The 72,089-nt window shown below is 43.5% G+C and overlaps 3 protein-coding genes across 5 annotated transcripts; 1 reads left to right on the top strand and 2 right to left on the bottom strand.

Moving 5' to 3' along the window:
- Positions 1-2,346: 2,346 nt before the first annotated feature.
- Positions 2,347-29,048, top strand: LOC135515802 (protein lin-7 homolog A). 3 transcript variants are annotated; one of them, XM_064939540.1, is made up of 6 exons: positions 2,347-2,443; positions 12,545-12,663; positions 18,934-19,005; positions 21,741-21,950; positions 24,637-24,852; positions 27,622-29,048. In XM_064939540.1, the coding sequence occupies exons 1-5, from the start codon at positions 2,407-2,409 to the stop codon at positions 24,850-24,852; spliced, it is 654 nt and encodes a 217-aa protein (XP_064795612.1). In that variant the 5' UTR covers positions 2,347-2,406; the 3' UTR covers positions 27,622-29,048. The 3 variants fall into 3 exon arrangements, with proteins under 3 accessions (XP_064795612.1, XP_064795611.1, XP_064795613.1); XM_064939539.1 differs by having other exon boundaries at positions 24,637-24,848; XM_064939541.1 differs by lacking the exon at positions 2,347-2,443 and adding an exon at positions 3,454-3,541 and having other exon boundaries at positions 24,637-24,848.
- A 4,663-nt stretch (positions 29,049-33,711) lies between these two features.
- LOC135515800 (myogenic factor 5-like) lies at positions 33,712-36,179 on the bottom strand. The gene is made up of 3 exons (XM_064939537.1): positions 35,661-36,179; positions 34,374-34,449; positions 33,712-34,027 (listed from the first exon to the last, which is right to left on the bottom strand). Exons 1-3 carry the CDS (start codon positions 36,108-36,110, stop codon positions 33,834-33,836), a joined length of 720 nt encoding a protein of 239 aa, XP_064795609.1. The 5' UTR covers positions 36,111-36,179; the 3' UTR covers positions 33,712-33,833.
- A 5,777-nt stretch (positions 36,180-41,956) lies between these two features.
- Positions 41,957-42,990, bottom strand: LOC135515801 (myogenic factor 6-like). Its single transcript, XM_064939538.1, has 3 exons — positions 42,478-42,990; positions 42,186-42,279; positions 41,957-42,088 (listed from the first exon to the last, which is right to left on the bottom strand). The coding sequence occupies exons 1-3, from the start codon at positions 42,988-42,990 to the stop codon at positions 41,979-41,981; spliced, it is 717 nt and encodes a 238-aa protein (XP_064795610.1). The 3' UTR covers positions 41,957-41,978.
- Positions 42,991-72,089: the final 29,099 nt, after the last annotated feature.

The following is a 72,089-nucleotide window of genomic DNA, read 5'->3' on the forward strand; positions in this document are numbered from 1 at the left end:
TCCAGAAGAGCTGACATGCAGTGCCAGTATAACACCCACATGTTGACACTGATTTCCTCACTGCTTTCTTTGATCAGCTGTCAACAGCTGCCTGTTGGATGGATTTGAACAGTCTGGACCACTGCGATAGCAAAGCAGAATGTCAAATCAAATCACATTTTATTTGTCACATGCTCCGAATACAACAGGTGTAGACCTTACTGTTAAATGCTTACTTACAAGCCCTTAACCAACAATGCAGATTTAAGAAAAATAAGAGTTAAGAAAAGATTTACTAAATAAACTAAAGTTAAAAAAAATAACAACAAAATAACAACAACGAGGCTATATACAGAGGATGCCATCCTCCTCCTGCTATAATCTGCAACAGGGAAACGTGGAGAATTGATCCAGTAGATGGATGCATGGATCTCCTGACTCCTGTACAGGCAAGAATTTCTTATCTAGTAGTTATTAAAAGCAGCAGAGTTATCAATTTGACAAGAGGACACCTTCATCTTGTACCTGTATTCACAAGTATCTGTGACATGTCGCACACACACAAGCACCAGGGAAACATTGGCAAGCTTGTCAAATAAAACGAGTAGCCCGTAGACTACAGTAGCTTTTTTTGTGTGAACTAGCCTACATTGTTTTTGGTCGGCTCTGCCTACGTTTGTGACGGCAAGCGGTACTGGAGCGTCAAGTCTAGGTCCAGAAGGCTCCTTAACAGCTTCTACCCCAAGTCATAAGATTGCTGAACAATTAATCAAATGGCTACCTGGACTATTTGCATTGACCCCCCCCCCCCCTTTTTTAATGCTACTCACTGTTTATTATCTAAAAATAGTCACTTTACCCCTATGTACATATTACCTCAACTAACCTGTACGCACATTGATGCGGTACCTGTACTCGTACTCAGCAACCAGCTTCAGTGTATTGTGTTGTCACTGATGTTGTTACCTGTTGATTTCAACCTCAACAACCCCAATAGCAATTTATCATTCCTTGAAAATGGGGCTTGATCAGATCATCTCTGCAACCCTGAGCCTTTTACCTCTTGGATGGTGGGCCTTAAGAGCACTGCAGTCTAATCCCCTCCTCTTTTTAAAAACAGAAAGGTTTTCCAAACACTGGCGCAGCAGCCCGTATGGATGTGAGTGTATAATCTTCCTGTGTCCTCCTTCTCACTGGCCTTAAGCCCTCCCTCCATCCCACCACTTACCACCCGAATACAACTTGCATCTGCATGCAGCTGGGTGGAGCTGCTGTGCGGCTGTGATTCGCCAGCACATATGGTCTGTGTGGAGTTGATTACAAGTGCAAGTCGAAAAGCACTTTAAGATGAAGGATACAGTATGGAGTGGGTTGCTGAAATGCAATCTTGAAAAAGGGCACAGCGGTACACGGTAGGCTGCAGAGTCATATTCTCTTCCAATGTTACACTTTCCCACGTTAGAATGGAAATCTACCTGAAAGTGAGGTCATTGATTTTCTAAGGTATAAGTAGACTTCGCTGAGAGGAGCCTAGACATAATTAAAAAAGAAATGGAATCATTTGAAACTTAAACACGGTTGTCTAGTTTATAACTATTTGTGCACCGAAAAGTCAGCCAGCTAAATTCATCTTGAAAAATGTCCCTCATTTGCTTTAAATCTATAATAGCATTTACAAATTAAAATGTTCAGGCATATGAAATGTAGCCTACAGTGTGATCTGTCATCTTGTTTAAATCCTGCTTCCTCCATTCTAAAGGATGTACCCACAGCCATGGGATTGAGCACAACCTCTATGGAGAGGGCGGTATTACATTTTCCTTGGTTTTTGGCCACACTACTACAGGTCATGCAGTAGATTTGCCACAGCTTTAAGCTGTAGTTGCAACAGGCATTAGTAAAGGCAACAGCGATACAGAGAGATCCCAGCCCAGAGCCAGTTCTTGTCTATGCACGGGTCTCCTTTCTACAGTACTATAAACATGGGGATTAATCTATAAACCCTTCATCAGCTGCGTTTCCATGCCATCATTGAAATCTGTTTATCACTTTGTGGTTACTGTAGACTACTATATCAGCCTTAGGCTGCAGGACAACAAGAATCCCCTGCCATGAGCACACAGGTTGCCAATGAAATTGGCAGTGAGGAATTCAATATCAAAATGTTCATATCAGCTAGTCAATTTGGTTATAGGTCAATCCAGTCCCATGCACTCTCAATTATTTGCATAAAGATATTAATCCCACGGATGTTCGGTTTGACAGGACCATTGGGTCAGTCCGATAGAGCAGCGGCGCGGGAGGTAATCCCCTCTACCTTCCAGCCACTCCCACCGACGGGCTCTGTGCTCTCACTCGCCCGTTTAGCTTGAGTTGCTTCTGATGCTGCAGCTACCGTAGTCGCTATATCTCCCCATAACAGCAGTCATGGCGACAGAGGTCCAACCGCTCACTCTGGATCGAGGTAAGACCACAATCGTCAGATTCGCTTTCTTGTTGAATTATTTCTGGATCCCGAAACTTGAGCGAACGATGCATTGGCGGACCACATTTAAGTTGAAACTACTATAGGCTATTATATCATTTTTACATTCGTCAGCTTATATTTCTCTCTCGCTGGATACCGTTATTTGCTGGGAATAAAATGTATGGACCGTTTGGTGCGCACTCTGCAAAATTGGATAAAACGGCTTAATTCAATAATGCAGTTCAGCAATATTATAACGAATGTGTTATTAACCCACAGTATTACATCCCACTGCATATGAATAGAGTGGATTTATCTATGTTATGTAACATCCAATAGAATATTATCTCGCTGTATTCTTCACTTTGTGATTGGGAGAAATAATGTATTGCGCGCAGGAATCCAATCACGCTTAAATCCTTACTTCTCCACACATCAGACAACTTTTGGATGGGTAGGCTTAAGAATATAAAACAGACAGCTTTATGAATTGGTTTATATTTTTCTTGAATCTAATTGTAATTTGGACAGTGAACAAGAAAGGGGCACAGGTCTTCACCCCAATAGCATACCTGTTGTTGACAGTGAAAAATGAATTCACCTGCGGCAGTATTTTAAAAGGAAGGTTGAGTCCACAATGTAGTCTACCTATAGCCTACGTCATATTTCGGAGTAGTAATAGGTCGAATTGCACGCGGAATTCAGGTGATATTGCTTTCCTACAGTAGCCTGCCTGTCCAATGATAACAGATGGATAGCTTCTGATAGCTTCTCCTGACTATTCTTTCATTTTGATATTCGAAACGGGGACTATGGGGAAATCAGATTAAATGTGTAGCCTATGGAGTGCTTAAAACGAATCCGGTAGTGAAATGCATTAGTGTGGCTGCATGGCACAAACGAAAGGGGGTGGTGTTAAAAATAGAGAAAGATGATACATCTGGGAAAAGTAACGGGCATGGGCCCACTTTGAATGATTGCCACAACAGTTAGTGACCGTAGGAAAAAACTATAAACGACGTGGAATAAACAACTCACGGGAATGTAGAAGGCAAGAGGATATAAACATCTGTTTAAATTGGAAAATGACAAATGGTGACCGCTCTACGCTGTGTTGAACACAGCATTGCGCATGAGTAATCTAGCCTGGTTGTTATCATGAAGGATGGAATGGATGTAAACCGAACGAGGATCATCAGCGAGTGACCTGTCTTTATACCCAAGGAATAACGGATAATATAACGGTTTTATTCCCATTTTTTTAAGCATTGGCTCATTTACAGTCAATTCAATGCTCAGTGGCAATTGGATTCATTATTGCGTGACTGCAGCAACTGTATACGAGCTTGTATACGAGCTTGAATGGGGAGTGGGTGGCTGTATACGAGCTTGAAGTGGCTGTATACGAGCTTGAATGGGGAGTGGGTGCAAGGGCAAAAACATGATACAGGTCAAAATGATAAACAAGAAGCTGCGCTCTGTTCCATGAGGGGAAGGAACATTTCTGGCATTGAGATTCTATTGATAAACAAGTCATTCATTATATGACACATTTGGGAAGAGTTTTGTTCTCCCCAGTTAAACTGAAATATGTGTGCCAGTATCAGCTACTCAACCCTTTCCTTTGGGTTTTCAATGGGTAGACTAGTGAGTCAGAGCCCCTATCATTTCAGAGAGAACATTCAGGTGGCTGCTGTATCCACATGCTCATTAAGTGGTCACTGCCCCGCAGCAGTGATCATGTAGGGGATCAAAATGATAGCTTTACAAGAGCTGTCATTGTCTTTGCACAGTCCTTTGTCGCTACTGTCACTAGCGAAGAAACACTGTAATTGATATTGAAAATAAGCCTGTTTCTTTGTTGAAAGCAGGATATGTTAGGAATTTGTCACACACACACACACAAAGAGGCGGGAAACTCACATTATGCTTTGAGGTCATGACTGCACTTCCTGCTATTGTCTCAGGAAATGACTCAAACGCCACGGTCCTGTGGAGAAACAGCCTGTGTTGGAACCTCCCTGCCCATGGCACCAAAGTTTTCCTTCAATGATTGACTCTCATTCAAACACTAACCTGCACCAGGCATGCCAAGACTATTGAAATTGATAGAGATACTGAGAGAGTTCTCATCGACTGTATGCCATGAAGTCCTAATAATATCAGTCAGGCTGAGGCTGTACAGTAATCACAGTGAAATGTGTTAGTGCTCTTTCTGCCAGATATTTGCTGATGGAGAGGAATTTGAGGCCTTTGTGAGCAGAATTCCTATATATTTGCTGATTGAGCGGTGTAGTAAGACACAGATGCTCAAACAGGTTTCTGTGCCGTCTGAAATTACAGTGGATTTACTAAGATTCCAAACATCGAGGGTGAGCAGAAGCTTGAAATCTGGAAGTCAATACTTTTTTGATGCTCTCCGTGCATGGTTTATTGCCGTAATGAATATAGAACAACCACACATTTCCTTGCAAGTTATCGCTGATCCTTTGTTTGAGTCTATTCACAGGGGAGAAAGGGCAACACACTGTACCCTACTCAGGGCCCTAAGCATGTTGTCTCACCATACTGCAGACAGGCTTTGCTTTGCTCGCAGAGGTCACTGGATTTGTTCATTGTTGCGCAGCAACCTTCCTCTTGTACCTTGCTTTGGGTGATAACAGAGAGGAGGGATTACAGGTGAGGTGAACAGCCAGCTCAGCAATTTCATCAACGGAGAGCTGTTTAGAATGGCACAGCTCTGGGTAAGCTCTCATTAGAACCACAGTGAAAAGAAATGTCATTTGTTTGGGATGGACACCTGCCAGGTAATCAGTCAGAGGAAGGGAGACAAAAACCAAGTTCAGTGTGTTTTCCGCTTCTGCCTTAGGCTAATGAGCCCTGATGGGGACAGTCTAAGGAGTGATTCATTTTCCCAGGAATGTCACGGCAGGGCCATTTAGTGTTAATTCACTCGGCTTATGGGGGGGATTGATAAAGGGAGGTGCGTCCATTTAAAAAGCTGTCCTGTTGAGGAGCTGGCCTTGTGTCTGGCAAGCCCCTGCTGGCCTGTTCCTCTACTCATCCAGAGAATGAGCACAGTAGAGGTTTTTTGTGTGGTAATTTCAACGTGGTTGCCAACGGCAGAAAGGACACGCGGGTCAAAGTGGGAAGTGGCAGATGGCATGGCCTCTCCGGGGCAATTTATTCTGGCTTGTGTAAGTCAGCCATTCTGGTAGTGACAGTGTTAGGGCACTGCTCTGGGAAACATTACATGTGGGAGTGAGGAATAGCTCAGACTAGTCTTGAATCAATCAGTTATGAAAAGAGTCTCTATTAGGACCTTAGACGTCCCAGTAGAGATGGAGAAGATGCACCTGCGTTGCAGTCTGTTTTCATCAGCCCCATGTCTTAATGAGCCAGCTGAGTTCATTGGAAATGCTTATTTACACCGCACAGCAATTGTATTGAAACAACGTGCAGATATTGGAAAATATATTCTATTCAGCTATGCTCTTTATTAACAACAGGGCAATTATGTGATGATATTGGAGCACTGCCCAGTTTTTCAAACAGCTCAAAATCATGTTTAGACTTTTACTCAAGTGTAGAAAGCAGTGAAGCACTCACTGTTTAATACTGCGGCGTCGAACGGCTTGGACCCCCAGGAAGAGTGAAATAAACCGTGCCTAAGGCAGGACAGCACAGACCTGGTGTGTTTCAGCACAGCAGCATTGCTAGCTGCTTGTTGTGGTCTTCACATTTATTTATGACACACCCAGAGTGATGGCCGCATTAGTAGATCCAGTCATCAAAGCAGAGCAGAAAGGGAACTCAGTGTACTTGAAAGGCTGACTCATTCTGGAACTGGTGATTGTTTTAGACACAATGCTGTTTATAGTTTGAACGTTGTGTTTCATCAACATAATACCATAATTTCTGTGGTCGTCCGTCATTGATTACATTTTAGGAAATCTCAAGGTAACACACTGCACAGTACTGTATATTATAGATTTATCACTAAACGTCTTTACATCGTCAGTCACAGAAACAGATTTACCACTAAACGTCTTTACATCGTCAGTCACAGAAACAGATTTACCACTAAACGTCTTTACATTGTCAGTCACAGAAACAGATTTACCACTCAACGTATTTACATTGTCAGTCACAGAAACAGATTTACCACTCAACGTCTTTACATTGTCAGTCACAGAAACAGATTTACCACTCAACGTCTTTACATTGTCAGTCACAGAAACAGATTTACCACTCAACGTATTTACATTGTCAGTCACAGAAACAGATTTACCACTAAACGTCTTTACATCGTCAGTCACAGAAACAGATTTACCACTCAACGTATTTACATCGTCAGTCACAGAAACAGATTTACCACTAAACGTCTTTACATTGTCAGTCACAGAAACAGATTTACCACTAAACGTATTTACATTGTCAGTCACAGAAACAGATTTACCACTCAACGTATTTACATTGTCAGTCACAGAAACAGATTTACCACTCAACGTCTTTACATTGTCAGTCACAGAAACAGATTTACCACTCAACGTCTTTACATTGTCAGTCACAGAAACAGATTTACCACTCAACGTATTTACATTGTCAGTCACAGAAACAGATTTACCACTAAACGTCTTTACATCGTCAGTCACAGAAACAGATTTACCACTAAACGTCTTTACATCGTCAGTCACAGAAACAGATTTACCACTAAACGTATTTACATCGTCAGTCACAGAAACAGATTTACCACTAAACGTATTTACATTGTCAGTCACAGAAACAGATTTACCACTAAACGTCTTTACATCGTCAGTCACAGAAACAGATTTACCACTAAACGTCTTTACATCGTCAGTCACAGAAACAGATTTACCACTAAACGTCTTTACATCGTCAGTCACAGAAACAGATTTACCACTAAACGTCTTTACATCGTCAGTCACAGAAACAGATTTACCACTAAACGTATTTACATTGTCAGTCACAGAAACAGATTTACCACAAAACGTCTTTACGATGTCAGTCACAGAAACAGATTTACCACTAAACGTATTTACATTGTCAGTCACAGAAACAGACTGTAGTGGACTAATAGCTTAGATACACACTATTAATTAATTGATTCCTCTTGGAAATGGCTCTTTAGAGGACACTGCTTTCAATAACACTTCAACAGCACTTTCAGAATATTTCTCTCCCAAAGTTGGGCACCCTCTAAAACACCTTCATCGTTGCCTTAGAACATGAATGAGAATGAGCATAAATCTTTTATTTGTTGGCTGCCTCAAGAATTCTTTCCCACAAAGAATTCAGATATAATTTTTATTGGTCTTTGTTCTATTGCTTTTATTTCTCTCTTTATTGCTGTTAGGGACACATACATCGGCCCAATAGGAATGTATTCATACGTACACTGAAGGACGCACAGTATCATTTTGGTTCAAGTTGGCCTCAGGGATTTCAGTAAACACTCAGTTTGCTTCCTCTCTGTTGTAATTGGAGATGGATGATAAACCTTTCAAATAGAGAAATGTGTCATTAACCAGTCAGGAGTGATTGTTGAAATAGAAAATGGTAGATGAGAGCCCTATGTGACCGCCCCAAAGAACACGTCTCGTTACTTTCAGCTCAACCAATCAGGCAATGGTAATGTGTTCTCACTGCTGTGTGGCAAAGAGAAGTTAAACTAGGTCAGATGTTTGGCTAGTAGCATCAATGTTCCTGACTACTCAATGCATAGCAATGTACTGGTGTTTCATACTTTATTTAGTTATAGAATACTGAGGCAAGAAACATGCCTCTCCAACTTCACAGATTGAATAAATGTGAATTAGGAGTTGTACGTTTAATTTTTAACAACCATTTTTAACAACCATTGTTTTGTATCCCATCTCTTGCTCCCATCCTTAATTACACCTCCAATAAGAGCAACAGTATCACCTTGACACCTTTGTCTTCCCTTGAAAATATGTGTCAAATGAAACAGGATCATTTATTATATTTTATTGCAAACAGTGCGCCTTGCAGAGGTTCTAATGGCAACATCGATTTGCAGTTGTGTCGGCGTTAAAGCTGAACATACAGTAACTGCTCTTTAAATATGTTCATTTTGAGGCGGAGGGAGGAAGGGTGAGTCCCACAGATGTTGCAGACATCTGGACCCCCTGAGTCCATCTCTAGAGTTGGTGAAGCGCCAAGGGGGCTGAAGTCTCATTGGAGTGTGGAGAAGAGGAACGACGAGCAGAATGCTAATGGTTTAGTGGTTGAGTGAATCCATCTCAGTGGAGTGAGGACAGTGGATTGAGGACAGTGGGGTGAGGGCAGTGGGGTGAGGGCAGTGGGGTGAGGACAGTGGGGTGAGGACAGTGGGGTGAGGACAGTGGGGTGAGGACAGTGGGGTGAGGAAATCCAAAGAGAGGTTTTCTAATGAAGTGGAATAGAGAGAGAGGGCCAGATCCATGCATACTCTCAAGCTCCTCTCTCAGATGGGTTGGAGTGTTAGTAAGGCAGGCCAGGATGGTGTTGGCTGACTGTGTGTTACCCTCCAGATGTACTGTAGTTATTCATGGAGTGGCTCCGGCTTGGTAACGGGCCACGCCATGTGGGCGGTGAGGGTATTCTTAGTGGTGTGTAGAGCTACTCTTACAAAGCGGTTTGCCTTTGTATTAGTATTGTAGGCTAAGGGATTTGCTGTTGGTGGTGTAGCTCAATATTACCATGGTTTTACTGGTCTGTGTGTGTCTACATAGCCAACTATAATAAGGACTTATGTTCTCAGCTGGTCTCCTAGGTGATGTGGCTGAACGCATCACGCAGGGATTTGATGTGATGCGTGTCGTTGTAAAGTGTCTTATTAGGGAGTCGTTGCAGACGAAGCTATTTGGATGTGACGTAACTCTGTGCCTGGATTCCCATAGTCATTGAAACTGCAAATCACCCTGGGCCGCCAAGTCAATCTTATACCCTGGGGGGTTTATACCCCTTAGATCACACACAGAGGAAACCATTTGACGTCTCACTCCTCCCACCGTAGACAAAATACAGTATTCCAGCAGAAATGCCTGACGTAGGCAGCTCCTCACAGGACTGGATGGTGTTCTATTACTGCTGCATGTTCTACACCAATTATCACACGACACTATCCACGGTCTGTCCAAGACATTCTGTCCACAAATAGCCATCTACTTCTTGAAACAAATCGACGCGACAGTGCTTGCAGAGGGGATGAGCTAGCAGACCAAGGGAAGCAGGGTGGATGATGGGCATGATATGTGTCGCGATGCAGCAAATGAAATGCAACTGCTGGAGAGGGGAGGCTTTTATGACTGATTACCTGTAATAACTCTAGGAGCAGAAGGAGGGGCTCTGCTGTAGTCTAGCCCTCATCACTGGTCTAGGGGGATAACAACTGTCACATCTGGTAGCAACAATCCCTATTCACTGCTGGGGTGTTGGCTGACTGGACTCAGACACTGGACAGTCTGAATGGGGGAGATGGGGCATGACATTTATGGCGTCGTTACGGCATTTGCGATTTTTTTTGTTATTCAAATATGGGTCTAAAATACTGCCTTTGACGGCTTGTAGCCTAAGACTTTTCCAGACTGCTTTCTCCTTTCAAACAACTTGATACCTGAAATTCTTCCCTTTCGCAATCAAACACGGTTAGCTTTACTTTTACAAAATAGCTTCTTGGCCTATAACCCAGTTTATTTCAAAGAATACATTTCTTTAATTCCCCAGACCGAAGTTGAAAGCCAAACTACTTGAAAGTGGTGCTGAACAGGTGGAGAATACCAACTATTGCTTTTGATCAGTGTAGTGTCAAAGTACAAAAACTGACCTCCCGAGAAATGCCATCTATAAACAAAAATGTTTTAGAAATCTTAAATCTTTGATGTGTTGCTCGATGTCGGAGGCCTCGTCAGAGACCTTGACGTGGATGAAGAAATTGCCGCTAATGAGAAAATGAGAGCAGGCAAAACTTCTCCTGATCTGGCTCTGACCTCGCTATAATGAGAAATAAACGCTCATAAAACTACCTAGGCTGCTTGGAATAATACCAGCAGATTACTAGCCACTCATTAGTGCAAAGCTAACTGTTTTTTACAGGTATGGGACAGAATATTGTACAACCTCATTCAGCTTAGGGACTCATTGGATGCTTATTAAAGCTGATGGAAATTCTGTACATTAGCTACATTGCCATTGTAGGGGTAATGTAAAGTAGTAATGAATACTGTTAGATCCCTCCATTCGCACTCACAGGTTCAGAGAAAAGTGTCCTCTTTCCTGTGTCCAACTCTCTATGGACCAGCTTTAATTCCGCTCTCGTCTCCCCGTAGCTTAGGGTTTTTACCAGAACAGGCTGCCTCTAGGGTAGACTACACCACGACGCCTAGACTTAGAAAAGGTCGCCGGTTCAAATACCAGGGTCGACAAGCTGGGGAAAAAAAATTAAAATTAAAATTAAAAAGTCAGCCGATGTGCCCTTGAGCAAGGCACTTAACCCTAATTTGCTCCGGGGGCGCCGTACTACTATGGCTGACCCTGTAAAAAAGAATTCACTGCACCTATCCGGTGTATGTGACAATAAAACATGTTTTTTTTGTACATCCTTTAGAACGTCCTATGTGAAATGATCTGTGCTATACAAAACCATCATTACAGAAGATGCTGAGTGGAGTCGTGGAGTTTGATGAATGCCCTGTAAAGATCTCCCTGACAACACTTTGTGGCTTGAAGTAACCAATCCTGATGGAAATCGACCCCACCATTTCTTCTGGTTTAATGTAATCCACGCTGGTACTCTGGGTATCATGTTCTTTGTCCATGTATACTTGTGTACTAACAGTACATGTTGTGCCCTTGTATGTCTGTTTGACTGCCTAATACAGGCACAAAACAAACCTGCCCAAACAACCCCCGGTTCTATGTATGCAGTTCTCCCTCCTCTTACCTAGTTCGCCCTAGGTCTGTAAAAGGTAATAGCTTTTCTGTCTCCTCTCTGCCTCACCGGGTTACACTAGATTGTCTTCCGTCTCAGTCCAGCCACCCTGGGTTTGGCGTGATGTTTATAAACACGGTCGGTTGTTTACCTCTCTCAGTTGGTGTGGTGCAGAATGTGGCGCTAGTTCAACACCAGGGTAAAGGTGTTTAAGGTGATTGTTTAGAATCCTTGCACCGAGCCTCAGTATACACTTGTTGTTCCGATATAGTTGGATATTTCTTGCATTTAATAAAGTAGACTCACTTAACAACGTTTCATTTTTCACACCTAAGCTTTATTATCAACTCCAATACAACATCTTGCAATTTCCCTCCTGGGTGGCACTGTCACTGTGTTTGACATCAAGCTCGGTAGGAAAAATATCAAATCTGTAGCTGATTACAAGTGGTTTGATCATTTTCGAGCGACTCGCTGATCTTTGCACATGCTCAAGGGATAAAGGGTTGACAGATGCACATTATCCACCAACTGGTTTTTATTTAGTTTCTTCTAGAACAACTGACCCAACGATTAGGGTGAGCACCAAATCCCTCCTCTCCCCTTCCAGCATGTACTCTCATTTCTTTAATTTTCCCTGTTTGTCTCTAAGAGTGTGAAAATAATCTGCTTTACTCTGGATTTCTTCACCGGATGATAATTAGGAGTGGAGAGTTTACTAGACACAGGAGTCAAAGTCTTTAACTCAGAGGCATCATGGGTTTGTTTTCAAGGATCTAATGCTCGTGGTGCCTGCTCCTGCCAGGAATCGCTCGCTTTGAACGGAACAATTCCCTTCCCTGAAGTCCGCCCCCCATTTTCTCATGCATGGAGCAGGCCTAATGCAAACTACGCTGGGATTTCTCTCTCTCTCTTGTTCCCCTAGGCCTTGACTCTTTTTTTTCCATTATCCTCTCTATCGATTCACTCCGGACTTCTTTTTCAAGGCTGAGGTTAATGTAATTCAATGGGGCATTTTTTTCCTTCTTGTCATTTCTCTCTTTCTCTCTCTCTCTGACTTTCTCCACCTCTCTCGACCTCTTCCTCTCTCTCCTTTTCTTTGCCTCTCCCTCTCTCCTCTCTGTATTTCTCTCTCTCTCTGTCAGATGTGGCCAGGGCGATTGAGCTGCTGGAGAAGCTACAGGAGTCCGGGGACGTCCCGGGTCACAAGCTGCAGTCCCTGAAGTTGGTGTTGCAGAGTGAGTTCTGCACAGCCATTAGAGAGGTGAGTCGATTCCCCTGCACCACGGCCCCAGGGTCCTTTTGCTCCTGCCAACACAGGGAAATTGACCACAGGTGACTGATGGTTATTTGAATGAATGAATGTGGCTACACAACAATTCAGACTTTTAGGGGTGTTTTCCCAGACATGGTCAGCTCAGACACACAGACTGAAGGGTAAGAGGGCCATCAATACAGACTGAGGTCATCTAGTAGGAAATGTAATCTACCAGAGGAAATGTCAGGGTGGGCTGGCCCTTTCATTGGACAGCAGGATGAGAGAAGCCTGGCCTGGGAGTCAGGCAGAGACACTGGAGCCTGGTGCTGCCTGGTGGTGGGGGGGCGTCATGTCTCTGCCAGGAGTAGCAGCTAGGCAGCACCCTACAGACTAGGTTACAACAGCTGGCCATTGAGAGGGAAAGAGCGAGAGAAACACTTCAACCACCAACAACACATCCAGTCACCAGGGAAACTAGAGAGGATCCGATTGGATTAGAAGCAGAGGCTGACGTGGCCATAGTTTCCAGTCAATTACGTCCTTGTGTGAGCTGACACTTTGCCACGGTGCAGAATGGCTCTTTCTCGTAGAGGTCTGACTGCTAGAGGAGCTGGAGAGTGAAGATGAGTGGTCGTGGCCATGATGATGATTGCTGTTATTATCGTTATCAGCACATACAGTTACGCTGCAACATTCAACAGCTGTGGTGTTCACGTCAGCGGTTATTGGATTAACAGACTCCCAAGACGATAAATGCTCCCATGTCTCTATGGAAGATCAGAGAACATGGTGTTTATGTGAATGGAGCAATACCTTGCCATACGTGAGAATGTCACATGTGTTTACAATCCAGCAATGCTGTCACGACCCCTGTATTCACTTTTCCATGCACATTTTCCCCAGACTATGGACAGTGACGAGCATCGTAAAACACTTGGCCGCGGCTCGCTCTTAATACCCTGACATAGCAGGACTAGACCGCTGAGCCTCGTTGAGCTACATTGGTGAGTTAATCGTAATGTAATCACATTTGACCCCATCTGGCCCCTGTTCTGTGCTGCAATATGCCTGCAGATGGGTAATCTTTGTAGTTGAGAAAGCCACGTCATGGGGGTTCTAAACAAAAGGAGAGAGACTATTCTTCAAAACAACTTTATTATTAGATTTGCAAAAATGAAGCAATCAATAACAGCCACTCAAACATTGCCACCATTTTGTCCGTTCCGTCCTGCATGTTTCCACACGTCTAGGTTGCTGTAGATTGTTAAAACAGAATATCACATACTGCAGTCACACCTAAACGGCTCTTATCTGTACGCCCTGACAAATGACTAAGTCACACAAGACAAGCCTGTATCAGCAAAATACTAACATATAACAATGTACAACTCTCCAAGTAAAAAAAGCATAAACAACATAGTAGGTCATTCAATAATTTCCTCCACAGCTATTACAGGAAGATTAAGGGTTGCGTCAGAGCCATATATTGTTGTGCGGTATTGGGATTCACCTGCGTGTCATTTCATTAATGCAGATGACCTATACTGGGCCACCAGGTATTATAATTGAGCGATTTGATTTGTTACCTTCATCTCATATCTGCTGGTGAAGCTCATTTCATGGTCTGATGAGCAGACACAGAATCCCACAGACCAGGGTAGCTTGATCATGTCTCTACTGTAGAAGTCACAGAGGTGATCCGGCTGAAAACCTTCTTCACAGTGTCAATAGTATTTACAGCCACATGAAACAGCCTAGCTATGGGTGAGGGGGTTAACTGGCTAACTGTTGATAGGGGAAATTGATGGGCGATGGAAATGCTTGCTAAGGTGAAAGACCCACAATTACAGAGAGATGGAGTGAGGAGGAGCGTTGCTCTTCCCAACCTTGTCTATCAATGACATCTCAGAGCTCAGGGAATGTCCCTGAATGAGTTGTCAGAGTCAATCTGCTTTGCAAATGGAAAGGGAAGGACACCAGGGAAGACGACTGGGAGTGCTAACCAGCTGGAAATGATGGAGTTTATGATGACTTCCAGCCACTCTGTTGGCTTGACTTAAAGCGCTATGCATATCAAGAACTGGTCCTGATGAAAATCATCCGAGAGGCCCGAGCAAACGATTCATTCCACACATGAAATCGAATCATGACTTTCATTAGTCACAAAACAATGCAGGTCATTTTTCCTTGCAAAAAAAAAGAAGCATAGTATGTTCCAATGAACTGAATCAATTATGTGATCATAGAGTTGTAGTAGCCTGATGATAATGGAGCAGGGCATATGAATACAGGTCTCACTTTGAATTGATATAAAGGAAAGGATTTGTGTGCTGCTCCATTGAGGGCAGACCTTAGTCTCTTACTACATTTACTGTGAGCTGAAGGCTGAAAGCCACTTCATTTAATTATCTCTGTGTGTTTAATATTCTCTTTTTGTGTCATGCTGACAGAGCGAGGGAGGTCTGTGAATGGACAGTTATTAAATGCCATTTTGCTTCTACCAAATGACCCCTTTAAACTCAGTCAGCTAGAGAGAGGAGAAGGAGAGCTCTTCAAGCTCTCAGTCTCTCCGTCTCATCCTTCCCCATTTTGCTCTCCACTCACCGTCTCAGTAAAGAGAGGGAGGCGGTCGGGGAGCCATGGTTACACGCGTCGTGCCAGGCACCTTCCGGGCAGCTCTCTCCACTATCAGGCATTGTGTTGTCCTCGTAAGGCTGGCGGTAGACGGGTAGCCCCCAGCCCATCAAGCACAATGAGCCTTCCACAGAGGTTAAATAGATCTGGGTTAATGAAAGCCTGCCGTGGTTTACGCCCAGTGAACCGGAGAGTCAGGAGAGAGAGAGAGAGACAGGAGAGAGAGAGAGAGAGAGTCAGGAGAGAGAGAGAGTCAGGAGAGAGAGAGAGAGAGAGACAGGAGAGAGAGAGAGTATATTCAGGAGGGACAGGAAGAAAGTAGAGTTCGGAGGTAAAGATGGATGCGTAGTAACAGGAGGGGGAATGAGGTAGAAATGATTTCTTCAGGAGTGCAAGTCTTTCAAATCTCATTCTCTCTCTCTTGCTCTTTCTACCTGCATGTATCTGTATGTATCTGTATGTATCTGTATGTTCCCTGGAGCTTCACAACATCAAAAATAACACAGAAATTTGTTCCATGTTGTGACTGTTTTCTTTATGTTATTGGAGATTTATTTTCCCCTAATGAATTATCAGAACAGAAGTTCATTCATTAACAGTGTTGTCAGACTGAGTTCAACTGGGTTCATTATGGTCAACCTAAAAAGCTCCAATATCTTATTTTTGTAAGTGAACTACTTGCTCAGAACAAAATGCAATTGATTTATTTGGTTGTTGGGAATTGTGAGCTTGAGGTTGTTATTTTATTTTCACATCAACAATGGACTTTGTTTTTCATCAGTCGGACATACCGAGGCTTCACGAAACCACTTGTTTTATTGTTGAAACACAGATGAAGCACTTTGAAGTCGCAAAGAGGCAAGGGCCTTGTTTTGCTCCAGCTCATCATACAGAAATATTGAATGGTGGTTGAGCCCAGAAAACACATGCTCTCCTTTGTAGAGAGTAGAGACATAGAGGTGTGAGCTGATGAGTAAAATCCCTATTAGTTTTCATTCCAGCGAAAAACAATACCATGAAAAAGCTTTCAATTCACTGCACAGGAAAAAAAAATGTCAATGTCAATGTTGTTCTTCAAGAAGGGTTTGAGACGTTACAATTGAATTTGGTTTGCTCGTTGAATAATTCAGCAGTAGTTAGTGGTAAATCCAATTTGCACTTCAACTCGTGGATGTTTGTGCATATAGTTAAGCAAATTACAGATTGAAATAGCTTGACCTTTATTGTTGTTCACGTGTTTCCTAGACACAATTCTCATGACTCACAGCAAGGCATCCACTGAGACCTTGAATACACAACAGTCCATGCATCTTAAGTGTATTTCAATCAGGCTCACAATGATGGATGGATGCTGTATCTTTATGTGAAAAGCGATGCACTGAAACAAATGTTAATAGAATGGACCAGCCGCAAGCCTCTTGGCTAAAACACACAAAGGATGTGGGATAACATGAGTCACATCAAACAATTACATGACCCAGTATGGGGATTTAGGCCAATGTCTCATGTAATGTTCAACAATGCACCACTAATCAGAGCATTCATAATGTTTCAAGTTGTTTCTGTTGGCTCACCAGAGGAAGGTGTCATTTTTTAAAATGTATTTATTGTACCTTTATTTAACTAGGCAAGTCAGTTCAGAACAAATTCAAATTGTCAATGATAATGTCATACTGTACACTGGGGGTGCTATTGTAAATGGTGTCAAAACAGTATGTCATATTCTGTATAGAAACGACTATGTATAGAAACGACTATAGAAACGACTATGTATAGAAACGTATATAGAAACGACTATGTATAGAAACAACTATAGAAAATGGCTCTTTTACACCTGAAAGCTTTCCATTAGCACAAAACTGACTCCTGAGTGGAGGTTAGAACACACTGTAGATGTGGAAGAGGTGTCCTGGAATAAGGTCCCAAGATGGTGTTCAATATTGGAAATCAAAGAGTCGCTCAGCTGAAAAACAAAGAACTGCTTTTTGACTGTAACACCAGAGTTCCACTAGTGTATACACCCTTAAGTTATACTAGGGACATTGTGATTCCATAGCTAGGGCCAACAGTGAGGACTTGTGAAGAGCGGAGTCAGCAACCTCTGCATAATCAATACAGTTGCTTTGTGAGGTGTTAAACATCATTCACAGTTAGCCATTGTTATGTATTACTGAACAAAAATATAAACGCAACATGTAAAGTGTTGGTCCCATGTTTCATGAGCTGAAGTAAAAGATCCCAGAAATGTTCCATACGCACAAAAAGTTTATTTCTCTCAAATTTTGGGAACAAATTTGTTTACATCCCTGTTAGTGAGCATTTCTCCTTTGCCAAGATAATCCATCCACCTGACATGTTTGGCATATCAAGAAGCTGATTAAACAGCATGATCAGGACTTAGGTACACCCTGTGCTGTGGACAATAAAAGGCCACTCTAAAATGTGCAGTTTTGTCACAACACAATGCCACAGAGGACTGAGGGAGTGTGCAATTGGCATGCTGACTGCTGGAATGTCCAACAGAACTGTTGCCAGAAAATGTAATGTTAATTTCTCTACCATAAGCCGCCTCCAATGTTGTTTTAGAGAATTTGGCTGTACGTCTCACACCGCAGATCATGTGCAACCCAGGACCTCCACATCCAGCTTCTTCACTCGTGGGATCATCTGAGACCAGCCAACTGGACAGCTGATGAAACTGAGGAGTATTTATGTCTGTAATAAAGCCCTTTTGTGGGAAAAACTCATTCTGATTGGCAGGTCCTGTCTCCCCAGTGGGTGGGCCTGGCCCCAAGTGACCTCCCAGGTCCACTTATGGCTGCACCCCTGCCCAATCATGTGAAAGATTAGGACCTAATAAATTAGGACCTAATGAATTTATTTGAATTGACTGATTTCCTTATATGACTGATTTCGTTATTACTGTAACTCAGTAAAATCGTTGAAATTGTTGCATGTTGTGTTTTTATTTTTGTTCAGTATATTAATGATGCCCGAAGAGCCCCAGTGGCCTTGCCTTGGCCCCAAGTCAGGTCAGATCCACTGAGCCATGGCCCAGTAAGTACCAGGAGCTGGGCCATGGAGCTGGAAACAGACAGGTCTGATGCTTTTCGGTAGAACACCGGGGTAAATCCTCAGTGGAAATTCACCTACAGTACCAAGAGTCTTAGCTCCACTCTCTTCAGTTTATTTACTCAGTGCCATGTGTTACCACATGAGAGAAAACCAAAAGTGGTAGTAGCGCCACACCACAGTGTGCTATGAGTATTTTGTACTCACTGATGCACCACGGTTTGCTTATGCTAATTGTCGTAGGGACCAGATGTTTGAGCAGCCTTAAGGGCAGTAAGTAGCAGGAGGCAGCAGGATCAGGCACCAAATAGTGTGCAGTGTATTAACACTGGATCCAGGTGGATGAAGAAATCCAATGAATATCTACATAATCTTCGGAGGTATTTGCAAAATAAACACTCTCAAAATACAGGTTTGAATTGAAATCAAAAACCTAACCCTGCCAACTACCAAGTCTGGTAGCCTACGACATGGATTGAACATGCAAGAGACTTGGAGAAATGTAGCAGACAATTCAAAAGGTACTGAGAAAATACGCTCATGTTTGGTCCATTTTTCTCTCTCTTTCAGGTGTACCAGTACATGCATGAAACAATCACAGTCAATGGCTGTCCGGAGTACCAGGCACGGGCTACAGCGAAGGTGAGCAACATCTCAGACCGGCTTAGCTGTATTGACCAAACTTAAGGCCGAAAGATACTGTACAATGTAGCCTAGATACACAAACACCCATCATGTCTCCTTCAGATGATCAAAGACTGGAGCCGGTTTGGTGTACAATGAATTACTCATTAGCAGACCTTGGATGTAAACACTTGAGAGGTTCTACCAATGAGTCCCTCTGCCACCGCTCATTCATATTCCTTATGAAGAGAGCTTCTTTTGTGGAGGAGAATAAAGCAAGCAGATCTCTAACAGTGAAAGGGGGATAGGAAAAGAGGGAGTCAAGAGGGAGGGTGAGATGAGAGAGAGGAGTGCATCTCCATCCTCCCAGTGTTCACAAAACATCATAGAGGGAGTGAAGAAGACATGGGGCAACATAGGGAGGTACGCACACTGACTGATTCAATTGGCTGCTCCTTCCAGAGACTGGGCACACAGAGGAGTAGGACACGGATTGATTGACAACACTGGGCAAGCAGGATGAATAGATAACTAGGCCCGGTGTGGAGCACAATTCCAAAGGGCTCTTTTTTTGTCAGCGAAACGTCGTCTCTTCAATCGCAAATGGTTTGCAAAACTTTGACTGTGGTCCAGTCCCTTTCAAGGAGACGTAAACGGGGTAACCTTTTTTTCCGACTTTAATCAGACTGTGGATTGTGTTGTGAATTTCCACCTTGGATGAAAGGTATGCAAAGACAAAGCGTAGGCCTATTGAAGGACACCACTGTATCTGATGTTGATGGAATATCAAAATACTCTTTCTAGCCTGCTCAGATCAAATGGTTTTGAGGTTGATGGTATGCTGCTGTTACAGCGACGTGTCCTTTTCATTTACCTTCGAATATCCATAATTTGTTGACTATTCAAGGTCCCTGTTCAACATTATAAAGTACATATTCATAAACAAATCATTTTATTTTCAAAGCTTATTCAAAGGCTGTTTTGAAAGAGAGAATGTAGATAGGTCTAATCAAACTGCTTTACAATTCATGAAAGAGGCCTTGGGGCTTGTATTTAACTGTGTTAAAGTAAGCCAGATTGTCCATATGACACTGTTTACACAAGAAAGCAATGACGACAGCATGAAGTGCCTTTCAACTTGTCCTTGTCCATCACCAGTCTTTTCAAAAGCATATTAAAATGTAGCCACCAGTGCAGCAGCAATTAACAGCAAAGTGCGTTCACTGGCTTCCACGCCCACGGGAGTGATTTCAATCGATGACATCGAAATGAGATGGTGCGCTGTTTTTGAAAGTGCCGCCCTCCTGAGAGTTTCTGTTTAGCTGAGCCGGTGCTTGTTTCATCAGCCTCGTCTCCAAGTACATCTCAAGTACATCACTGACCAAAGGTCTGGAGGGCAGCACTCAGGGCATTTCACATGAATCACTTTAAGTAGGACACCGGGGGCCTAAAAAACGTGTTATCGTCCTATGGAAAACCAGGGATCCCTTGATACACCAGCGATCTTGAGGCATTAGCAAGATGTTATTTTAGATGCCTTTGCTGTAGTGATGCTGGTGAGCGTTTACCAATTCAAATGTGTTCCACCTGAGAACATGAGCACTTGATTCAGTTTGTTACCCAATTAATTGAATCAATTCCAGACTGTAATTCCTGGCCTGAGGTTCTTATCTTTTATCTTCTAGAGATGGGAGACCACTTAGTCTTTGGTGCTCCAGAGAAAAGACTGAGCTGAACTGATGGCTGATGATGATAACATTTTATGAAATTAAGTCATTTCCATACGGTACTGTGACATTACTTGGGCAACTTCCCAGTAAGCTGTCATTTTTGTTTGGTTCGCCCCAGACGCATTTTTGCATTTGGAGGAGGCAGCCTTATGCCATCTAGTTTCTTCCTCTCGGGAAGGGAGATACATTTGTGAAGGTCGATATGCCGTTAGCCAGAGAGGGGATGGTGGCCTACTGAACACAGTGCTTCTTTACTCACAGTGGGAGAGAGAGATGGAGAGAGAGAGATGGAAAGGGGGGGACGAAAAAGTGGAGTATCTCAGGGCTTTCACCTGCTAGGGAAAACTTTGGATCCACATATGCCAAGCTTTGAAACAGAGGCCTTTTTCCCCTGCAGTTTCCCGAGAAAGTATTGCTCAATAATAATGAGACAGACTTGACAGACCGGCACCTGTGGCGATGTGCATCTGCTGTTCCTTTCCCAGGCTGGGCTAACAAGCTCCTGCACACTTTGTTTCAGACGACAAGGCGAGGAGAAGATTCGTCTAGAACTTGAAAGCCATCCCAAGCCAGTGGAATTTAATGAAGCAGGCTCACAGAGATTTAGTTAGTGGGGGTGGAAGTTCTCGCTTCTTCTCCAGCTGCGACAGATATGTGCTAATTCATGTTCTTACAGAGCCAGAAAACATCTGACATCGCTATACAATACATCACCATCATCACCTTGGCTCTGACTTTGTTATTCTCAGCCCTACTGAACGTCTCTAAGCCCCATTTAGAGAGAGAAGTCAGAAGGTCCCACCCTCAGAGTGAATTTAAGTCTGTACACTTTGGTTCTACATTGCTCTTGGGTATGGGAAAGTTTATTTGGCTGTTGCGAAATGCAATCCCAGTTCACTTAGTATCGTCATTATCCAATCTATTTGTGTGGTAGACAGAATAGGGTGGTATAGGGCTTGGAGTTAGTGCTGAACACACCAATAATGGTCTGATTGTTACCATCTCGCCTGTCTCTCTCTGCAGGCCACAGTTGCAGCCTTTGCGGCCAGCGAGGGTCACTCTCACCCCCGAGTGGTGGAGCTGCCCAAGACGGAGGAGGGGCTGGGTTTCAATGTGATGGGCGGCAAGGAGCAGAACTCTCCCATCTATATCTCCCGCATCATCCCAGGGGGCTTGGCTGAGAGGCATGGGGGACTGAAGCGAGGGGACCAGCTCCTGTCTGTCAATGGTGTGGTATGTATTGCTTATTTACTATTACTGCTAGGTCTAGTTACACGTGGCCAGACCAGGAAAAACTCTGTATCCTATTTATGATATTCGGTGAACTTGCATCTTCTATATTACGAATCCCAATCACAGTTGTGTGCTTTTGTTAATATTTCAAGGTATTCATTTTCTCATCTTGCTTGACTTTTTCTGACAAGCCACATCCGAGCAGGGAAGCATTCTGTCTAAACCTTGAGTCAAACTTTCAGAATATTGATAGGGTCAAGCAGAGTGATTGGTTTTCTGAAGCCTAAATCAAAAGAGGCTTATAGTGAGCCAGCATCCAAGATATAGGAGAGCTATCTATGACTAAAGAAATGGGCAACAACAAACGCTATATCAAACGACCGTTTTTTAGAAGAAGCAAATGTCACCATGAGCAAAGTGTTCCAAACTTCACACGGCTCAGCGGTTTGGCCATTCAAAGTCACTCCTTGCCGAATCCTATTCCGTAACTCTCCATTTACACCATCAAATGAAAACCAATTTACATGGTAAAGTCAGGATGTGTTTGGAATTAAAACTGCCTTCAGATAAACACTAATCAAATGTGTGCTTTAAAAAGCAATCTTCATAAAGGAGTCATTTGATTTCCGTGACATCCAGAATTTTAATGTGAAAATATACAGTACCAGTCAAAAGTTTGTACACGCCTACTCATTCAAGGGTTTTGCTTTATTTGTACTATTTTCTACATTGTAGAATAATTGTTGAAGACATCAAAACTATGAAATAACATATGGAATCATGTAGTAACCCAAAAAAGTGTTAAACAAATCAGAATATCTTTTATATTTTAGATTCTTCAAAGTAGTCACCCTTTGCCTTGATGACAGCTTTGCACACGCTTGGCATTCTCTCAACCAGCTTCACCTGGAATGGTTTTTCAATAGTCTTCAAGGAGTTCCCACATATGCTGAGCACTCGTTGACTGCTTTTCCTTCATTCTGCGGTCCAATCCCAAACCATCTCAATTGGGTTGAGGTCGGGTGATTGTGGAGGCCAGGTCATCTGATGCAGCACTCCATCACGTTCTTTCTTGGTCAAATAGCCTTTACACAATCTGGAGGTGTGTTGGGTCATTGTCCTTTAGAAATAATTTCTTTTCAGCAACCATAAAGCCCTGATTGATGCAGTCTCCTCTGAACAGTTGATGTTGAGATGTGTCTGTTACTTGAACTCTGAAGAATTTATTTGGGCTGCAATCTGAGGTGTAGTTATCTCTAATGAATTTATCCTCTGCAGCAGAGGTAACTCTGGGTCTTCCTTTCCTCTGGCGGTCCTCATGAGAGCCAGTTTCATTGTAGCGCTTACTGCTTTTTGACATTTTCCAGATTGACTGATCATGTCTCAAAGTAATGATGGACTGCCATTTCTCTCTGCTTATTTGAGCTGTTCTTGCCATAATATGGACTTGGTCTTTTACCAAATAGGGCTATCTTCTGTATACCACCCCCCCTACTTTGTCTTTGTCACAACACAACTGATAGGCTCAAACGCATTAAGAAGGAAAGAAATTACACTAATTAACTTTTAACAAGGAACACCTGTTAATTTGCTTCCTGTAGCACTAATCCCCCCCTCCCCACACACTGCAGCAACTTACCCAACCCCCCCGTCCCTGCTTCTCCTTCACCTAAATCCAGACAGGTGACGTTCTGTAAGAACTGCAAAATCTGGATCCCAACAAATCAGCTGGGCTAGACAATCTGGACCATTTCTTTCTAAAATTATCAGCCGAAATTGTTGCAACGAGAGCATACAGGTTGCAGTGGTGGGTAATACAGTTGAAGTCGGAAGTTTACATACACCTTAGCCAACTACATTTAAACGGTTTTTCACAATTCCTGACATTTAATCCTAGTAACAATTCCCTGTCTTAAGTCAGTTAGGATCACCACTTTATTCTAAGAATGTGAAATGTCAGAATAATTGTTGAGAGTGTTTTATTTCAGCTTTAATTTCTTTCATTACATTCCCAGTGGGTCAGAAGTTTACATACCTGTACACTCAATTAGTATTTAGAAGCATTGCCTTTAAATTGTTCATCTTGGGGCAAGCTTTCCACAATAATTTGGGTGAATTTTGGCCCATTCCTCCTGAAAGAGCTGGTGTAACAAAATTGACAAAATTTAAATGCATTCCAAGTGACTACCTAATGAAGCTGGTTGAGAGAATGCCAAAGCTGTCATCAAGGCAAAGGGTGGCTACTTTGAAAAATCTCAAATATATTTTAATTTAACACTTTTTGATTCCATACGTTATTTCGTAGTTTTGATGTCTTTATTATTTTTTGAAAATAGTAAAAATAAAGAAAAACCCTTGAATGAGTAGGTGTGTCGAAAATGTTGCTTGGTACAGTATATTACTCTAGGCTTGAGGAGAAAGTACTAATTATGCCAAATATGCAATGCTTGTTGAACTAAGTAGAAATCCATTTGACTTCCATTTCAAACCTAATTGGTAGTAACCATTTAGAAACTGAAGCTGCTGCTGTGTAACTGTGCCATTGTTGCATACATAGAAGTTCCTTTATTTCTCTGTCCATGCCAATTAAGAAACGGAGGCAGACTTCAGAGACCATATCACTAAAACATTGCCACCACATTTCTTAAATGTGCTGAGTCGCTTTTCTTTCACTGTATCACCCCAGAGTGTGGAGGGGGAGCACCACGAGAAGGCGGTGGAGCTTCTGAAGGCAGCCAAGGACAGTGTGAAGCTGGTGGTACGCTACACGCCCAAGGTCCTGGAGGAGATGGAGGCGCGCTTCGAGAAGCTCCGCACGGCCCGCCGCCGCCAGCAGCAGCAGCTCCTCATGCAGGCCCAGCAGCAGCAGAACCTCACTACCCAGCAGAACCATATGTCGTAGGTGAGGCTTTTCATTGCTTTAAGGGTGGGGGACCATAGCCTGGTGCCAGATCTATTTGTACTGTCTTGCCAACTCCTATGGGCATTGTCACACCAAGGATGACTGTAGGTGTTGGCAAGACAGCACAAACAGATCTGGGACCAGGCTAAGGGGCCACCAAGGAGAAGGACCACACAGCTGAAGCAGTAAGAATACCAGTCCTCTAAACTGGCTACATATTCAACAAACTATGATGTAATTTAGACTCATACTGTTCTAAGGATCTGACAGAGATTTTTAATTTCCGTCATTGAGCAGACACACTTATCCAGAGCATACATTTTCTCACTTGTCCCCCTTGAGACTCTAACCCACAACCACGGTATTGCAAGCGCCATGTTCTACTAACTGAGCCACACAGGACTCTTTAGCACCTCAAAGGTTTTTGGGGAATAGGGTGAACTGACGGAGGCTGGTATTGTCTGGAGATACACATTGCACATTCGAAACAGCAACAACGTTTAAAACGCAACGTATGCCTTTGAAAACTGCCTATGTGGCATCGATATGAGTCAGAAACAGTTATTCTAGTGTCCAAATTGACTACAAAGTGTTTGGAACATATGTGTATCACAACTGGTAAATGAAGGATGGGTATTGATTAAATGATGTACATTTGCCCATTAACATGGGGTGAACAGCTGCAGTGATTGCTCTCTATTCAATAGCATACAGTGAGACAGACCAGCCCAGCAGCCTGACTTTATTTACATAGGACAACATGTTACACGTTTTTTTAACTTGAGAAATACTGCAACAAACACCTTAGTCAGATGTAAAATTGCGCAAATACAACATGAAATAGGCTTCTGCATCTACAGTGTCTCATGGGGGACAGACATCATTAACCAAGCGTGGAATCGGTCCGGAAACAAACCCCCAAGACTGAAATCCTGTTTTTCTAATGAGCAACAGAAAAAACAGAAGTGCCAATCGACGTGTTCAGTGGTTCTTTAAAACTCATTGGGCTCTTTATACCCAGAGAGAGTACCAGACTCCTGTCAGAGAGGCTCCTACTACACAATGATACCAGGCCTTGTCCTTTGGGTAAAAGTTACAGAGGATTACATCAAGCTTTTCATTTTTTCATTAAACATATGCTTGCTGCACACATTAAGTTCCTGGAATGAGGGCTTAATCTATTTCAGGGTGTTTGTTAACTAAGCAGTTGCAATCCCCTGTACAGTCATAACCGTCTATGTTGTGTCAGTAATTCAGCCGCGTGGCTTGTGAATTATTTTTGATATGGCTGAGCAAATTAGAGGTCACGCTCATGGGATGCTACATGTTTTATAAAACATACCACAGAGCAACTTTGAGGCAGACTTATGGTATACAAATATACCACGTCGTTGCTTAGATTGCTGGAGGTGATATTGCAAAAATAAGGACAACTCTGAAAATAGGTAGTCGTAATATCAAGCCTGTCTGGGCCTCAGATGAAGCTATGACACGTTGCTGTGGCTAATTCAGCTGAGCATTCTTTAAAGTGTAACCTTGACATACCTCCACGAGGCACATCACAAAGACTTAACACCACCCGCAGTCTAAGGGATCCTCAGTGGCACTGATCGTTTGATAGTAACCCTCCTCGTGTAGCCCTCGTTTAGCAAGGGGAGGCATGTGTGAGCTTGGAGACCTGTGCAGTAGAGGCATGGAGTGGGGACTGAGCAGGGATCATGTTGTATCAACCCTGGCATGCTGACTACAGGGCTTTGCCAGTGGCCAAGAGGCCGGTGGCCAAGCAAGCGACATGCGCGGCGAACAGGCTGCTAGGTGGCAGGCACCATGGGATTGCATGGAATCTGTACGTCATGTAGCCTTCCTCTCTGACACGCTGCCCAGCCATTCTGTCTCCTCTCGCATACCTGGCCAGGCTGACCAAGGCCGAGGACACAATAAGCTCTGCTATATCTCTGTTCTCAGTAGTGGGAAAGCCACAGACATGTAGCCATTTCAAAATGTCAAATGACCTAGTGGCCTCATGGGTGAAATGTTATTCATATTTTTCATAATTTTATAATTAACCTGTTGGAGATCGAGCTACTTTTTTCAACATTCTGTTCAAAATCGCGCAACATTTCAACGTCCTGCTACTCATGCCAGGAATATAGTATATGCATATGATTAGTATGTGTACATAGAAAACACTGAAGTTTCTAGAACTGGTTCAATGGTGTCTGACTATAACAGAACGAGTTCCGTTGTCATGGGTGAAGTGTTATTCATGTTTTTCATAATTTCATAATTAATAAACATTATTTCTAAAACCGACCGAAAATCCTGTTTTTATGTCATACGGTTTTGTTATATTTCAGTCTTCTGTGATGTAAATAAAGTGTAATATTGGGATGCAAACTCAAAATTGTATACATTTAAACTCTATATCTGACATGGTACAGGTGTCTTCCTTCTTAAAAGTCCATAATCATCTGTGTGAGGTGTACACTTTTGTTTCAAAGTAGATTGGTTTAAGACTACCAAAAAAACACTCTGTGTGACCCTAATTTAGCCCACTGCAGTAAAAGGCTAATTCACAATCATTTTTAATTGGCTTTTCACAGTTCATTGTGCTTTTCGCAATTCACAGCAGAGTATACTACACTTTTTTTGTAACTAATTCTACCAGAATATGACATTAGCATCCCACTTTACTGACCTTTCAAAGTACTGACTTGTCAAATGGTTTCAAGCATTGCTCTCAGCTGTTCTTACATCTATCCCCCACAGGCTGTTCCAACAGAAGAAGTAGTGAAGGACACTGAAAGCAAGGTTCTAAGTCCATCTCTGTGCGGAGGATCCCGAAGGAACCACCTGGTAGAGGAGAATATGATACTGTTAAGCAGTGAAGACTCTCTCTCCCCCTTCAATGTACTCCCAACAGAAGGAAGCAAAACTGAATGATATGTGTTCTGAAATGTAAACAATGGTGCTTGTGACCTGAGACATTGGAGGCTAGCACTGAAACCCATCCTTTTAACTTTTATTTTGTTTGTGTTCATTTTAAGTTTTCCTCTAACAGTTGAAAGTTGTGACCCTCCTCAATGTTCCTCCTTGTCATTTCTGATAGTTTATCTTTGTTATCTGTTTTGAATTCATTTCACTTGTTTCCTGACTTTGGTTTTGCTATAGCTTTGTACAGTGATATTGTTTCTTCTATGGGAGCTTGTGTCTGTGCGTGAATGAACATTGCTTTTTTGTGTCAAACTTGTCCCGCTTTGGATAAATGTGAACTCTTTTTTTACCTGATATATTGCAGTGAGAAAATATTTTGTATGGAAACTTGTAGATTTAGCAATAACAGACTTTCATTGGTTTTACATTTCACATAAAAGTAACGATTAGAGATATACAGTATGTGGTAAAGATACAAACGTTAACATTGTAATACTCGGTCAACTGTATCTTATGCACTGTGTGTCATAAGGCAGCTTCTGCCATTAAAATCAAATGGCTGTTAAAAGAGGAAGAGACTGTGGAATGTTCTCGTCGTCTTGTCAATAAGGGACCTCTGTTTTAAACTCTCTCCTTCAACCCTCTACCTATCGTCTGACGTAGTATTCTCATGACAAGTAACCGTATTTAAGTATAACAAGTTGCACTGTGGATTCATTCAAAGCTATTAGAAAACCAGTTGATGATCAAGACTGATCAAAAGGAGTCTTGTATCTGTAGTACTGTCAGACAAACAATACTTTGGATGGTTTTCCTAGTAGCAAACTCTAGTATGTATGTTCTATATAGGCCTAGTTACCCTGGGTGGGTATTGAAGTAGTGCAAGATCATTTGACAGGCATACTGTGTGCAATGTGCCATCCTGATAGTCCAACCAGATTGGGCTGTGAACGTGTTTTGTCCCTCAACTTTTGAGCAGTTCATCTTGCCTCTGACAGATCCCTTTTGTACATTTACTTATTCTCTTTCTAATTGACGACTTGCATTTTTTTAGGCTGGACGTACTGTACTACCTGACTGGACGTACTGTACTTCCTGATTCGACGTACTATACTTCCTGATTCGATCTACTGTACTCCCTGATTCGACGTACTGTACTCCCTGATTGTACAGAAAAAAAAGACAACACCAGGTGATATGCAATTGTTATACATATTATATTTGTATAAATAAATATATGTGCGTGTGTACAATGACGACTTTATTGACCCCAAACTGATTCTTCTTCTACTGTGTCTATTGTGCTTGTCTGAAATCTGGGGTAAGGGGACTAACTCGTGACCCCTGTCTGTTTGAGCTGTGAACGGGAGTTACAGGGCAGCAGTGGAGCACTTGGTTCTGACACTGCCTTCCACTGACAGGTACTGAGATGAAGTGCCTGTGGATGACGCTTTTACATCATAATTCCCCCTTGAATTGAAGCATCTGAATATGAACCCAATCGCCAATGGCACGTCAATACAGAAGGCAGACACTGAAAGTAATGCCGGAGCTCAGTGGTCCTTGTAAGATGGTGGAAGGAAACTCAAGCTGAGGATGTGGATTTGCTTGCCCCAGCTACACTGACTATATAGAACATAGTGTGTATCGGCCTACTATTGTGTTTGTCAAAGGGAACACAACTAGACAAACCAGGCTGTGTGCTATTATAAACTGGGTGGTTCGAGCCCTGAATGCTGATTGGCTGAAGCTGTAGACCGTATACCACGATTATGACAAAACTTGTATTTTTACTGCTCTAATTACATTGGTAACCAGTTTATAATAGCAACAAGGCACCTCGGGGGTTTGTGATATATGGCCAGTATACCACGGCTAAGGGTTGTGTCCAGGCACTCCACGTTGCATTGTGCCTAAGAACAGCCCTTAGCCGTGGTATATTGCCCATATACCACACCTCCTCTGGCCTTATTTCTTAAATATATTCCCCTCAGATAGAATCAAAGGAATATTTCCATCGGAAATGTCTAATTCATAAACAGCGACTCACCCTCACAATCCATCTATCCATTTAATCACCTCTTTTCTCATTCCACGGGGCTAATGAACTGAGTAATGAGGATGGAAACGCAAACTCGTAATTAGGCATCACTGATGAGAGATCAGTGAAATATGTTAATGTCTGTCATTCTTATTTTGTAAAATGAATAGATCTCAGCTTGAATTAATAAATCAGTAGGATACACGCTACAGATACCTTCATATAGTCTAGAGGGCTTGTGCACAAGCTACAGAGACTGGGCCATGTTGTGGTTGCTGACATTTGAGCCCTCAGGAATTACATTGCATTGCATTATATGCATCTTTTATTTTTTATGTTTTTTATTTTACCTTTATTTAACTAGGCAAGTCAGTTAAGAACAAATTCTCATTTTCAATGACGGCCTAGGAACAATGTGTTAACTGCCTGTTCAGGGGTAGAATGACAGATTTGTACCTTGTCAGCTCAGGGGTTTGAACTTGCAACCTTCTGCTTACTAGTCCAACGCTATAACCACTAGGCTACCCTGCCACCCCTAATCTCATCCAATGTCATCTTTGTGGACATATGAATCCTGGCTACAAGTCATTTCCATGATCACAACCTTTAAATTCAACTGAATGATCTGATGAGTCGAACGCAAATTAAGAACAGCATATCTGTCATATGTATTCACTGTATAACACTAAGAAATTCACACTTATATGGCTGGTGTGAATTGATGTGTTTCTATGTAATACTGGAACACAACACTTACTTTATAGCCAGGTGAAATCACATCTTCTCTGTCTCTGTGACAACAGACTTCCAGATGCAGGGGTGGGTGGGGGGGGGGGATGCCAGACTTTACTCTGTAGGGTGGGTGCATTGCATGCATGTGATGTGATACCCTGTTGGTCTGCCGTGGCAACCTAGAGGTAGAAAACGTTGCTTTTGTACCACAGACACTTGGAAGCAGGTGATAAAACAATACTTCATATGATTCCACATAGAAGCAAAGGAAGAAGGAAAGGGTAGACTACAAAGGTTATGTTAACTTAAATGATGATACAGTCTACTATACAGAGGAAAAGCATGGAAGATTCGACTGAAGCCTTTAGTATAGTAGTCTGTCTGGCACCAGATCTGGAGGTCTTCCAGTCACACCTCACTGTGTAGTCACGTGGGTAGCGTCAGCCAGGCTAATAGAATTGTATAGACCCAACAAAACAAAATAAATACATATTTTTCATTTAGGCAAGTTAGCTTGCTAACTCATTGATCCTGCTTTGTGGTATATCCCTCTGGTGTCCCAGGTTTAAATCAGTCCCAGATTAGAGGGGACTTTATGGTTTGAGGTCCAGATTTGAATTTTAGGGGTATATACTATTATTAACGAGACACCTAGCTATAGCCTAAAATCCCACTGGGCCCACACTGGATGAATCAACGTTGGTTAACCAACGTAGAATAGACATCTGTGCCCAGTGGGATAAATTAACGTGGTGTCTAGATTACGCACTCAAAGGTATGTCCTCAATGAAAGGGCAATAGTGTCACGGCCGTAGTTCAAGGAAGACCAAAGCGCAGCGAGCGTACTTTTTCTTTTTTTTTTTTTTTTTTTTTTTTTTTTTTTTGTAAAACTGTCACCAACAAAACAAGAAATAACGACCATGATGCTGACCAAGGCTATAGTGCCCCTAACAAAGACAACTTCCCACAATGACAGAAGGGAAAGGCTGCCTAAGTATGATTCCCAATCAGAGACAACGATAGACAGCTGTCCCTGATTGAGAACCATACCCGGTCAAAACGTAGAAATACAAAAACATGGAAAAAAGAACATAGAATGCCCACCCAAATCACACCCTGACCAAAACAAATAGAGACATAAACAGGCTCTCTAAGGTCAGGGCGTGACAAATAGTTAGCCTTCATAATGACAAAAGTGTTTGAATTGTATTGAATTGATGTGATTATAAATCACTTAATGTGGTTAAATATATTTAATGTAAGAGTCTGTCAGCTAGCTAACCTCCTCATAGCCTCCTCATAATTTGAAGGAGGGATTTGCAGTGAACATGAGGAAGACATTGGCTCCACTTGAGCACGTGGATTTTGGAGTTTTGATGTAGCCTACAGAGCAATTGAATTGTTAACTGTCTTCCTTTCATCCCAACCGGTCCCGTTAGAAGAGCCCAATATCTGTCAAAAACCTACAGATGTAGGATCTTAATTTGATCACCCTGTTGCTGGAGAGATTTCCTGCAATCCAGGAAATGTAAAATGTGTAGTGTATTTGAGGTTTAAAAAGGCTTCTGAAGTTTTGTCATTTCCACCATGAAATCGCAGACTTGATTTTCCCTTACGAAAAATGTATCAACCCTTACAAAATGTCCATTAATTATAAAATTAATTATATTAATTATATGCTGCAGAATAATTTTCCTGGTGTAGTAAACTGGCTAAAATTAAGATCCTACATCTTTATCAAATTGTCAGGTAGTTATTGTTTAACTGGAATATGACGCAAACAATATCACAACCTACTTATTAGATAAGCAATTTGAAAAAGCTATGGAGTCATGAGAGCATAAGAAGTGACATCTCAGAGTCAAGTATTAGAAATACCTCCCTCTTGTGGTAATAGTGTATACTCACTATTGCAAATAATGGCTTTGGCTATTGTGAGAAATGCCAGAGTACTTTACATTAGAGTGATTTGTGTCAGGCTACGTTTAGTCCTTACATTGTCCAGGTTGGAAGAGGAATCAAATTGAAATAGATGAGTGATATCCTAAAAATAAGGTACTCGATGCAAATTCCGCCCGTTTGTAACCTTGGGTCAAACTATCTGTTGATGTGGAAAAAATATTATATATCTTGTCATCTCATGATGTCACATGTCTGGTGCATGAGTGATTTATGAATATATCCAAGGTTCAGCCATGGAAAATTACTTCAATGCGTAGGGAGCTTCGTAGCCAGCGGTGTGGCTTACTGAAATAGAAGCCCTCGCTGGTATGCCTGCTATGCCACAGCTTCGTGCCACAGAGGCAGTGTTTAACTACTAACCCACTCGCCACTGAGTCTCTCCCTCTGGTGTCACAACAGGAAGGTGCTTGTCATAAATATGAAGACTTAAGTGTCTCTCGAAGGTTGTGTCATGACGAGACAGGTTTCTATGTTTTCACATGGTCGTGACTGTGTGCTGTGCTGCCATAGGGCAAGTGATACAGGAGCTACATCACCTGTTGGTTGCTCTCAAACCCAAGTCAAAAAAACGTTTGATTTTACTGTCTTCTTCTATTATAAATGTGCTATAAATGTGAGGGAAATCCTTCTAACCTAATGGGGTCACAATACAACAGGAAAAGGACTGCAACGCTTTGATTTTATGAGCTGTAGGCTTTGATGACACGCAACATATGATACTAGTAACCCCTTCCCCTCCCTTACACACAATGTCAAGTGTTACGTTCAGGCCATTTGTTCAAAACCATAGTGTTTAGGGTGTAGTTAGGGGTGTTAACAATGAGAAACATCTGTTCCTAAAGACAAAACAGGTACACAAACCCTCTCTCCTCCCCTACCTATCTCCACCCACCACACCAACACTATGACCAGGAATGGAATGCAAGCTACTCTCTCTTTGGTACTCACTCTATTTGATAGAATTAACAGCATTTACACCAACAGATATGGGAACTCTAGAATTATTGAAACGTTTATTGATCATGAGAAACGTGAAGCTAACAAATGCAATAGCTTAAATACAACTTGTTTCAATGATGCATAGGCCTATATTAGGACAGACGCATGAAAAGGATCAATTAAATATGTCACAGTTGGTATTTATATTGTTTAAAATAAATGAACATTTACAGTACATATTTACAATCTTATTTACAATACAAAGGTTGGCAGGTGTTGATCGATCTTAGCCATCACCGAAATAGGAAGTCAAAGTGGTATGCGGTTAAAGATCAGGGCCATCAGATTATTTATATTCTAATGCAGGTCATCTTCACAATACATGGTACACAGGTCTGGTCCCGGGGCTTTCTGGAGTACAAGGCTGGGAGTCGGTGCTAGAGGGCGAGAAGGTAAGCATATCTCTGAGCCCTGCTGGGGCACTGGCATCCACCGAGGAGAGGCGATCTACTATGCTAGAAAGGCAAGCCAGGCTGGAGGCACCAGCACCTCTCTCTCCAGAGCTCACTAGACAGGACAAACAGGGGAAGGACAAGGTCAGTCAAGATAATGAAGATAGCTCATCTTATGGATGAGATCAGTTTACTACCATGTCTCATCGAGTCAATTTATGGTTATGGTGAACTTCAATGGAAAGGCAGAATTAATCACATAACTTGTAACACCATTTGTGTCTTTGTAGTACGAATCAAAACAAACGAAAGTAAACCTGGCAAGTGTTACAATACTCAACATACACAGGTTGTAACCAGACCATAGCCTTACATAAGCCCATTACATGTATTCATTAGACTATGTCTATACGTTTACATGACATAACAAGCAAAAAAACATATTCATCCATTTGTCTTACCATTCTTAGTATAGCTGTAGTTGTTGCCATAGCTTGTGTTCATCTGAGGCCACACAACAGGAATGTTACAGTCAACCTACAAGGAAACAAACAGAGCAAACTGACGTTAGCACAGCACTCATAACAAAGCACGTGACACGTCACCTTTCTACGTTTCAGACATTTTGAAGTGTCAAGTGCATTTTCCTCAACTGAGGTTTGTAAATGGTGCACAACAAAGAAATCTATACTAAGACATATACTAAATAAGATTAAAATATGGGTACATAATGTAACCCTTGGTCATCGTGCCAGACTGATAAATCCACAGTGTTTCTGCCTGTCTGGCTAGGGTTCTTTATTTCACAGCCACCTCAGGGCCAAAGTTGCAGGCTACTCCCATGATCTGCCCGGGCTCTAGCCGTGGCGAATCGATTGTATCAGTGGAAGCAACACCAGTTTGTGCAAGATGACACTTTCTCCCAGTAAATCTGCAGAAAATCCTGGCAGCGGAGGAGAACATGCAGTCAGGATGGAATGCAGAAAAGCACAGTCTTTCCTGCCAGACTTCAGTAAGGTGGATTTAGCTGGGTTTATTAGGCTGTAACGTGTACAATGGTGGGAAAGCCATTACTCCATCCGCCATCATAAAGATCCATTCTATTATTTAGCATTGCATCACCTTCTAACCACTGTTTTGTAGAGCTGATTCTAATCTTGACTGGCCAACTGAGTAAGTATCATGCATGCACTGGGGTAATATACATGCACCAAACACACCAATGAAAAAAAAGGATAGCATTTCCAGGTGAAACATAAAGCATAATGCATATATAACACTGCAAAAGAGATGTTTGCATTAATGATGCAGCCAAAGAAGATGAAATGCACAAGGGAACATTGTAATTGAGATCCCCCAACAGCACAATCAGTGCAAGTCTATTCAATAAATATTCTACATTTGAAGTGAGCCTATTCCCCTTCAGATCCAGGGAGATACTCTAAATGCAAATTAGATATGGCATTGTAATATCAAATTATTACAATATGCATGCTCAGAGACATCGGAAATTAAGCTACTAAGCTAGAGTCCCAAACAAAAGCTTTTTAACTCAAGATCTTGGGAGATGCAACAAGACAGAGGCTAACAGGAATGTGATCCATCATGCAAATATAGTACTCTGAATTAGTCCAATGAGGGAAAGTGTTTCAACAGACACTGAACTAGTAGGACCTGAAAAAACCTCTGATGAGGAGACAGTGAGAGAAGCTGTATATGAGTCCGTGTGTTTCTGGTCTCAGTCTCACCATGCTGTCGGAGCAGCTGGACGAGGGGCTCCCAGGTTCTGAGCTGCTCTCCCCAGGAAGGCCGTAGTAGTTCTCCACATGCTCATGGAGCAGCTCCTGGAGGCTCTCGATGTACTGGATGGCGTTGCGCAGGATCTCCACCTTAGGCAGCCTCTGGCTGGGGTTGGCTGAGGTGCAGCGCCTCAGAGCCTCGAAGCCGTGGTTCACCTTTTTCAGCCGGCGTCGTTCCCTCATGGTGGCAGCCCGCCGCCGGTCCACTGTGCTGGACTTACGCTTGCAGGCCTTGCAGGCCCACTGAAGGCAGTGACCCGCCTGGTGAGGAGTCCCAGGGACCCGGACGTGCTCGTCCTCCTCTGAGCCGTCCAGTTCCCCGGGGCAGAAGTCCAGGTCCTCTGGCGAGGAGGCACAGGTGCTGTCATAGAAGACCTGGGATGGGGAGAAGACATCCATGGCTGGGCTGTTGTTGTGGTTGAAGAAAGGAAGGAAATAACTCTCTGCTTTGGGAGAGCAGTGGGGTGAGAGAGGAGACCTCTGAGTGATATGAGGGGGCTGCTGCCATGGGGCCCCCCTTATATGCCCCCAGTCCAGAGCCCAAGGCCCACATTGGCCAGATCTAATTACCATGCCCCATTGGCCCAGGCAGGCTGGGGTTAGCTCAGCTCTCCGCCCCACCCGCTCCCTCACACCCAGTACCCTGCAGAGTTCCCCAAATCTGCACTCCCTGGTGTTTTCCCACTCATTACACCACTACCTTAACCTTTTCTGTAAGAAACAGACCTATTCTGAGTAAAAGTAATGGTTGGTGAACACCAATAGTTGAACAGGTAAATAATTTACCTCTCAGATCTGACAAAATAGTACTTTTTCTATACCAATTTTTAAATATATACACTACTAATATTGCAATGGGCCAACACTCAAAATCTTACACATATGTGTGATAATAAGGGAGATTAGTTTTGTTTTCTAAAACTGAGCAATAGCAACGAGGTGAACCATGTACAAGAGTTCGCAGGCCAATTTTATGCTTGAGACAAATAGCAGCGTTACAGATGCAGCCCAGCTGCAAAGGGAGGTGTAACATTTCAAATCATTCACATTGCAGCATCAGAGCCTCATTCACATTGCAGCGGTAACTCCTCTAACCGGTCCTAACTCATCATTGAAGGTGTCATACACGGGGTGTCTGTGTTTGTTAAATCTCATTAAAATAGGTAATTGAGCAATTAACACGAGGGCTTCAATTCGTGAATAATTTGCAAGCTTACTGTCATAGCCAAACATACACCATAATTAAAACCTAATTATATCAAATTATATTCAAAACAGACCGGCCTATACATTTAAATATGTACATATAATTGCTGCATCTAGAAAGGTCTCATAATGTCTAATAATGTATAGTTGAGGCCCCTCTTAAAATACCTGTATCGCATTCCATCCTTGATTAATTTTACTCAAAAAAATTAGAAATCTGGCATTACAATTGTGTTCATTTTTAAAACATTCGGCTTGTAATACATGTTAATAAGCATGCTATATTCATTATTTAAACTGCATCTCGAAAGAGGCCGCTGGCGCCCGAACCACATGTGCATAGCCTAATTAAGCATGAGAGACTAGCTAGAACAAACACTGATGAATAGCCATGATGAGCTGCCTGTTTCAGTCGTCGGAGTAATTATTCGAGCTTTGTGTTTGTTGACACCCTACAAGGATACAATGTGGATATTTCTCACAACGTGTCAAAACGTTTGTCCTCCTCTATCTCTGGGAACCGCGCACACCTAAGAAAACACCCGGGTACCTGCCACGGAATTGCCGTCCGAGTTTGTATTGGGCACAGCTGAAGAAGACATTGGCATGAGCCTGGCCCTCGATGCTGCCGATGAGATCAAAGGCTATATTGACTGTGAACAACCCCAACAATATGGACAAGGAGAAAACCTGGCAACAACCGACAGCTAATTGAGCCTATAGGATACGATTGCACCAGCATATGGTGTTAGTGGCGATACATCTAGCAGAAGCCTATGCGCTGCTCCAGACGTTGTACACACTCACTCTGACTGTGATCTGAAGTGCTAGTGGTGTCTCTTGGGAACTAGGGGGTTTGTTTTTTATCGCCTCTATTCCGGAGTTGTTGTCAGGGGTCAGAGGCAGAGTTAAGTGTAGGGCATTAGCTGGGATTTAATGTCCCTTTTCCCTCACGTGTGAAACCCGTATTTCTTCTAAACTGCTTAAACATTGATTTCACGTGATGTTGTGGCCTTCCTATCCGGTCTCCATAGGTGTTATATATCAAATGTTCCATAAAGGTTTATTTACCACAGATTCTATATGCCATAGATGGAAACGTATTTTTGTTATATTTCTGAAAGATGTAGAGTATGGTGACAAATCATCTCAATTTTGTCTGATGAACAACATGTTTCAGACTGATACAACCATTTACATCACACTTGTGACACATTATAATCCTTTGTATAGTATTTCACTTTTCCAGTTAACTAATGTTTGTTTTTATAAATGGGGGGCAGCCCATGTCTTAAAGTAACTTTCTAGTGTTTCCAGATTTCTATGAAACATGACCAACAGTTAGTTACAATATGAGTGAAATCGTTTTCCTTCCTAAACGTGTAATTATGTATGTTTAAAAGCATCTTTACCATGTTGGAATTGTGTGGGTGTACCTCAGCAACAGAATGTTGTGGGCATATACTGGTCATTAAAAATATTCATGCAAGCATTAAAAACAGTAATGTGCGTAGACCGCTGATTGGCCAACTCATCCTTCTTTAGACCACTGATTGGCCAGCTCATCCTCCTCAGGAATATGACATCATACTCTATGAGGAAATAGCAAGCATTTTTTAAATGGTCTGTTTGAGATAGAAGTTTGAGGTGGGGTTTTTGAAGTGTTTTTTTGGGGGGTCTAATTTAGGCTTTAGCCACAAATGCGAGAATTGGATGAGTCAACAAGATTATTCGGGTATGAGTAAAGATTATTTGGGTACGAGTTAACAGAATATGAACTTTTAAAAGTGAGACTTTCACTGGACAGTTACTTCAGTGAGTGCATTAGATCATATCACATGACGAGAGCTTTTGATTGGCAACACCACTTGTCTGGCAGGGAGTTGCAGTGTGCTGCCAACTACAATGTTGCAGGGGATCATTTCGTAGCAGGATATTCTAGGAAAGCCAGAAAAATCAAGGCATTTCTCCCAAAGGCTGATCCTCTCCTATAAAATCTCCCCTTTCATCGGCCTTGACTTTTTAAACACATCCTCCACAGCAAAATCCATTTTGATCGCATCATAAGTGACAAGGAAATCTCTGTAAAATTGCAGGCCGATGTTGTCTACTAACAAGTCAAATGGCGATAATATTTCATACTGCACTTATCCTCCATTTAAAACACCCAGAGAGAGGATTAAACAATTGAATCTCTAACACCTAACTTATAAAGACTGTATTATACATAAATAAGACAGTAATCATAGACATTAGTATACGAATCTCATCTATTAAACCCCAGACTGATCAATTTGCATTTAAATCTTAAAATAACAGGTCCCAATGAAATTACGTCCCTCTCAACATAAAGGTGGTAATTGCTATTTTCCCAAGGTTTAGGTTTCAATGTTGAGCAGGTGGTAGATTTTGGTCGAACATATCAATGATATTATCCAAAAACAAACAGTAGATTCACAAACAAACAGTAGATTCACAAAGTCATTTAGCGGGGGGGGGGTCTAGGAGAGCCTTAGAACTCATTTGGAAGGAAGACGCTGGACAATTCTCATGGACACTGGGAAACAGGCTCACAAACTCATTGTGAGAAAGCTGCTTCGGTCCCATTAAAACAACATTACTGTTGGAGCTAGTTTCAGTTTGGTTCAGTGAGAGAGTCAGAAGTAAAAGGAAAGATGTGAAGGGACTTTGAAGTACAGGCCCTATATCCTTTGATAGTACTTACTGTATCAGGCATCACTGAAGTGCTCATTTAATCTATGTTTAATCACACTAGAAATAGGAGAATTGTGTGTTTTGACATTGTGTTTTGGATAAATGTTGGTACGTTGGATATGCAATCTGCTGTTTTGAGAAATCACCCAAAACGTACCCTACCCTAAAGCCTTTTACACCTTTATACAAAGACTGTATGGTTAATCAATTTGAATGTACTCAGCTGCAATACAAAAACAACACAGCACAGAGACCCCAGTGTATCTCTACTATGGCCTCTTTTTCAAATGACTGTTGGATGAGTCACTAATAAGTTGTGTGTGTGCTTGGGGTCATGAGGCAGTGTGAGGTGTGTGTATGTGTGTGTGTGTGTGTGTGTGTGTGTGTGTGTGTGTGTGTGTGTGTGTGTGTGTGTGTGTGTGTGTGTGTGTGTGTGTGTGTGTGTGTGTGTGTGTGTGTGTGTGTGCGTGTGTGTGTGCGTGTGCGCGCGTGTGCGTGTGCATGTGCGTGTGTGTGTGTGTGTGTGTGTATGCTTACATTTGTGTGAGGACTGAGGGAAAGGCAGACAAAACAACCTGGAATCAGCGGTGGATGTAACATAATCAACAAAAATCCGGGATGCTGAAATTAGGCTGATATTTTACGTTTGTTATGACATGTATTAATTTCTGGATGTTCATCATCCATTTCTTATTATATGTTACAAATTACAATTCGTATGAGATGTTACAAATTGCCATTCGTACAATATGTTTTGAATTTAAAATTCTTATGATATGTTACAAATTCCAATTTGTTGTGGCTAGCAATATGTTACGACTAGTCTATGACACCAGGCTGGACACACAGGGGTCAGCAGGGCAGTGTGTCAGCCACAGAGACCTGAGAGGGAGAGGAGCAGTGCTCACTGTGATGCAGGGTTAGGTCAGCACAGCAATGCAATGTGGGATCATAAACAAGTAGGACTCCCCAAGTCAACACATGTAGGAGAAAGAGATCACCCTATCAAACATACATTCAGGGAGTCCCTTATAAACTATGTGTAAACATTGTTCTAATGTGCATGATCAAACAAGTGATCATGAATTAGGATCTAATAGCTGGCTGCACCATTGCCTCCTGACCAAGTTTCCATGTCAAAGCATATCTGAGTTTAGAGGTGACAAAATAATGATAATAATAGTAATAATATTTAATAATATATATATTTAAAAAATACATTATTTTCCGAACACCTAGCTATCCTAAAATGGGCACAATAATTGTATTTCGCTCTGGATAAGAGCATCTGCTAAATGACTAAAACGTAAATGTAACGCTACTGAAGTGGACCAGGCTAGCTCTCTGCCAGCTGCAACAAAGAAAGGAGCCCAGGCTAGCTCTCTGCCAGCTGGAACAAAGAAAGGAGCCCAGGCTATTTCAGGGCTTTTTTAATGGTCTTCTAATAACCATGAATACTGGGGGAACTTGTGGCTGATGCTTGCATGTACAGTGTCACATCTCTATTCAAATTCCACATGATCAAGTGGGTTAGTGGGGACATTAGGGATATCCTCGGATATCATTATGAGACCTGAAAGGTATGGCTGAAAGTTTGTCACATAATAAGAATGACATATCTGCAAAGAGGTTGAACACAGTATGACCTACCTTAAGTACCCATACAAACATACATTAAACTATAGTATTTGGAGTGAGTCGTCTAATTAAAAAACTGGTACAACATAGGATAATTCAAAAATGAATACCTGAGGTTTTAAATGCATGGTTTTCATGATAATATATTATACTATATGTGTCAAGGATGTATAGTGTATAAAATGTAATTTGTAATTATATCAAAATGTGTAAAAACTGAATTCTTCTTAAAATACCTGACAAGTATTTAAAATAAATAATGAAGTGCATAGATAGTGATGAACAAAACAAAACGTGTAGATGCCTTGTAAGATACAATGCTTACAATTTATTTGTTGGTCAGTTCATATAGAAATACTCAAATACAACAATGAATCTCTTGAGGTTGAGAAACACAGCCTTTTATATGTAAAATAAATTAACTTGTTAATATATTATAAAATATTTACAATTATCAAATGTCCATTTGGAAATAAAAGATTATAGTTCCATTGTTGTCATACTTTAGAAATATAATATTGACCATTCATACAATTTAAAAGAAAACAGTGACTACAAAATGCCCGTTAATTTGTACAAATGAATATAAGTAAATGGAAACTAAAACATATGATTAAAAGAATTGAAAATAATTTCGAAATAGACAATGGAAATATGAAATGCTGATGTCGCTTATACAGGCTACAAAAAAATCCAATAAATCAAGCATTATTTTTCCGAGACTTCTTCGTTGCAAGTCGGTTTCTCTTCACTTGATATACTGTCAACGATTGATGACAGGCGAAGAAGGCTGGTGGACGCTGAAGACTCCGTAAAGCCTGAAACACAGAAATCAAATATATTAGATGTACAATCAGTTGATGAGTTGCAAAATAGCAATTTAGATCTAATGTACTATTCATAATTGGTTCCAACCTTCTCTCTGATTCGTCATTGGTGCATTGGAATGATCAGCTGAGGTCTGCCAGTTTTGACAGTTCTTCTTCCAATGGTACTCCTTATTGGACGCCTTCATGTACACACACATGTATTAGCTTAAGTGTCTACTAACACACGAGTTATTATACAAAGTAGTAGGCCTACAAGTATAATGCACAGTAAGATATTTATCTTTGTGGCAATTTTCCCTTTAAGTGTAAAGCCAATTATTGTACGCATAAAGTGACATGAAAAATGCAGATGCAAATATTTCTCAAATGAAGCTTACATGGTGTTCTTTCACGTTATAGTTATATGAGCCATTTTGGGGCGTTTTTTCTTGCTCATCCAGTGTATGCAGCAGGTCCTGCAATTGCTCGATGTAGTTTATGGCGCTGCGTAAAATCTCCACTTTGGGCAGCCGCTGGTTCGGATTGGGCACGGTCTTTTTCTTCAACGCATCGAATGCTTCATTGATCTTCTTGAGCCGCCTTCTTTCCCTGAGAGTCGCCGCTTTGCGCCTGTCGGTTGGTGCAGACTTTCTTTTACAAACCTTACAAGCCCAGATGAGGCACTGTCCCTCGCAGTGCGGCTGAAGACCCGGGGGAGCGAGGACATGCTCCTCTCCACTGCTGTCACATCCAGTCTCTGACGGATCCCCCCCAGGTGACAACGGGCTGTCATTCCCGTGGTACAAAGGGGACACCCCCGCCATGTCCAAGTGCTGCAATGGTCCATGATCTCCCTCGAGATAGCGCAGATCGTTGAAGAAATAAGTGCTGGTCTCAAAAAGTTCCACCATACTGTTGTACCCTCGCACGGCCTATGTTTTGACAGTGGGACACTGCATGGCATTTAAATAGCCCAGTGACACAAGTCACCAGGCTTATATATAGAATGTGAAACTCTATCCAACGCTTAGCTGTCGCAGTGCATCAACCTTTTTTTTCTCAATGGGTTTTTTTTTTACTACCAAGCGAGTTTGTGTAGAAAATAAATAAGCGTTAACACCTCTCAATGAAAGTTAAAACGTCACTTCAAACTTATGACAGGTGTTTTCAATATCTGTTTCACAGTGAAATGGTAACATACTGTACCAGTGCCCATTTCAACTTCTCAACCTGCAAGATAAATGTCAATGTAATCTTCAGGCCCTCTGCAAGAAGTTGGCTCCCCTAAGCGGAACAAATATTGTCCCTCAACTGACTTGCAAAGTTCCAAAAACATTATGTTCATAATCTATAGTAATAATAAAGTAGGTCTGTTCTTGTTGACTTGTCTTATCAAAACCTTTCAATTGTGAAGCCCAATTCTGAAATTCTACAGTATAGCCTATTACATTTCAAAGAAACATATCCTAGACAGTGAGAATGGTTAAGTGCAACTGTAACTTGTGGCATGTCCAATCATAAATAGATATGAATGTGCAGTCAAAATGACACATGTGGTATCTTGGTGGTATAAATAGATCTGGGACTCATTCATCTTAAATCCATAAAATAGATGAAAGCCTTCTCAGTGGTGCTATGTGGCCTTTGACATTTTTTTTTCTACGATCGGCAAAGTCTGCTTCTCTCAGCTGGGATACTCATGGTCGCTGAGGGCTCCTGTTTCTGCCTGGAGGTATGGCATCCATGACATGTGCCAAGAAATTAGCCAAGTACATTTTTGACACCCTTCTGGCCACTGTTTACCATTTATAGTATTAGGGTTGGGGTTAACTGAACATTCATGAAACTATTATGTGTGTGTGTGTGTATGTGTGTGTATGTGTGTGTGTGTGTGTGTGTGTGTGTGTGTGTGTGTGTGTGTGTGTGTGTGTGTGTGTGTGTGTGTGTGTGTGTGTGTGTGTGTGTGTGTGTGTGTGTGTGTGTGTGTGTGTGTGTGTGTAATATCATACTGTATGATAAGCAGTGCATTGAGTACGTTCCAGATCAGTGTGTACTGTACTGTTGTGCAACCACTCTTGGTTAAACCGTATGAATGTCCCATGGATGTCACACTCTGGCTCTGGAATCCCTGTGTCAGTCAGTGACACATCTTCCTGGCCCATGTCAAGTCATCTCTTCTAAACCCATTTGGATAAAATATCCCTGACGTAAATTACCCAAATTAAAGTAGATGTCAATTTCTGTTGAAATATTGCCCCTCAAATATACCATTTCTTCTACATATTGTATCCGTGACCCTCCATCAATCCATGCCTCATCCTCTACACTATTCTATTGTTCTACAGCTCTGTTCCAGCCTGTAAATGTACTCATCCCTCCCAGTAACTGACACTTTAGGGAGCGCTCCTAATCCTGCTGGGGTTTCGGGGTTTGTTGATCATTCCAACATCCTCCTGGGATCAGCAGCTGCCCATCCAGGACAACAGGCCGGTTGGTCCTGGCCTGTTCAATGGGACTACTCTACTGCAGTCAGGTCTTCTTTCACACAACCCCAGGGACTCTGAGCTGAAGGCCACGGTCAAGGAGAAGCTGCAGATCCACTTCACAATAGATTATAAGTATGTTTATAGGAGGAGAATGGATTGTGTGGATGAAATTAACTCAATTTCAGAGGTAGTGAAGATGTGAAAGTGAATTATGTAAATGAAGACGTGATATATTTCCACAGTAAGTAGTAGAGGAAGAGCTGTCGTCTCGATCACTGGATATACAGTATATGGTGAGCAGTTCATGACATGTATGCCCATTCCGTTTTGTTTACAAGGGTCTGGGGGAGCAGTCACATGTGGAAGCCAATATAGATTTGATTGGTTTCTTGCTGACAGATCACCAGATCATGTCGGTTCCTGTCTTGGACTTGAGGAAAGTTTCTCTGCAGAGATAGACTGTACACAATAATATCAATTTGGAAACCACATTTTGTGAAAGCAGGATGTACTTTTCAGCTAGGGCAGATTTGATGATTCCACATAATTTCACATTTCACGTCATTCATTTGACTGTTAATTACTATACAAATCATGATTGAACTTTTACCCCATTTTTCTCCCCAATTGGTAGTTAGTCTTGTCTCATCGTTGCAACTCCCCTATGGACTCGGGAGAGGCGAAGATCAAGAGCCAAGCGTCCTCTGAAACACGACCCTGCCAAGCCGCACTGCTTCTTGACACACAGCTCGCTTAACCCGGAAGCCAGCCGCACCAATGTGTCGGAGGAAACTCCGTACAGCTGGCAACCAAAGTTTGTGTGCATGTGCCCGGCCTGCCACAAGGAGTCGCTAGAGCACGGTGGGACAAGGACAAGAACATCCCGGCCGGTCAAATCCTCCCCCAACCCGGACGACGCTGGGCCAATTGTTTGCCGCCTCATGGGTCTCCTGGTCGCGGCTGGCTGCGATACAGCCTGGGATAGAACCCGGGTCTGTAGTGACACCTCGCCTTAGACCACTGCGCCACTTGGGAGGCCTTAATACAAGTTAAAACTTTCTTGGTTGAGTGAAACTGTGTGACATTTCCATTCTAGAAAAACAAAAACAAATCACAATTCCCGCACCTGAAACACAACTAGGAGTTTCAATCAACATGATGTCAGTTGAGCCACGAGACTCTAGTATCCTTTATCAATGTACATGCAAAGACAATAAACAAAGATCTCTTGCTGAGCTGGTACCAGATAGTTGGTTGAATAAAAACAGTGTTCAGACCCTGTAGATGACTTCATATTGACATTTTAGTCATTTAGCAAATGTTCTTATCCAGAACGACTTACAGTTAGAGCATTCATCTTAAGATAGCTAGGTGAGACATCTAAGATATTGGTTCACACGCTGTAGTATGCAGTGGGGATAATGGGACACAGACCTGTTTCAGTGCTATAATGAAGGTTCAGTTAGTTGTGCAATAGTCAGGATGGGACAGATGTGCTTGGTGGCTGGAGAGGACAGGAAATACTTCCTTAGCCTCCATAAAGGTCTGAGTTCTCTCCATAGCCTCCTCTCATTGTCTATCACAGACAAAATTGTGTCAGACAGAGTTCTCTGCTAGATGATGTTGATGGTGTAGATGGTGACTTGATCCTCTCAGGCCTGGCACTGTGGTGTCACCCCGGTGTCCTGCTCTCCCCAGGGCTACCGTGTATCCTGCAAATGCCCATAAATCGCCGCCAGTGTCAAGGGGGTGACGTTTCAGCTGTCAGGGAGAATCACGGGATACCCTGCCAAGAAACCCAAAGCGCAGGGAGGGTCTAACTTTTCTGGTGAAGGGGGACGGATACAGAGAGGAGTCGAGAGGGACTGCAGGAATCTCAAGACCCAGAGAAGCAACAGGGGCGATCAAGTCAATAAATCTTCAGCGTGAACTCAACATTTAAAAACACAGAACACTGGAGACCAAACGGGCATGTGAATATGGAATATGCTGACATGATAAGGATGTGAATTGACCTGAAGAAAATCTCATTATAGCGCCATGACACATTGGTACAAGAGTCCAGGTGCCACCAGAGGAAAATAATGTGAAAAGGATACAAAGCTGTGTTTCTGAACTGATGACATTACGACATTTTAGGTGGTTTAGCTTCTGTAGTTCAACCTCAATCAGTCAAATGACTATTTCTGGAGGAAAAATCCAATAACTGCCCTGGAACTGAGTATGGTGTTGCATCACTCGACATAACAGAGATAATGTAGTGAGTTCAGAGTTGACTGTTGGTCAATTGCTCCGGAGTGAAGTTTCCTCTAGATACAGATCTAGGATCAATTACCCCTCCCTAATCCTAACCTTAACCCATAGTGGGGGTAATGCAAAACTGACCCAAGATCAGTGTCTATGGGCAACTTCACCTTACTCCTGGTCTGTCAGTGTTTGGAGGTGTGATTTACTTGGCTTCAGGCCACTCTCTGACCTATGATAAACTTGAACCTACAGTATGGTGTGTTGTGTACAGGGAAATGCTCACCTCGCATGGCATTCAGAGACTCCATCTTCTTCAGAGGTTAATAATTGACCAGGTACATCAACAGGCCTCTTCCTCGTCATGTCAGTAAAGCCCCCACAACATGCCCAGAGTACTGAGAGAGAATATCATATAACAATATCATATAACATATCATATAACAAGAAAACACGACTTATACTTAAACTCACATTTTCACACTTTCTACAAAGTGATGTGAAACTTTCAACCATCAAGGCATGCTTCCCTTACACCAGGTCACGTTACTGGAATATTCTAGTGTATTTGTTGAGCTGTTAACAGTAACCTCGTGCTGCTGTCCTCTTCTTCCTTATGCAACATGGTCAATTAGGCCAGTATTAGCCCCCTCACCAAAGACATGGAGGAGATTGCCTTACAGGAGGATATAAATACACATGACAATACCCAGAGCTGGGCCTGTTAGCACATACGAGAAATCTGCAGAGAGCTCAACTAATGATTGAGGTGGAACGTTTACACTGCCTTGGTCCAATCCGCTCTCTCTCTTTTTCTGCATTGGTCCAATCCGCTCTCTCTCTTTTTCTGTATTGGTCCAATACGCTCTCTCTCGCTCACCCTCTCTCCCTTCTCTTTCCCTGTCTCTCTCTCTCTCTCCCATTCTCTCCCTGTATTGGCTCGACTCTCCCTCCCAACTCCCTCTCTCTCTCCCTCTCTTTATGTCCATGCTGGTCAGGGCATTAACAAGATGTTTCCACATGGTCTGTATGTTCTCTGAGTGTCAGTTAGTTGGTGAGAAGGAGAGATCTGGAGGGGTGCTGACACAGGGGTCATAACCAGGCTTGAAAATTAACATGAACTTTGGGGACTTCATCCCTCACCGACTCCTCTCTCCCTGCTTGACCGGACCTCCTGGCTCAGACAGACTACACAATCATTGGGCTGTTTTAGAGGAAGCCAGAACCCAGCGTGACTGACACACCGTATATTACCCAGCAGCCTCACACGGTCACACCTGGGATTTGACTTAGTCAATGAGAGGTTAAGTGGTCTGGTCATGGACACGATGACAGTGTCTCACCTGGGGTCATGAACCTTTGACCTCCAGGTCATCAGCCCCATCGGCTTGGTGACTAGGCTCGTTAATGTTTGGGAAAGAGGCCCCATCTCACAATGAGGATACAGTATGTAAACCAGGACGTGTGAGGTAGAAGTTAGATGTTATAATGTTTAAATACACCTTCTATCCTCTTCATCCATTGACCGTTTACAGTTTCCTAGTTTCATAATTCAAAAACATCATCAACGGCATCACAAACCTGTCCCGTGAGGTATTGTCATCTGTCTCCCCTCACGTTGCCAGGGGAGACAGCAACCGGAGACACGTTGGATGTAGCGCTTCACATTGGCAGAAGGTCATGTTTGTACTAGTCCGCTCTCTCCTCTTCTAAATGGCCTCAAACCATTTCACCACAGTTAAAACCCCTGTCCGTCTGTCCCCTTATGAGGCTCGGCAGGGGGATCGGTCCTCTCAGATACTGTCTGCACAGATTACCAGGCTGCAGTTGTGTGGGGAATCGTCTTAAAGCCTAATGCTGGTTCTTTGTCTGAATGGAGGGGAATAGGCAGGATCACAGTCTAACAGCTGCCCTGCCCAGCTCATAGGAGAGAGTGGAGCCAGACCTGGAGTACCACCAGTCATCTCTGCTGTCACACAGGGGCTAAAGCACTACACAAACATGGGCTCTCCTCCCTGAACCAGCCCAGCTATGATGCAGCGTCCCCAGAGACTCTCAGGGCTCCTTCCCCGTCTGTGGCTACTGATGATAGCATCTCTTCCCAACAACAATCCTAAGCCCCGGTGCCTGGCTCCCTCAAACACAGACCCGTGTCAAGTGTACTTAGAAAGCAACAACAGTGGTGCAGCCAGCGACGCGGGGCCAGGGCACACTGTTTCTTAATGCAAAGCAAACAGACGGGTCTTCTCACTGGCGGCCGTGGCAGCGCCAAGAGCTCTGGGTCATCATCGGGGGCTTGAGTTTCAAAGCAGAGGGGGAAATAATGATGCCATCTGCATTCTCCCGGGTGGACGAGGGGGATTCAGTTCAAAGAGCCCAGCGGCTGAAGTGCATCAATTAGCGAGCGAGAGAGGCTGGCGCAGGCTCCACATGCTGCTAGCTAACTCTCTATGACCCTCACAGTCACAGCATTACACTATGAGGCTGTATCATGAGAGTGTTGCAACCTGGCCATGGACCGATCATCACGGACCCACACAAACTGTGTGTTACTGACGGACTGGCTCATCTTCCCAGAAGATGGAGGCTAAAAATAACAAGCAACAGAACAGAACAGGCTACTGTACGGAGGACGAGAGGAGGACATGTATCATATGTCTTTTGACAATCCACATCACCGGTTATGTCTCCGTCGACAGTGTGGACAGGACTCAACAGCTTGTCACTTGACAGACAATTCTGATTTAGTCTGGACAAATCACATTCCTTGCTGATTGATTCTGTCCTCATTCAGCTGAGTGATGGATTGTGGGTGTTAGCCAGTGGCTTGTGTGTATCCAGACACGGCCACTCATGTGGACTTAGAGGGGTGGTCATTGGGTGCTGGTCTTGACCCCCAGACGAGACGCCTTATCTGGACAGAGGGGCAAGACGTTAACCCCCTACCCCCACCCTGGCCTCTCTTACAGTTGAGACGATATGTGTAAAGCACATATAACTACTATATGTCATGAACAGTACTGAGAAAGTTTATGAGAGACATATTTCTCAAACCATACATGGCTGAGAGAATTGGCTTGTAATCAAAACAAAGGGCATCAGCAGAGCACTTTAATGACACTTGGGTGCTTTGTAGCAGTGTGCTTCAATGTAAACGGCTGTAAAATGATCTGGTGAGACATTGCTATCATTAATATCACTCTGCCGGGGGGAATGATGATGTAGCCAGCGATAAGACCGAAATAAATCCAATCACCAGAGAACGTGTGACGGTCGCCATAGCAACCACCGAGACAATGGCCCCCAATATTAGTTTTTCTAGAAGTCAGTAACCCAGTATACCGTTTTGGTTACAATGAAAATCAGCCCTAATGTAGGCATGGGATAAAAAGCAACAACAGGCTTTGTAGAATAAACTCACATGCTCCAAGAGAAACTAATAGGATATTGACAGATGTCAGTGTTAAAGACTGAGGAGAGGGCTACCGCTGTCTTGTGGAATTGGTTATATCAGGTCCATGTCATTAAAACAACAGCTACTAGGGCAATGAGGCTTTAGTTGAATGGATGCTAGAATATGATAGCCATAAAGCCACTTTTGGTAAAGAACAAAGTAATATCTCCTAAAGCAGTGATGGTCTTTGAAACAGAAAAGCCTTTTTAAAACATTTTCACTCAGGGTACTCCACTCAGGGTACTCCATTCATTTTGGGTCGACTAACTTCTACAGTGTCCCAAAGGCAAACTAAGCATTCTGGCTTTGAAGATTACATCTTTTAGTTTGACCAAATTCTCTTCTTAAACATTTTTTTTATTCTGATTTTGAGCCTCCATTACCAAAATATAAAAATGGTGTAAAGCGTGACGAAGATCAAACGAGGAAGTTAATTATTCACTTTTACCATGATTTATCGATTTATTTGTCTCTCTATGACATGTTACCAGTTCCCAATAGGTGGGTTAACTGACAACGTCACAAAAACAATCCACACGCCTCAATGGGGCAGAAGTCAGCGTGTTGTTGTGATTCTAGATGGCCAGACTGCTAGCAACACTGACAAGAAACTGCCATGTGGGGAATTGTAAGTGGCTCGTTTCATCTTGCTCTTGATACCAGGTCTTGTTTTGAGGTGTTTTCACTGATTTCATGCCAATGCTAATATTGCAAAAATGTGTTAGCTCTCTAACCAACAACTTTGACGATATATTTGAGAGACAACAAGTGCTCATTGTGCATATATATTTATGTTTTCAATAAACATTGGAGACTAAATATTGTTTACATGCTGTCAACATTCTAAGCCAACCCTGTCTGTTTTGCCCTATAGTTATGTTGCTTGCGCACACGTCGGTTTTGTTACTAAACAACCAACTTTATAAGTATAAATATAAATGACCCTGCACTAAGATGTTGATCCCTCTAAATCCCTGTCTAAAAAGTCTGGTAAGTGGGCCTGCTCTGCCTTGTGATGGCTATAAATGTAATCTGAGTTACAATTGATCCATATAATGGTGATAAATGGCTAAGTGCTGAAGCCCAGCCCATCCAGATGTGTGGTCCACCAATAGTAAGAGTATCCCTGGATTCCCACATTTGACACTCACATGAATTACACTCAACAGGTTGCTCTGGAAGGGCCTAGGGAGCCAGCCTGCATGATCTAACTTTACTGTCCAAACACAGGACGTGGTACTTGGGGATTTGATGATGGTGTGGCGAGTGAGTGAGGGGAGTGTGCTTGCATGTGTGTGCTTGCCTGCGCTGGCGGTGTGTCCGTCTGTCCGTCCATCCATCTGTCTGACTGCGTATGTGTCTGGGAGGTATGCTGTGCTGTAGCCAGGGCCAACTGCAGCAGGCATGGTAGGCATTCCTCCCTGATGGTGAGTGTTGCTGTTGGCAGACAGGTTCTCCTGGATGGTGGGTGTTGTTGTTGACAGACAGGTTCTCCACGTGCTGCAGGAAGGACCTCTTGCAAACAAATCTAAAAACATACAAGAGGAGGATAGGATGGATCAGTATCCCAACTCTTAGGTGTCCTAGAGACACACACACACCCATACAAACACATACATACACACACAAACACATACCACTCATCCTGGATGTCACCCCCACCTGTTTTAATACTGTAAAAGCTCTAGTGTTACTGTGGTGGATGTTATTAGATATAGTGTTACATACCGGTGTATAATTTAAGTGCAGGAGGGTGTGTAGGAAAATGGACAATAAGGAATTATATGGACAGGTGATAATAGGACTGCTATGATAGTGAATACTGGGACTGAGTCCAGTACAGGGTGCAAAGGAGAGACAATGGAAAAGCCTCATTCTCAGTGCTATGATAGTGAATACTGGGTGGGTCCAATGGAAAAGCCTCATTCCCAGTGCTATGGGTGACAGTCCAGGAGGAGAGACAATGGAAAAGCCTCATTCCCAGTGCTATGATAGTGAATACTGGGTCCAGTACAGGGTGCAAAGGAGAGACAATGGAAAAGCCTCATTCCCAGTGCTATGATAGTGAATACTGGGTCCAGTACAGGGTGCAGAGGAGAGACAATGGAAAAGCCTCATTCCCAGTGCTATGATAGTGAATACTGGGTCCAGTACAGGGTGCAGAGGAGAGACAATGGAAAAGCCTCATTCCCAGTGCTATGATAGTGAATACTGGGTCCAGTACAGGGTGCAGAGGAGAGACAATGGAAAAGCCTCATTCCCAGTGCTATGATAGTGAATACTGGGTCCAGTACAGGGTGCAGAGGAGAGACAATGGAAAAGCCTCATTCCCAGTGCTATGATAGTGAATACTGGGTCCAGTACAGGGTGCAAAGCAGAGAGACAATGGAAAAGCCTCATTCCCAGTGCTATGATAGTGAATACTGGGTCCAGTACAGGGTGCAGAGGAGAGACAATGGAAAAGCCTCATTCCCAGTGCTATGATAGTGAATACTGGGTCCAGTACATGGGTGCAGAGGAGAGACAATGGAAAAGCCTCATTCCCAGTGCTATGATAGTGAATACTGGGTCCAGTACAGGGTGCAGAGGAGAGACAATGGAAAAGCCTCATTCCCAGTGCTATGATAGTGAATACTGGGTCCAGTACAGGGTGCAGAGGAGAGACAATGGAAAAGCCTCATTCCCAGTGCTATGATAGTGAATACTGGGTCCAGTACAGGGTGCAAAGGAGAGACAATGGAAAAAAGTGCCTCATTCCCAGTGCTATGATAGTGAATACTGGGTCCAGTACAGGTGCAGAGAGACAATGGAAAAGCCTCATTCCCAGTGCTATGATAGTGAATACTGGGTCCAGTACAAGGAGAGACAATGGAAAAGCCTCATTCCCAGTGCTATGATAGTGAATACTGGGTCCAGTACAGGGTGCAGAGGAGAGACAATGGAAAAGCCTCATTCTCAGTGCTATGATAGTGAATACTGGGTCCAGTACAGGGTCCAGTACAGGGTGCAGAGGAGAGACAATGGAAAAGCCTGCAGAGAGACATTCCCAGTGCTATGATAGTGAATACTGGGTCCAGTACAGGGTGCAGAGGAGAGACAATGGAAAAGCCTCATTCCCAGTGCTATGATAGTGAATACTGGGTCCAGTACAGGGTGCAAAGGAGAGACAATGGAAAAGCCTCATTCCCAGTGCTATGATAGTGAATACTGGGTCCAGTACAGGGTGCAAAGGAGAGACAATGGAAAAGCCTCATTCCCAGTGCTATGATAGTGAATACTGGGTCCAGTACAGGGTGCAGAGGAGAGACAATGGAAAAGCCTCATTCCCAGTGCTATGATAGTGAATACTGGGTCCAGTACAGGGTGCAAAGGAGAGACAATGGAAAAGCCTCATTCCCAGTGCTATGATAGTGAATACTGGGTCCAGTACAGGGTGCAGAGGAGAGACAATGGAAAAGCCTCATTCCCAGTGCTATGATAGTGAATACTGGGTCCAGTACAGGGTCCAGCAGAGGAGAGACAATGGAAAAGCCTCATTCTCAGTGCTATGATAGTGAATACTGGGTCCAGTACAGGGTGCAAAGGAGAGACAATGGAAAAGCCTCATTCCCAGTGCTATGATAGTGAATACTGGGTCCAGTACAGGGTGCAAAGGAGAGACAATGGAAAAGCCTCATTCCCAGTGCTATGATAGTGAATACTGGGTCCAGTACAGGGTGCAGAGGAGAGACAATGGAAAAGCCTCATTCCCAGTGCTATGATAGTGAATACTGGGTCCAGGTCCAATGGAAAAGCCTCATTACTATGATAGTGTGCAGAGGGTGCAGAGAGACAATGGAAAAGCCTCATTCCCAGTGCTATGATAGTGAATACTGGGTCCAGTACTATGGTGTGCAGAGGAGAGACAATGGAAAAGCCTCATTCCCAGTGCTATGATAGTGAATACTGGGTCCAGTACAGGGTGCAAAGGAGAGACAATGGAAAAGCCTCATTCCCAGTGCTATGATAGTGAATACTGGGTCCAGTACAGGGTGCAAAGGAGAGACAATGGAAAAGCCTCATTCCCAGTGCTATGATAGTGAATACTAGGGTCCAGTACAGGGTGCAGAGGAGAGACAATGGAAAAGCCTCATTCCCAGTGCTATGATAGTGAATACTGGGTCCAGTACAGGGTGCAGAGGAGAGACAATGGAAAAGCCTCATTCCCAGTGCTATGATAGTGAATACTGGGTCCAGTACAGGGGCAGCCTCATTCCCAGTGAGAGACAATGGAAAAGCCTCATTCCCAGTGCTATGATAGTGAATACTGGGTCCAGTACAGGGTGCAGTACAGGAGAGACAATGGAAAAGCCTCATTCCCAGTGCTATGATAGTGAATACTGGGTCCAGTACAGGGTGCAGAGGAGAGACAATGGAAAAGCCTCATTCCCAGTGCTATGATAGTGAATACTGGGTCCAGTACAGGGTGCAAAGGAGAGACAATGGAAAAGCCTCATTCCCAGTGCTATGATAGTGAATACTGGGTCCAGTACAGGGTGCAGAGGAGAGACAATGGAAAAGCCTCATTCCCAGTGCTATGATAGTGAATACTGGGTCCAGTACAGGGTGCAGAGGAGAGACAATGGAAAAGCCTCATTCCCAGTGCTATGATAGTGAATACTGGGTCCAGTACAGTGCTATGATAGTGAATACTGGGTCCAGTACAGGGTGCTGAGAGACAATGGAAAAGCCTCATTCCCAGTGCTATGATAGTGAATACTGGGTCCAGTACAGGGTGCAGAGGAGAGACAATGGAAAAGCCTCATTCCCAGTGCTATGATAGTGAATACTGGGTCCAGCCTCATTCCCAGTGCATGATAGTGAATACTGGGTCCAGTACAGGGTGAGAGACAATGGAAAAGCCTCATTCCCAGTGCTATGATAGTGAATACTGGGTCCAGTACAGGGTGCAAAGGAGAGACAATGGAAAAGCCTCATTCCCAGTGCTATGATAGTGAATACTGGGTCCAGTCAAAGGAGAGACAATGGAAAAGCCTCATTCCCAGTGCTATGATAGTGAATACTGGGTCCAGTGCAGAGGAGAGACAATGGAAAAGCCTCATTCCCAGTGCTATGATAGTGAATACTGGGTCCAGTACAGGGTGCAGAGGAGAGACAATGGAAAAGCCTCATTCCCAGTGCTATGATAGTGAATACTGGGTCCAGTACAGGGTGCAGAGGAGAGACAATGGAAAAGCCTCATTCCCAGTGCTATGATAGTGAATACTGGGTCCAGTACAGGGTGCAAAGGAGAGACAATGGAAAAGCCTCATTCCCAGTGCTATGATAGTGAATACTGGGTCCAGTACAGGGTGCAAAGGAGAGACAATGGAAAAGCCTCATTCCCAGTGCTATGATATGATAGTGAATACAATGGGCCTCATTCCAGTACATGATAGTGAATACTGGGCAGAGGAGAGACAATGGAAAAGCCTCATTCCCAGTGCTATGATAGTGAATACTGGGTCCAGTACAGGGTGCAAAGGAGAGACAATGGAAAAGCCTCATTCCCAGTGCTATGATAGTGAATACTGGGTCCAGTACAGGGTGCAAAGGAGAGACAATGGAAAAGCCTCATTCCCAGTGCTATGATAGTGAATACTGGGTCCAGTACAGGGTGCAGAGAGACAATGGAAAAGCCTCATTCCCAGTGCTATGATAGTGAATACTGGGTCCAGTACAGGGTGCAGAGGAGAGACAATGGAAAAGCCTCATTCCCAGTGCTATGATAGTGAATACTGGGTCCAGTACAGGGTGCAGAGGAGAGACAATGGAAAAGCCTCATTCCCAGTGCTATGATAGTGAATACTGGGTCCAGTACAGGGTGCAGAGGAGAGACAATGGAAAAGCCTCATTCCCAGTGCTATGATAGTGAATACTGGGTCCAGGGTCAGAGGAGAGACAATGGAAAAGCCTCATTCCCAGTGCTATGATAGTGAATACTGGGTCCAGTACAGGGTGCAGAGGAGAGAGACAATGGAAAAGCCTCATTCCCAGTGCTATGATAGTGAATACTGGGTCCAGTACTATGATAGTGAATACTGGGTGCAAAGGAGAGACAATGGAAAAGCCTCATTCCCAGTGCTATGATAGTGAATACTGGGTCCAGTACAGGGTGCAGAGGAGAGACAATGGAAAAGCCTCATTCCCAGTGCTATGATAGTGAATACTGGGTCCAGTACAGGGTGCAGAGGAGACAAGACAATGGAAAAGTCCCTGCAGAGGAGAGACATTCCCAGTGCTATGATAGTGAATACTGGGTCCAGTACAGGGTGCAGAGGAGAGACAATGGAAAAGCCTCATTCCCAGTGCTATGATAGTGAATACTGGGTCCAGACAATGAGACAATGGAAAAGCCTCATTCCCAGTGCTATGATAGTGAATACTGGGTCCAGTACAGGGTGCAAAGGAGAGACGGATGCAGAGGAGAGACAATGGAAAAGCCTCATTCCCAGTGCTATGATAGTGAATACTGGGTCCAGTACAGGGTGCAGAGGAGAGACAATGGAAAAGCCTCATTCCCAGTGCTATGATAGTGAATACTGGGTCCAGTACAGGGTGCAGAGGAGACAAGACAATGGACAAAAGCCTCATTCCCAGTGCTATGATAGTGAATACTGGGTCCAGTACAGGGTGCAGAGAGACAATGGAAAAGCCTCATTCCCAGTGCTATGATAGTGAATACTGGGTCCAGTACATGGGGTGCTATGATAGGACTGGGAGACAATGGAAAAGCCTCATTCCCAGTGCTATGATAGTGAATACTGGGTCCAGTACAGGGTGCAAAGGAGAGACAATGGAAAAGCCTCATTCCCAGTGCTATGATAGTGAATACTGGGTCCAGTACAGGGTGCAGGAGAGACAATGGAAAAGCCAGTCATTCCCAGTGCCTCATTCTCAGTGATAGTGAATACTGGGTCCAGTACAGGGTGCAGAGAGACAATGGAAAAGCCTCATTCCCAGTGCTATGATAGTGAATACTGGGTCCAGTACAGGGTGCAAAGGAGAGACAATGGAAAAGCCTCATTCTCAGTGCTATGATAGTGAATACTGGGTCCAGTACAGGATGCAGAGAGACAATGGAAAAGCCTCATTCCCAGTGCTATGATAGTGAATACTGGGTCCAGTACAGGGTGCAAAGGAGAGACAATGGAAAAGCCTCATTCCCAGTGCTATGATAGTGAATACTGGGTCCAGTACAGGGTGCTATGATAGTGAATACTGGGTCCAAAGGGGAGAGACAATGGAAAAGCCTCATTCCCAGTGCTATGATAGTGAATACTGGGTCCAGTACAGGGTGCAAAGGAGAGACAATGGAAAAGCCTCATTCTCAGTGCTATGATAGTGAATACTGGGTCCAGTACAGGGTGCAGAGGAGAGACAATGGAAAAGCCTCATTCCCAGTGCTATGATAGTGAATACTGGGTCCAGTACAGGGTGCAGAGAGACAATGGAAAAGCCTCATTCCCAGTGCTATGATAGTGAATACTGGGTCTAGTACAGGGTGCAAAGGAGAGACAATGGAAAAGCCTCATTCCCAGTGCTATGATAGTGAATACTGGGTCCAGTGCAAAGGACAATGGAAAAGCCTCATTCCCAGTGCATGATAGTGACTGGGAGACAATGGAAAAGCCTCATTCCCAGTGCTATGATAGTGAATACTGGGTCCAGTACAGGGTGCAGAGAGACAATGGAAAAGCCTCATTCCCAGTGCTATGATAGTGAATACTGGGTCCAGTACAGGGTGCAGAGGAGAGACAATGGAAAAGCCTCATTCCCAGTGCTATGATAGTGAATACTGGGTCCAGTACAGGGTGCAGAGGAGAGACAATGGAAAAGCCTCATTCCCAGTGCTATGATAGTGAATACTGGGTCCAGTACAGGGTGCAGAGGAGAGACAATGGAAAAGCCTCATTCCCAGTGCTATGATAGTGAATACTGGGTCCAGTACAGGGTGCAGAGGAGAGACAATGGAAAAGCCTCATTCCCAGTGCTATGATAGTGAATACTGGGTCCAGTACAGGGTGCAGAGGAGAGACAATGGAAAAGCCTCATTCCCAGTGCTATGATAGTGAATACTGGGTCCAGTACAGGGTGCAAAGGAGAGACAATGGAAAAGCCTCATTCTCAGCACATTCACAACCTCTTTTATTATTTTGTTCTTCCACCGAAGCAGTCAAATGGAAATTCACACATGAAGTGTGCTTTAATGTTGTTTAGCAATGTAGCAGAAATCCTCAAAAAAATCTGATTCAAACCCCAGCACTCCTACAATAATATTCCTTGCTTCTGAGCTAATCAATACAAAAGAACAGAGAGTATCTTTTTACAGCAGCTTCACAGAGGATCCCCAGTGGTGGCTTAAGGTGATGGCTGTCCTTAATGACTTAATCCCAGGTTCAGTCTCTCTGGCTGTGGCCCTGCAGGCCCTGGATCTCTGTGTTCTTTCTCTCTGAGCCCAATCCTGACCTCACTGTTTGGTTTCACGGGGTCTCCAGGGGCCTATGGGGCTTCGGCGGGGCCTTACTGCAGGGCGTGCTGAAATGCTGACGCGCAGGCCCTGGATCCACGGGGGAGCGCCGGCCCGGCTCCTGTTACCGGTGGGTTTAGTCACGCTCCCCTGATTTATGTGTGGAACGGTAGCAAGGGGAGAGCAAGGATTCCGGAATCAGAATATTGCCTATTAAACTCCCCTCTTCTCCGCTCCCCTGTCAATGGATTTCACAATTTTCACAGAGCACACTGACAGACACACATTCATACACATACTCTCACTCGTGCTCACACACACACACACGCATGCACTTTCACAAACTTCTCAGAGAGGTGACCGTGTCACTTGAACACCCTGGCATTACATGTTGGACCCCGGGTAAGATGCTTATCTGACATCACATCATGTCACAATACAACAACACACATCACCAAAACATGAGACCACATGTCAATGAAAATACTATTATGGTCCACTTTTGGGGTATGGGATGCTTGGTTGCACCATTGGTTTGATACCGCCTGTCAGTATGTGGCAACCAATGGCGGTGCTTCTAAGCATCAGTAACGGCATTGTCAGGAATGTGACACCTAGTCACAGGACCCCTGCAAACTTCAGATGTGATCTTTATTTAAAGTATGATGAATATCACAAATGTTACTTTGCTTTGTGTTCATCTAAGATCACAGTTATTATAATAGACTGCAACATAGATGCACAGAGGTTTTATTGAGGCAGATATCTGAATGAGAATGACCATCCTGACAAAGGGGATATACATTGAGTCTACAAAACATTAAGAACACCTGCTCTTTCTATGACGGGTGAATCCAGGGGAACGATATGATTCCTTATTGATGTCACTTGTTAAATCCACTTCAATCAGTGTAGATGAAGTTAAATAAAGGTTAAATAAATAAATAAATATAGATGAAGGGGAGGAGACGGGTCAAAGAAAGATTTTTAAGAGACATTGAATGTGTATGTGTGCCATGAATGGGCAAGACAAAAGATTTGAACGGGGTATGGTAGTATGTGCCAGGCGCACCGGTTTGTGTCAAGTACTGCAACGCTGCTGGGTTTTTCACGCTCAACAGTTTAACGCATGTGTCAAGAATGGTCCACCACCGAAAGGACATCCAGCCAACTCGACACAACTGTGGGAAGCATTGCAGGCAGTCAACATGGGCCAACATCCCTGTGGAATGCTTTCGACACCTTGTAGAGTCCCTGCCCCGACAAGTTGAGGCTGTTGTGAGGGCAAAAAAAAAGGGGGGGGGGGGTGTATTAGGAAAGTGTTCCTTATGCTTGGTATACTCCATGTGTTTTCATATGAGACCACACAACAGGATCCTGGGTGTGTGGCAGGTCGTTTGTAAAGCCAGCGCTTGTTGTAGCTGACATTTGCATGGGTGGTGCTGCAGTTCATTTGTTGTTTCACACTGTTTAGCGTTGATGGGGTGGAGGACCACCACTCAGGCTCTAGGCTGACCCTCAGTGCTCGGGGCAGGAAGACAGGTGGAGTGCCCCCCCCCCACCACACACACACACCACACTTCCAGAATGGAAGGCCGTCCAGAAACCTCCAGCAGACTACCCTGTCGAGGTGGATTAGGCAAAGATCACAACGACTCAGAGTTACGAGGGACAACAGCATGCAACAAGCCTGTGCCGTAATAACTTACTTATTTTGTGTTCAGTTTTATAGATAAATATTTACTTTATTCTAAGAGGGGCAAAATCTGAATGGTAACTTTGACATTAGCTTCAATGTAGGTGGTTTTAGCATCTTACTACTAACAGAGACATAAGGGCGCTGCACACCCCTGTGGTGAATGTTGAACCACAGACACCTAGCATAAACAATGCTTAACCTGGGCTGTGTTTTATCCCCATGCCCACCCACAGTTTACAACAGCGGGGCGCTGAAACCGTAGCGCGAGCGCGGGTCCATCTGTAGCCACCCCCGCTAACTTGCTAATCAGCGTGCCCACTCATCACAGGCCCTGGCTCCAACACACTGGGAAGAACCTCCTCTGAGCCCCTCTCTCTGGCTTCAACTGCATTATCAAAACACAAACCCAGTAACGTTAAGCTACGAATATACATAGTTTCAATAGTGCATCAACACTGCCAGTGCAAGTGATGAAAGACAACACTCCTCTGTCTGTGTGAGTACATTTTCTGGGTTCAGACATTGTTTTTATGAGACAGAGCTAAAGAGATTTGTAGCACCCTGGTCAGTTGACATTCTTAGTGAGTGAGGAGTTCATTTGGGGGGAATGCTTGTGTTTTAGTCATCTCTTCACGGTTCTCACATGAAGAAGTAATGAGGGTCAGGGAGAGGATGAGACATAGGAGGGATTGGAGCGGTCTGGAGTGCCCCTGTTGTGCTCTCAGTTTGGACACACTGATGCCCCAGACAGACTGCTTGTATGTCACTGTTTTGGACCTACGCCTTTCAGAGGAACACCACAGAGGAATGTGCATCTCCACACTGGAAATATGGTGTCTGTGTAGGAATGGAGAATTGGCAATTTAAATATGTTTTATTATCAAATACACCAGATAAGTGCAATTGTATCTTTGCCAATTCTAACTCCTGGTCTTGAGTTACGTTTTCTAAAAAGACGGGGTTATGGTTTAAGATCTTAAGATTCCTGTGGAGTGAATTTGCAATTCTTCAAAAATGTATACAATTATAATATTACCTAATTTCATGGCTAGTTAATCATTCTACTTTTATTCCAAGTGACCCATCACTCATACAAGAGTCACAACAGATTCAAAGAGGGTTGTGAAGATGTTGTTATTGAACCCTGTGATGTCATCTCACCGTGTGGTCCCCAATAACAACCTCCTGAAGAGAGGTTTCTGACTGCCGCACAGCTAGCCTCTTCTCACATACTACCCACTGTGCAAAAACTGGTTGAATCAACGTTGCTTCCATGTCACTTCAACCCCAAAAATTGGAAGGTGGTAAACTGATAGAATTTTGAAAAAAGTCATAACGTAAGGGAATTTCACCTTTTTATCACCCAACTTTTTACCTAAATCCAATGACATGGTGACATTTTTTGTTGATTTCACCATGAATTCACATTAGTTGATAACTCTACCAAATGTAAATCAAAACTAGACGTTGAACTGACGTCTGTGCCCAGTGGGTAGCTACCACTATGATCCCAGAGGATCAGGTGGTAGTAGAAGAATACAATCTCAGACAACCTACACTATCTTTCAAAAGTTTGGGGCAGAGTTCCTCTGTCCAGTGTCTGTGTTCTTTTGCCCATCTTAGTATTTTCTTATTATTGGCCAGTCTGAGATATGGCTTTTTCTTTGCAACTCTGTCTAGAAGGCCAGCATCCCAGAGTCGCCGCTTCACTGTTGACGCTGAGACTGGTGTTTTTCAGGTACTATTTAATGAAGCTGCCAGTTGAGGACTTGTGCGGCATCTGTTTCTCAAACTCGACACTCTAATGTACTTGTCCTCTTGCTCAGTTGTGCACCGGGGTCTCCCACTCCTCTTTCTATTCTGGTTAGGGTTAGGGTTAGTGTTTGCTCTGTTCTGTGAAGGGAGTAGTACACAGCGTTGTACGGGATCTTCAGTTTCTTGGCAATTTCTCACATGGAATAGCCTTCATTTCTCAGAACAAGAATAGACTGATGAGTTTCAGAACAAAGTTCTTTGTTTCTAAACATTTTGAGCCTGTAATCAAACCCACAAAGAAGGCTAGTTTTATTGCTTCTTTAATCAGAACAACAGTTTTCAGCTGTGCTAACATAATTGCAAAATTATTTTGTAATTATCAATTAACCTTTTAAAATTATAAACTTCGATTAGCTAACACAACGTGCCATTGGAACACAGGAGTGATGGTTGCTGATAATGGGTTGCTGTATGCCCATGTAGATATTCCAGAAAAAATCTATCGTTTCCAGCTACAATAGTCATTTACAACATTAACAAGGTCTACCCTGTATTTCTGATCAATTTGATGTTATTTTAATGGACCAAAAAAAAAAAGATTTTCTTTCAAAAACAAGGACATTTCTAAGTGACCCCAAACATCTGAACGGTTGTGTATATCAAAAACTCAACCATCTTCTATGTCTACCTTCATTCTCTTTATAATATTACCCCATTGATTTGACCAAACAAAACATGATGAATGAAAATGAAACATATCTTATTTGATAATTTAATTAGAATACAACTGGATTGAATCATAACTGTCTCCTTATGCTGCAACTGAAACTAGGTAACAATTTGGCTCGATCTTTGAGGGACCCTATTCAATAATTCCCAAAGGGGAGGGGTGGGGGGGGGGGGGGTTAAAGGGGCACGAGGGCAACCTGTGTCAACACACTGGGGTCGTGCTGGGTTCAAGCCCCGAGAACCTGTGGGCAGGTCCTCTCCTCCTCCTTTTTTGCCCTCTCCTGCTCCTCATTAGATTTCAGCTTGACCAGCCTATATACATACAGCCCACTGGGCCAGTCCCGCCCTCCTCCAATCCCTCCCTCTGCCCCTGACATAGAGTATAGAGGAGTGATTGACGCACACAATGTCAAATCAGCTCCTTTGACCTTTCTCTACAGTACGAAGACACTCTTTGAATATGTTGCAATAGAGAGGAGACATCTGAAGGAGTCCATTTTGAACTCAGACTGGTCTTACCTCATCCCCAGCGACAGGTTATGTGACATTTTGCCAATGTGCGGAAGGTGAGATCTTTCAGTATAAATCATAGAGTCCAGAATGCACGGAATTCCAAGGCCTTACCCTGCATGACACACGAGCGATCATAGAAATGATTTGCACCCATCTCCTGCTCTATATCACCTCGGAACGTCCTCGTTCACTGTGGAGGTGAAGCTAGGGTTACATGTCAAATAACACAGCATTCTGATCAGCTTACCATACAGACATATAGACCATCTGCCTAATTGAGACAGTGCTAGAGGAAGAATGGTTTTATGTCGGAGTTGAAACGACCTCCTGAAAAAAAAGATGCATACCTGGGATATTGGGTCCAGCACTACACCATACCCCTTTAAAATATGGGACTGCTCTGTTTCCCATATCATTGCTCAGGAACACGGAGTCTGCTATCTGACTCACTTCTCTGTTGATTCTTCATTGAGGGCTTGATTCATGCTCTGGAACCAATAGAGATGAAGTGGCCTTTTAAACAGGCCAGCACACAAGTCTTCTCAGCAGATGAACTCCTATTGATTTAGCGAGATTTACCTCAGCTAAGAAAACAGCTGGCACCGGGAAAAATATCAGAGTTTGGCAAGGCATAAATACAACAGAAGAAACCTGGCTCATTTGTTAAAAAGGATGCCTATTGCTGTAAAGCAGCAGATAGTTCTAGAATTACCCGGCGTGTGATAAGGCCAGTGAGAAATACCTCAACATCGCACAGAAATGTTACATTATTCACCAATTCTCTACAGAAGAGTTTAATGTGTAAAACTTGCTTGTTAAAATAAAACACAGCTAAATTAATCGTTCGTATTAACATCCAACACATGCAGCAGACTACTCTCTCTCTCTTTCTCAGTATCTATCTCTCACACTACTCAGTCACTTCCTCTCTGTCCTCGGTCACTGCCTCTCCTCTCATCCAAAAACCAAAAAATGCAAAAAATGAAGTGCTGTCAAACAAAAGCATTAGAATAGCTCCCATAATGTCAGCCCCGTGTTCAGGCCAGAAGATTGGGGCTCTGGCACAGACACTTCCCAAGTGAGTCTCGATTGTGGGCTTAGGCAGCACCATCATTCCCTCCCTGGTGCCTCCTGGCTGGATGTGTACATAGTTCTGACTATGGCGGGTCACACAGTAGTTTCCCCTGTGGATGGAGGCTGTATTAGACCCAGCTGTGGCCGTATTAGGTGAGCCGGTGGGCCTTGTGTGTAATGATGTTACATGGCTGCTATCTGACAGATGTTTCCTCTCCTCCTCCTCTCGCTCTCTTTCTTTTCCTCATTCTGATGTGCTGACTAGGTCTCCCTCTCCTCCCCTGACGATCCTTCCGCACCTTGCTCCTCGGTGAGACCGGAACCTTCCACTGCCGGCTCACGGGGTGGGCTCCGCTTGACTCATGGTGTTATAAGAGGGGTCGTGACCCAGTCGTATGACTGCTTCCTGTTGTAGTTGAAGAGGTCTTCCAAGGCCTGGGGTGATCACAGGAGATACTACATCCGGTGGTTGAGGGCCTGTCTCAGTAAAAGACATACATCAGTTGAACAGTAGCTGTTCTGGGACGAAGGGAGAGAGGGAAACAGAGAAAGTGGTGTTATTTATTACTACGAGGGCCAGAGGGAGGTCGTGAAAGAGATGAGTTCACTTCATATAGAAAAGACTGAATACATTTTTTAAAAACACTTTCATGAACTAACACTCACACTTGACTCCCCACCCCTTTACTAGCTCTGACTTTGCTGATAATGCATTCATCTTAAAATAGCTAGCAGTAAGTCCCCCGGGATAAGAGAGACTAAATGCTAAATGACTAACATGTAAATATAAGAAAAGAGAACTGTTGGTCATTTGGATGTTCTGGATGAATGCCAGGAGGACTCTGACGCTTTAAAAGTTCTGATACTGCTGTTCTCACAGACTATTACCTGGAGAGCTAGTTCCATGATCACAACATATGAACAATAGTTCATATAGCCAGTGAAGACAAGCCCATGATATTAGCAAAGGAGAACAAACCACTGAAGGACTCTTATATTGGGTTATGGTTTGAATAGCTTAAAGTGTCACTCCAGTTACCTGGGGGAGGGGCTTTCCTATTTTGTTCTCTATTGCTCCTCTATTGTTCCTTGAGTAAGGGGGGAGGCAGTTGACAATGTGACTTCCCATTGGACCAACTCCTTGAAGTTTGCAGTTGTCTTAAACACACATTTGCGCAAAACATTTTTTTTTTACCCTTTAGTGTGTGTACTTTACTTTCTTTATACTTTGGATATTACAACAGGACAAGTTTTTAAAAAATCACTGAAGTATGTCTTTAAAGGGGAACTGCATCCACTGATTTGGCCTAGTGTTTTGGCTTGCTCCTCAATAAATGCTGGCGGCCATGACAGAAGCCAAACTTGGGGGTGTGGTTTGACGTGGGTGTTTCTTGGGTGTGTCCTTGCCACCACCAAGACACACCGATCTGTCAAAAACTTTCCCACAGCCCCCCCCACCCCACTCAATCACAACAAACAAACCTTCTGCAAGTTGATTTCAATAACTACAGGCAGATGTATGGTGAGATACCGAAGGAAGCTTTGACTAGATCAGTCGCCTACAGAATAATATGAGAAAAATGCATTTGCTAAATTTATGTAGATTCTAAACTAAGTGTTTTGATGACTTTGAAATGTAGTAACAGGCCCACGTAGAATAAACAACCCTTTACATAATACCATGGAATCAGTGTTCTGCTAATATAACAATGTGAACCTTTCACCTTTCATTGTTATTCCCAGCCGATACAGATACTATGCCTGTTGGCATTTTGTCTGGTGGTAATGGGGCTGCCTTGGCAAACATGTCAGAGTGGTCATGACTTCCTGTGTGGTGTCCAGTATACTACAGGAGTTTCCAGATCCTGGTGCAGAACACACAGGTTTTCTCCCACCCCATATTGACTGATACCATTCAATTCAATAATAAAAAAGACAATACAAGTAAAAGTAAGATGTTATTGCCAGGTCTCTCTTCATTCAGGGCCATCAGTTCAGTATCAAGCCCGTTTGTCAGTCTGGACTTCCTCACATCATCAAGTCTCCATGTACTGACTCCATACATGTAACCGCATAGCTTCCGTCCCTCTCCTCGCCCCTACCTGGGCTCGAACTAGGGACCCTCTGCACACATCGACAACAGCCACCCTCAAAGCATCATTACCCATCGCTCCACAAAAGCCGCGGCCCTTGCAGAGCAAGGGGAACAACTACTTCAGGTCTCAGAGCAGGTGACGTCACCCGATAGAAACGCAATTAGCGCGCACCACCGCTAACTAGCTAGCCATTTCACATCGGTTACACATACATACAGTCACTGTTATGTTACCAATGGCAGTTAGGGATAGGTGATATCTGATATACAGACATAATCTATGTTGAAGTTTGAACAGGTCAGATTAAACCTACACAATTATGGTCTCCCCATGTACGACCATTGGTGAGCAGACAAGAAGTGAGGCTGGAGGTGAGTTCTTTGCCAGCGTCCCATTGGTAGGCATAGCAGCGTAGATCAGAACCTGACCCCTTATCAAAAGATACTGATCGATCAAACACTTTGCTTTATCTTGGCCAGGTCGCAGTTGCAAATAAGAACTTGTTCTCAACTAGCCTACCTGGATAAATAATGGTGAAATAAAAAAATAAAAAACACTGAATACATTATCAATGGTGGTTATGATTAGCTTGGTGGAACCAACCTGAACCCTGCACTCACCTTTCTATTTAACTTCAGATGTGAAGGTAATTTTATGTTTTACAGATGTAGACTGACTGGCTCAGGATTGTATTATATTCAGGCTGATGACGCTATCACACCAACTGTGACATGTTTTGCTATATCCCTTGGTTGGTTTGAGTTTGTTGCTGCTAGTTTGTACACTGCTGTAGTCAGGAATGAGTTGTCTAGTACCACAATATGTATTTTTTTCCCTAGACATGGGTTGCACCTAATGTGGCTGTTTCATCTAAATTACACTAACTTAGATATGCATGGAAATACGATGACATTGCTATAGTATGAACATAATTTGTAGGAAACAACTTTGCCATATTACGATGTTGTCAAATTTACTTTAGAGAGATGGCAATGTTATCATTACTGTTACTAGCAGAGTTTGTCAAAAATAACTAGCAATGCTAATGTTAGCATGCTAAAATACGGTGGTCCCTTCAATCTTAGTTAGCTGGCTAAAGTTATACTGCATTTAAAGTTAATCTGGCGACATCATAATCATGACAAAAGATTTTCCTACTAATTATTTGCTGTCTTTTGAAATGTTATCGTGTTTCCAAGCCAAATCGGAGTTGTATTGAGGTAGGCTAACGTTAGCCAGCTAGCTAACGCTAGCGATGATAGTGATAACGATTATCAAAATATACACAACCAGATAACCAGCTGTCTAGCTACCAGTAATACTCGCCACCACTGAGGACCAACGGACTCCAACCACCTATTCCGCATTATAGGGTCCTTCAGAAAGGGCATGCAAACTAGTTGGCTGTGCATCCTGATGGAAGCATTCATTGCATGGTCAATCCGTATAGGGCTTTTCAGGCTAAAATATCTGTGATCTTTCAACGCGTTGGGGGCAATGAAACAACGGAACCCCATTCAATGAAATGAAGCGAAGTGGGCAGAGGGGCCATTTGCACGTGGAGCTTGGTAAAGGGGGGCATGATTTGTTAACATAATTGTAATCCAAAACCAACCTTAATTTACTTGTTGTGACACACTAAACGTATCCAGTTACACACTGTAGTCAAGTTTGACACCAGAATAAATGTTTCTGACTCATATTGATGCCACATAGGTATAGAGATGAGTTGGTTTTTAGTAGAGGGTCTTTAATGTCATTTTCAAACAATTGTTATTCAAACATCTTTCCAACCTGATGGGAATGTAAGTGTTCTTTATTTTTCATGTGAAAGACAGTTCTGACATCGACATGGCCTATCGACAACTTCCATGCGCCGATTTAGGCTTATTTTTAAATCAGGAGCAGTCAGAGCTGATGGGACAAGGATGGGGTATCAGCGTCCCCAGAGGTCTTATAAATCTGAGCAGTTTACTGGACGGGAAAAATGGGCCCGCTCTCCGTCTCCAAACTCTGCCTAATCCCAGCACTTCCTCTCCTCCGCTCCTCTCCCCCTGCCCACGGTGTAATGCATTTTCTGTAACTAACAGCCGTTGTTTCCCGATTGTCACGCTCCCATCCCTTTCTCCAGGAATGTGTATGTCTGTGTGTGTATGCAGAAGGGGAGAAGAGGGGCCATTGGTCTCTGGGGCGCAGGGCTCTCTTCTAGCCTTGGAGCCATGGACACAGAGGCCAGAGTGAGAGAGAGACAGAGAGGGGGAAGACAGAGAGAGAAGATGGGGGGGGGAGTGAGAGAGAGCGAGAGAGGGAGGCTGGGAGCTGGCAGAGTATCTGGATAAGCCATTACTTTTTACACCACAAACCTCCTCTCCCCCTCCTCCACCTACCCCTCCTCCCTCCATCTCCAGCTCTGTGATGACTCTGGCAGGCATGGTGCTGTAACTGGGCCCAGTCACGCCTAGCCCCCCCCCCCCTTTCCTGGTTGAACAACCACCTCAGCAAAAGAGGAACACTTGGGTGTCAAGTCCTCTCCTGCTGGCATCATCCGGTGCCTTTCAACAGCCTTTAGGGCGTTTAATTAAGCATGTCCCTTATCTGCCCAGAGCCTGACAGACACAGAGCCTCAGGACCTGCAGGGACCAAACTGTATACAGTACTGTAGGCACAACAGCACACCATGAGGACTTCCTGCAGTTAACCCTAAATACCATTCTGATGATTTGATGTCAGTTTCTCCCATGTGTTCCCATTATCCCCAATCATTATGTGAGCATGCTACTGTCATCATGGTTGCGTTTAAAAACAGCAATTCTTTCAGATCAGTGTTTTCCAGTTTCTCTGTGCTAAAAGCTCTTGTCTTAGTGTGGTGCTGGTGGCAGGATCTTCTGTCTGTGTGGAGAGTAGTCCAGTCAGTATGTTATGTCTACAGAGGGCCTGAGCAGCCCTGGTGCTTTAGGGGATCATCACAGGTCCAGGCCTCTCTGTCCCGCCAGCCCAGGGGTTGGGGGTGATTCTGGGTGTACGGGGCACCCTGTGACCCTCAGCCTGGGTCGGGTGTCAGGGGCTCGCACTCTGGGGACAGAACCTGACCCCCGTCTCATTTCACATGGGGCTCCACTCCAAGGCCACGTTCAGTGCCACGACACTGCCCAGACCGTGTGTGTGTTTGAGAGAGAGAGAGAGCGATAGAGAGGGCCATTAATGGCAGTCAAAGGCTGAGCGGTGTGAGCGCAGTGGGACTAATTCTACTTTAGTTCAAGTCTAGGGGTAAATACATTGGGAATGAGTCAATGCTGGCGAGCCAAAGTGTGACTAATTGCTCAGGGTCAATAACTCCGGGCCTGATTCTGGCTGGTTTCAGACCCAAAAACACTCCGACGTGCTGGTGTGAGAACGGGAGGGCAGGCCTCTTCGTCTGGAACAAAACAGTCAAGATGAATCAATCATCGGCTCAACATTCTGTTCTGGCTCTATTGTTCAAAAGCCCACTAAAAATGATTTGTTTGGTGATTCTGGGTGAAGGCGAGTGGAGTAAGGAACCATATGAAGGGAGCTACAATTTTCCTGATGGAGGCCAGGGCTCAGGCAGGTCTGTGGGGGCAAATGCTATTCAACCACAGGTGGTTGCTTCCTTTTCAGCCAAGTGCTTATTTTGTTAGCACAGAATAGTGTGTTCCTTCACAAAAGCCAAGGCCAAAATAAGAAAATGCCAACTACTCTGCTCTAAAAAAGGCAAATCACTGTGAAAATGTTCCATGCCTGTGTTTCAGGAAGCTCCACACAGGTATGAACCAACACGGCTTACCGCATCACAATAGCCTGCTCTAACAGATCATTTAAAAAAGGACATCTGCTTTGTCTGTTCCACCCAGTAAATAAGTGTTCAGTGCTGTTGTACCCTGGCTGAAAAAAGCCTCCCCCTCTCCTCTTGTACATTTTAGTCATTTATCCAGAGCGACTTACAGGAGCAATTATGGTTAAGTGCCTTGCCCAAAGGATTTTTCACCTACTCAGCTTGGGAATTTGAACCAGCAGCCTTTCGATTACTGGCCCAATGCGCTTAACTGCTGGGATACCTGCCGCCCCCTCCTACTTCTCTCCCTCCCCCTCAGCGACAGTCTGATAGGGGCTTGGGAGAGAGCGACAGGAGCTAAGGAGGGAGCGTGGCACAGTCCCTCATTAACACTCCCAAGCCCAAACAGTGGCGTGTCGCTTGGCTAAGCTCCATTTCCTCTCCAGCCAACCCAGCATCTGTTTGTGCGTGCTACTGTCCTCTTATCCCAGGCTCTCTGACACCTTGCTCGATCAATTGTTATTTACTCACACAGGGCAAAGAACCCTAAAGGGGAAGTGAGAAAAGGAAAGAGGGGAGAAATGCTAATGACTGTGCTCTCTCTTCAAAGTAGGCTACTGAGAGAGAAAGTGTGTGTGTGTGTTTGGGGGGGGGGGGGGTTAGTGTGATGACAAAATGCATCCTGGACCAACACCTCTATTGTTCGTGTGATTAGTGGAGGTAGAATGAGGTGTGAATAGAGGGAAGCCAGGTGCACCAGTGTGAGTACAAGTGTTTAGTACCCCCATGTGGTCCACACTACCTCAACATGGCCTCATCATGAATAACATCATTTGGACACGCCAAAGGTTTTACCTAACAAGTTGAATGATTAAATATCATTACAAATTCTACAATTCTCAACGTCAATATTCTAAAATTCCCATTGCATCCCAATCCCATAAGGTTTACAGCTAATGTATATTGCAGGGGGTTCTCTCTGTTCTGACAACAACGACCAGGGCCAGATAGGGCTGTAGAGGAGAGGTTAGGGCCAGGGATCCAGGAGCAGAGAGTAAACAGTGGCAGTGGGCCTCCCTGCTGGGTTGATTGTTAGAGTGCAGTAAATAGGCCTGCTCATTGCTTAGACAGAGACAGCACATCTGGGGCTCAGCTCAACACTGCTCACCTGAGCATCTGCACTGGTTGGTACACACTTTAGATAGAGGCAGCAGCAGAACAAACATCATTTACAATTCAGTAAAAAGACTGCACAGGATGTATAATAACCAGGGACTGAAAACAGAGAGGTAGGCCTACACCGTCGGTATATGTGATGAGGAAAAACGAGACCTTTTGCTCTGTTGTGCTTCAAGGTCAACCAGCCACAGATGTTACAGCTTCTCCTGCAAATGTGTTAATGAACAAAACCAGAAGGCCCCAATGACACCCTGGGCACAGGAATCAAACAATCACACATGCAGTACGCTGCTCCTTCCAAAAGTGAGTATTTTTTATCTGCACAGGCACAATGTTTGTGGTCTTTGTTCATCACCAGACAGAGAACTCCATGGTCAACCCATGTCTGTCTATCTGTTGACCATAGTAGAGATTGTATCAAATTTAGCTGACTTTTAGGAGCAGCAATACTCAGATCTATTGATTGATACATTTTTCCA

The sequence above is a fragment of the Oncorhynchus masou genome, chromosome 27, assembly GCF_036934945.1.
Source record: "Oncorhynchus masou masou isolate Uvic2021 chromosome 27, UVic_Omas_1.1, whole genome shotgun sequence".
Classification (NCBI taxonomy): Eukaryota; Metazoa; Chordata; class Actinopteri; order Salmoniformes; family Salmonidae; genus Oncorhynchus; species Oncorhynchus masou.

What these genes read in the sequence shown, in the direction of transcription:
- LOC135515800 (XM_064939537.1), bottom strand. Translation starts at nt 36,110, where the DNA reads ATGGATGTCTTCTCCCCATCCCAGGTCTTCTATGACAGCACCTGTGCC. An exon ending in CCAGCTGCTCCGACAGCATG is followed by an intron (nt 34,450 to 35,660) that starts GTGAGACTGAGA and finishes GTTTCCTTGTAG; the next exon opens with GTTGACTGTAACATTCCTGT. An exon ending in CTACAGCTATACTAAGAATG is followed by an intron (nt 34,028 to 34,373) that starts GTAAGACAAATG and finishes TGTCCTGTCTAG; the next exon opens with TGAGCTCTGGAGAGAGAGGT.
- LOC135515802 (XM_064939539.1), top strand. Translation starts at nt 2,407, where the DNA reads ATGGCGACAGAGGTCCAACCGCTCACTCTGGATCGAG. An exon ending in TCTGCACAGCCATTAGAGAG is followed by an intron (nt 12,664 to 18,933) that starts GTGAGTCGATTC and finishes TCTCTCTTTCAG; the next exon opens with GTGTACCAGTACATGCATGA. An exon ending in AGGCACGGGCTACAGCGAAG is followed by an intron (nt 19,006 to 21,740) that starts GTGAGCAACATC and finishes CTCTCTCTGCAG; the next exon opens with GCCACAGTTGCAGCCTTTGC.
- LOC135515801 (XM_064939538.1), bottom strand. Translation starts at nt 42,990, where the DNA reads ATGGTGGAACTTTTTGAGACCAGCACTTATTTCTTCAACGATCTGCGC. An exon ending in ATAACGTGAAAGAACACCAT is followed by an intron (nt 42,280 to 42,477) that starts GTAAGCTTCATT and finishes GTGTACATGAAG; the next exon opens with GCGTCCAATAAGGAGTACCA. An exon ending in AATGACGAATCAGAGAGAAG is followed by an intron (nt 42,089 to 42,185) that starts GTTGGAACCAAT and finishes TCTGTGTTTCAG; the next exon opens with GCTTTACGGAGTCTTCAGCG.